Here is a 72,089-nt window from a genome sequence, read left to right as displayed (position 1 = left end):
TAATTCTGAAAACCATATAATTAACACTAATGCTTCGGCAATTAGTCTATCCCACCCTGCAATTTGTTGTTATCTGTAATTTTTGTCATTGGTGTCTTTCACGTCTTGCTCATTTGCACACCAGAGGATGAGCTCCCTGTGCTTGCGAAGCTAAGTTGTTCATTCATCGGAAGTCGTGTCTTTTGTTCACATGGTTGGCTCATAAAGCAATCGCTTGCTAAATTACCAAGGAATCCGTGAGATCTTTGTTTGTACCTTTTTTTTAAATATGGTGTGTACCATCGTACGAATAGCTAAAAATGCAAAACAAGAAAGGTACCTGATTTCATTATACCGTTCGAGAAAAATAGTCCGGTGCAAATCAATGTTGGAGTGCGATGAATGCCTGCATAGTTAACTGTATGCAATGGCTTTAGTCCAGGAGTTAACGTTCAATAATTTATAATGAAGATTCATGCAATAAATAAATCTTATGTTATTGGGTTTTAATTGATTAGCCGTTGTATATATTCCAAAATGGAACTGTATGTTTATTAGCAGCTGCTCAATACAGCCCCATAGCATAAGATTTATTTTATTTGTTGCTAAAGGTAACATTGCAATAAACAGATATTGTTTCACAATTAACCATAAAAAAATTGGTTTTGATGAGGTTTTGAAGTCATCACTCATCCTTCAGTAGTATAAGAATATACAAATAAAATAAATATAAATTTTATTAGCAATTCTAATTAAAATTGATTTACAATAATCTCACTCATATACTTGCATTAACCTCAAATTAGAGATTGACAATTGCTAAGTAATATGTAAAATCGATTTTCAATAATCCCACCGGTGTGAGTCCCCGTGTGAGTCCCTGCCGTGCATTAACCTAATATTGACCTAATAGTGGACGTTGGCAATTGCTAAGTGATGAAGGATGAATATAGATATGGAATACTTTCTCATTCTTACACTTTATATAATTTACAGTATCACTTAGTATACTTTCTAATTTCATAAAGTTTATTTGTTTCGTAAAATGACCTGTGTATGATCACGCTCATCCTCCTGTGACATGACATCATTTATGGTATGCGGTGGCCTATGCAAAGAGTTTGAAGCATTCAAACTAAAATAGAATCCTTTAAAGAAATTTCTATGGTTTGTCAAAATAAAATTAAAAAGTGAGTGAGTCGACAGGGTTTTCGTGCATCTTATATAATTATAAGATTTTGGCATGGGCTATGATTATTTTGTGTCGTGAGGCTCGTTACGTTTATGAGCAAGGGCCGCAGGTGATGAAATAATAAAAACTTTTTGCGTCGTACATATTATTTTGGCATGGCTATGATTATTTTCTGTGATACTCGTTAGGTTTATGATCAGGGGCAGGGGCCGTGGCCGTACATAATGACATGAAAAGAAACAAAACTTTTTAATGGAATATAAGGTAAACCATCTCTGAATATATATATATATATATATATATATATATATATATATATATATATATATATATATATATATTATTTTCATAAAATTTTCCGAATATAATTTGGTTTATTTTGATTGATTTATTTTTTATTTTGATTTATTCTTATTTTGCTTGGTTTACTTTTTATTTTGATTGGTTTATTTTTTATTATGATTTTTTTGTTTAATTCAGATGTATTAAATATGGAAAAGAATTAAATTGTATTTTATTGTTATGGTTTAAATTGGTTTTATCAATTTTTCCATATAAAAAAATTAATATTGAAATTTTAAATAAATTTAGGTTAATTTAATTTGTTTATATATTTATACATAGATTATTAATTTTTTATCTAATTTATTTTAATGTTATTTAAAAAAAAAATTCTTTTATATTTTTAATCTATATTTTTTTATTTAACAAAGAACTTGTTCTTATTTATGAGAATGTGTCTTCTATAATGAGTTAGAAAACACCATGTTGTTCAGAATGCAACAAAAATAGTATAGGTTAAAAGCATCTATTACTCTAAATACAACAAGAGGAATATAAAAAACTGACATTAATATTAAACAATGCATAAATATATTTAATTTTATAACATAACTAAATTGTATAATTAAATTATATATAAAATTATTTGATATGATATTAATAATAAACTATATTGATTTAATAATAAATTATATATGTAAAATCTATTTTATAATTTTTTTTTTCTAAATTATATTTATATATACAATTTGAGTGGGCTTGTGTTTCCTTGTAAGGGGTTACAAGTTCAAAAGTAGAGAGGGTAGAGTATGTATGCCTTAGTTGACTTTAGCAGTCAAATCACAAGGGGGTCTCGGTGTCTCCCTTGGTGGTCACTTTAAAATAGCATAAATAAATAAATAAATATGTAAATAATAGAAAAATATTAAAAGTTGTGTTATGGTTAGATTGTGATGTTTTATTGTTTAAAACTAAATTTTGACTATATATGTAGATTCAACATAGTGAAAAATCCCTGAGATGGCAGAGAGTGCACAATGCAAACTTGTAATTTCAACAAATCCTTTATGTTGGCCACCCAACAAACTCCCTTTATATTTTTCAACTAAAATAGGCTCCTCCTTTTATATTCTTCTTTATTTTATATTTGTTATCTTGTTTGAGTGATCTAGAGTGATGGTACAGATTCCAAGGCAAAATTTTTATGCTAGACTTTGACATGGCTTTCTTTTCAGTGGCATGTGGTTTGATGATGATCTCCAAAGAACTGAAAGGCAAATACCAAATATTAATGTAACTGATTGATGATTGTTTTTCTACATAGATAATACTTCCTCATCTTTGTGGAATTATACATATCACATCTCTTTTGAGAAACCCCATAATGTTGCATATCTATTGAATCAAGTCAACATGTAAACATTATGATTGATTGTGTTCTTACATATTTCCTTACCTTGGCTATGGATTGAAGTTGTACTCAAATTCATGGTGTTTTATTTACTATATAGTTCATGGATTTCGACTACTTTTCTTTTTCAGATTTGTTCATACGCCATAAGGTATTAAATATTTATGTCTCATGACTATATAACATCAGTTACATTATTAAAACTGGTGACTTATATTTAATTAACATTATTAAACTTCATGACCTATATTTTGATTTTTGTTATAGTTTAGACGCATCAAAATAGTTTTGTGTGTAATCAAACTATGGTAAGGAAAATCTTGATACACGGCGCGACGAGTTAATAATCGAAAGAAATGGCAACATATGAGGGGATTTGGATTGATTAAATTATGTGCTTTTGTGATGAAATGGCTTACGTAATATCCTACTTGGAAAACGCATGCCTCAACACCGAGTTTATCATTCATAATTGACATGTCTCGACCTCTGTGTTTACGTTACTACTCTGAAGTGTTATCATTACCACTCGATACAGTCAATACTCCATGCCAGTTGGTCATTCTATATCGTAGGGTTGCATTTTGACATTCCTTCGATTCTAATTTAAAGTCTTTTCCTTGCATGTTGTTGTGTAATGGTTAGGGTTTGAAACCCCTTTCTGACTCGTTTTACTTCCCAGATGAAACCACAACTAAGTGTTATCAAATATCCAGTCATGGTTGTAGTCATGGTTGTTGTGCTTCGAACAAAGTTGATTAGGGGCGAGATTATAGATTCTTATGATAAATACCTCTTTCTATTTCGTGAAGTTGGTTGGTGGGATTTCATTCAAAGTTCCAAGGTTACAATGACGAAGTGTTAAGGCTTTCACCTCCACTTTCAATGGCAAGAAATCCATGGTTGGTGATGTCGAGATACAAGTGGACATGGGCTTCATTTCCAAAGAAACTCATCTCTCCACAAAAGGTGAGAATTGGTCGAAAAGATGCCCAGTGCATAATGTTCCTTCGCAAGGGTTTTTAGCTTCAAAATAACTACTCATATAATCTAAAAGGTATGCAATTCAGCTTTCTTAAAAACAAATGGAAAGCCTTGTTTTATGTTGTTAGCCTCTCTATAACTTGTGAAGATAGATATGAGTTTGTCTTTATGTGCCATATATGTTTGTTGATGGTATTTCTTGGTTTCAGGTTTAATATCCCATTTAATTTACATAAGAGCCTTTCCAAAATGGCTAAGGCTTATTAAGGTGAGTGCAAGAATTTTGAAAGGTCTCTATTTCATCACATGTATTTTTGTACTCTGGTAAGATACCATTTGGTTAAATATAGATATTCTCGGGACTCGTTGCTTCTTTGAAATTGTTTCGACAAACCACATATTTGACCAAAAATATTCCCCCTAGTGTTTGGCCCCATTTTTGACCAACCAGTCTAGTGCTATCTAACTCTAGCAATATTGATAATCTAGGCCTTGATGGGCCAAGCCATTTTGATGGGTCGCAATTATATAGTGATGCATGGGTTAAAACACATGATTCAATGCAGATTTGTGTAGCATAAAATATGACAAGAAAATTAGGTATTCACCGCATTGATGTAGAAACTGAATTCGGGGATAATGTCAAGCCAAATTTCTCGAACTATAATCTCCATTCTGAACCTACAGAAGAAAAATAAAATAGTTAGCCAAACCCAAACCCTGAATCCCAAGAGAAGAGTAAACAATTAGCTTGAAAAATATCTAAAACAAGGCGCAAAAGCGGTAAAAAATGTCCATGTTAAAAAATCCTATGTTGATCTTAAATCTCCTTTTGAACCTCTGCTAAAGAATAATAAACCTTAACTCCAGATTGATAGATCACAATGTTGTGGTATAATTTTGATGAGAACGGTCAATACAAGGTTGATGTTGATATATCTACATAAAACTTGTACTCAAAGCAACATTATTTAATTATAGCATTGGTTCTTCACCTTGAACACATAATTAATCAACCTATATAGGAAAATAATCATCAACTTAAGGATAATTGAAATGATTATAAATCTTCAAGGTGAGAAATGAAAGCACAATCACTAGACACTCATATAATTATTGAATCGACTAGTGTCAAAGTTTTCATTTTTCCAGATTCACCGGATCAACCATCTAACTAAATATTATGTTAATTGTTTAGTTCTAAATCGTAAGATTTTGAAGGTTTTCCTTGTGAATATTAGCATTGGTTATCACGAGGACAATTGCAATGGATAAATCTCAACAACTTCCAAATGTTTACTAAAGATTATGTTAATTGTTTAGTTCTAAATCTGAGGATTTTGAAGGTTTTCCTTGTAAATATTAGCCTTCGTTACCACTAAAACAATTGCATTGGATACATCTCAACAACTTCCAAAACAATTGCATTGGATACATCTCAACAACTTCCAAATGTTTTGGGATAGGTTGTCAATTTTTTTCTAATTTTTCTATTACATAATCTTGATATGGCCCAGAAAGGCAAGTAGCTCAGATAGGTTGTAATCCATATTCTTTCTGAACAGATTGTTATGTTTTTGAAATTCCGTTTTTGTAGTTGGAGGTTGAAAAACATATATATATATATAACCCTCATTTTTTGAAGAAGGGGTTGTTATGTTTTCGAAATTCTGTTTTTGTATTTGGAGGCTGAAAAATATATATATAACCCTGAATTTTTGAGAAGGGGAGGAAAAGATGACGGAAGCTTTTGGGTGATTGTGGGATTTGTTCAATTCCAATATTGGTAAGCGTTTGATTTAAATTATTTTAAATAGTTAATGTTTATATATGATATTTTAATTTCTATGGTTTTTGTTGTTTATTTTTTCTATATTTTTTAGAACAAATTATTTTAGAAAATTGTGAAGAAACAACATTGTTTCCCATAGCTATGATTTATAAATAAATAGTTAACTAATTACATTTTTTTATATATATTGAGCTAATTGCATATTCTTTCCTTACATTATTAGTTTTTTTCTCTCATATATATATATATATATATATATATATATGGATTTGATCGTATTAAACCTTTCCAAACCTATGTCTTCAAAGATAATTTTGATCAATACATTGCTCAAGTCTAGGTTTCTATGAATGATTTAAAGGGATTTAGAATGTTTGAGTATGTCCCTTGCATACGGGTTGAACTCATACTCACACAATTTATGTGTTATTATAGTCTTTCATCATTTGTATGCTGAAATATTTTTTGATTTAAGTGCTAAAAGGTTATTGATTTATAGAAGTTGTTACAATCATTAAATATTAACTCAGCCTAACCTTACATAATTATAGGCATTTGTAATAATTCTTGATTCCTAATACAAAAGTGATTATAGGTTATTTTATGTTTGTTTAAAATGTTGTATTTTTGTATTTTTTTTTGTCTAATTGTATTTAAAATTCAAAATTAGTTATATAATTTGATTTAGGAATATATCATAATGAAAACTTGTTCTTTATAATTACCACCAATTACACAAGTTTTTAATTCCTTTCTTTCTGTACTATATTTCTTGTATAATTTGTATATCATCTATTGTATATTAACAACTAATTACTAATTTTATTATTGTTTCATTTTTAACTATTTATAGAACTTGTAGGTTAGGGTTTTTAACATAAAATAATAATTTCGCATTCATGTACATATAGCATTAGATAATTTTAGGATTCTTATGCTTCTTTCCTTCACAAGAGGAAGATATTTACAGGCTAACAAGGCTTTTAACTTCAAACAACTGGGGCTATTTAAGAAAAATTCTTTTAATTTCAAAAGGTTTGAGCTATCTAAAACACTGACTTTTAACTTTAAATGGCTGAGACGCTCTAAAACACTTCAGTTGAGGCCACATCACTTCAGTTGAGGCCACATCGCCTTTGTTAACATGTAATTCAAAAACTAGTGTCAATACCTTTCAACAAATCTCTACAAAATTTTAGACAAATTCATCTTAAAAAATATACCAAAAAAATATTATAATTATTTTTATAAAATAAAATTTAATTATTTTAATATATAAGATAGTTTTACTTATTATAAATATTATAATATTAGCTATCTTCATTTATTTGTTTTATTTATAATTAACCATATTATTTATTTTAGTAACAAAATATTCTTTAAAAAATTGTAATAAACTGTCTCAACTCTATATTACTATCATTTTAGTAACAAAATATTATGAAAAAAAGGGAATAGTGATATTAATCTAATTTATTAAAACATGGCATAAAATCCTCAAATACCTATACCCCTGGTATTTTTATTTATTATAAGTTTTAAAAAAATCCATAACATAATTTATTTTTAAATAAACATAAAATACCTCCAAATCAACACTTGTACTTAGACTTTCTACAGGTTATTCAAGCTCTCACTTTTTAGCTTTTAGGGATTTACTACAAATAACAAAATTATATGTGCAGTGAATTAGGATTTGTTTCCATTCTTAGAAATATCACGTAGCTTATGAAAGGACATAATCACCCTATGTCAAATTAACGAAGAAATTTATGACAAGTTATAAATTTGTTAAAAAAAATTACCTCCTATATTTGCAATTGAGTAACAATCTCACCTAAAACTGTGCGATTTCATCTTTAAACCGATATGATTTTGCACAATCGTCATTAAAACTATTTACTGTTCCACAATCCTCTCCATGCCATTTCTTAAAAGGTATAGAATTTATTTCTCGAAAACTGCATACTTTTCCTTTGAGTTCATTGTTACGGTCTGATCATATGTACATGAGTGGAACTCTTCCCACTGTGGGTATAAATTGCAATTGCAGAACCTGTCTGTATCCTGTTACATGGATGCAATACACAATGTATGATGCATGGTATGCATCATATACATGATATACTAATCAACATGGGACGATACTTTATCCCGGGCCTGTTTCCCATTTTTGTTGACTAATCAACTTTATCAGTGAATACCTATAAATGGAAGATGTTTGCTCACTGACAAATTCTCAGGTTTCCTGAAATAGGTCCTCAGCTTCTGATCCCACGAATGCATCTCGTCCCTTTATATAGCTGCAATTAGGAGAGGCCTCTTCGTCCCTTCATACGCCATCCTGCAACTGGACATCAATATATTACTTTTTCAATACAACAACTGCTGTGTTGATCCCACAGCTTCTCTGATCGTAAATTCTCCGCATGATTTCGGAGTTTTATGTTCGGGGACTTTCCTGAGTCTGATATGTTTCTCTTGGTCGCTTTATATGATTTCTTACTACTCTTATATACAGAGATTGAGCTAATACGATATAATTTTTTTTCACTTGTACATCCTTTCATAATCTCAGAGAAATGGATGCCGAGAACGGTTCAGGTCAGCTAATGAACAGTTCCGGCCATGAAATGGAAGACCAGGAGGCTGAAAACATGAAATAAGGTTCCCTGTTACATAGAAATGTTAAACACTACCCCAAAGGCTGCATGGATTTTGTTCAGCCTACTCTACTTCGGAAGGTATGCCCTACGATTCCATATGCTAATCCATCTCATTTCACCCTATAATATATTAATTTAACTATGAGATTATTAAGCTTTTGATTTGGGATAAAAGTGTAATATTCTTTTTCTTTTTTGATATGGTCAAAATAGACTGAATGTATTCTCCTATAGTATAGTATCAATCCACGATATTTATCTTCGTTTCTTTCTTTAAAAAAAACATAAAATAAAATTTTTAGAGAATCCATCCAGCCATAATTCTTTTCTATGTCCATAGGTGAAAATAATTTTCTTTGAATCCTGAATAAAAAGATCTCCCACTGCTCACTTTTCAGTAGTGTTTCTGTTTTTTCCTTCTGATACTGTTTTGGTACATTGATAAAACCCGGGGATGTTCCATTATAAACAAATTACTAATTTGTTAAACTGTAATTACTGGTGGGGATTAAGGAGAGTAATACAAACAGCTCAGTTCAAATATTCTTGTATGCGTGAGGAAAGGTTTTAAATCTTTGAAAACTAATTTCTCTCTTCATCAAAATGTGAAGAAGTCACTAAGTACAATGTTTCTTCTGACCCTATTACCCATTACCATTCATCATGGTTTTTTTTGATCTGTTTATTTGTGATGCTGTACATCTACTTAGTTTTAATTAGCTTTAGTTCAAATCTAGTTCTTCCCTGCCCTGTGGTTAAGGTGAGTGATTACATAGAGTGTGCGTTTGATTTTAGTTAGTCCTTAAATGTGATACATGTGTATATCAGCAAAACATAAAAGATATTACATGTACAACTTAACTTAATTACTTTATATGTTGATTCTGAATATTATGTAATCCAATTCATTCTCAATTCTAAATTTCATTTTAATTCTTGCATATTTATGCCATTACATCCATGCTATAATAATTTTACAATCTTCAAACCCTGCTCCCTTTGCAAACCAATTTTAACTTACTGGACCTTAACAAAACACTTCCTCTGATTATTTCTTAACTATGGAATCTGTTTGCAGATAACAGCAGAGACCATTTCGACCTTTATTGTGGTTTTTGTAACATGCGGTTCCTCAATATTGGATCACAGAAGTTGGCCATTAGTGTCAAAGCTTGGGGTTTCTATGGTTTCTGGGTTAATAGTAACGGTCATGATATATTCAGTTGGTCACATTTCTGGAGCTCATATGAATCCTGCAGTTACCATTTCATTTGCAACAGTGAGGCATTTTCCATGGAAGCAGGTGACTGCTTTCTCACAATCTGAGTAAATCCTTTGGTCGAGAATTTCAATACACAGATCTCAGTAGGTTCTTGATGTGCAGGTACCTGTTTACATTATAGCCCAATTTCGTGTTATATTTAAACCTGTAACAAACACGGGTGTAACTATTCCTTCCGGGACAGTGCTGCAGGCCTTGGAAATGGAACTCGTGGTTTCCTTCGTGCTCATGTTCGTCACCTCGGCAGTTGCAACAGATAGCAGTGCGGTAATTTCTTTGTACAAAATAGTGTACATAGAAACCCCAGAAATGAGTTCATGAGAAGCGAAGTGCTCTACAGCTGCCATGAAAGAGTGCCTAATTTTTATTCGCTCTTTATAGACTTTGGTCTATTAGGAAACTTCACACTTTGCATGTTTTTTCAATCCGTCTAGCCCATTCGGATTGAAGGAAAAACACCCCGTTTTTCATATAATTGAGGAATGTAAAACCCTTAGGCAATAGAGCTGCAATTCAAGTAAAATGAAAAACTGTTTGGCACTATAGCTGGAATTCAAGGAAAATTTGGTGCAAAATCCGTCTAGCCCCCTTCATATAATTGGGGGACTAGAAAACCACTAGGCATTTGAGCTGGAAATCAAAGGCATAAAGCACTAGGCATTTGAGTCGGAAATTAAAGGCATAAAATTTTCCTGATTTCCCTTTTTTTTCAATTAAGCTAATATATATTTTAATAATAATATATTTTTTTAATAGATGGATTATATTAATATATATCTAATAATAATATTCTTTTTTAATAATTAAAAAAAAAAATTCAAATATTTGAAATTTATATCTATAAAAATTAAAATAAAAATAAGGTTTAGTTTAACAATTCTTCATATAATTGCGGGACTAGAAAACCATTAGGCGTCTGAGCTGGAAATTAAAGGCATAAAATTTTCGTGATAATAATTTTTTTTAATAATTTAAACAGAGATTTGTATGAATTATATTAATATATATTTAATAATAATAGTTTTTTTTTTAATAATTTTAAGGAGAAATTTGAAATATTTGAAATTTATATTTATAAAGATGAAAATAAAAATTAGGTTTAGTTTACCAATTATTAAGATGAGAAATCCATATAAATAATTTAAAAGAAATGTTATTAATTATGTTAATGGAATATATAATATTTTATTTTAAAAAATAATGTAAAATTTTAATTCTATTTATAACTTTGTTATATAATTATCTTATGGATTTTATAGATTTTATGACTAGTAGAATTGTTATTTCTAAAATAAAAACAAAAATGAACGTTTAACTTGGTGTTGAGTATATTTCTCTTGTATAATATTTTTAGCGTGATGTGATTCTTGTATAATATTTTTAGGGTGATGTGATTTTTTTAAATGGAAAATTCTAAAGTAAACCATTTTCTTACCTAGTTATTTTAATTAATTTTTTTTAAATGTTTCTGCACATTATCTATTCACACTATCTATACTCATAAAGATTTCCTATTCAGTTTCTTATCATTCAAATAACACCTTACCCACCCAATATGATGTATGTGTAATGCATATTTATCTAGTTTTTAGTATCCATCTTTGCATTGCCCTCACCATGATTTATTTCCTTACAAATATATAAGGAGTATTCACACCAAACGAAGTCACTAGACAATTTGCTACCAAGTTGACTCTTAGAGAAAGAACAAGGTTGTGAACCTCTTATCACGTGGACATATTGGAAAAGACTACAATCGTGAAAGCGAGCAAAGAAAAATGAAACATAAAATCATTTTGGAACAAAGGTTGTAGATACCATCCAGAGAGAAAAACACCTTATAATAACCAAAAGTGAAAAAAGGGCACTTTCTAAGCTACATTTCCTAAGACTAATCTTAACCTAATTTAAAAACATCACTTTTTTTGTTTATTATGTAAATAAAATGTCAAAAAAATTTGATTCTAAATTGAATATCCTTATCCACTTCTCCTAATTATCATTTTCTTGAAAAGCCTCCGCAGCTTCTACGCCATAAACTCCAAGCCACCATTACCTAACCTAAATATATGGTTATTGAATATAAAGCAAACCTCAAAATAACCCATAACAAAAATTAACCTAAAACCATAATTAAACCACCTATATGTAACTTAAACATCTATATCATCTTTATCGGGAATGTGAGCTTCTTAAACCTTGTCTCACTTCATGTGGCACCAACCACTTCACCCACATAACACAATTAAGAATATCTCAAATTCACAAGCACTAGCAATTATATATATACATATATATAATAATCAAAATTTTATTTTAAAAAAAATATTATTTATGAATGATTCCTGAATACATAAAAAGAATCATAACTATTTTATAGCTCTTTTCTATATTTATAAATTTTAGAATATATTTAACTAAAAGTAATTTTTTAATAATTTAAATTGTAATGGTATATTTTATAGCTCTTTGGAACGAAATAAACCGATTAAATTACTGTTTTTGGCAGAACAACATCTGGAAGATCAATGAATCCGGCTAGGTCTTTGGCAGAACAACATCTGGAAGATCAATGAATCCGGCTAGGTCTCTTGGTCCAGCAATAGTGAGCAATAACTACAAAGCAATATGGGTGTACCTGCTTGGTCCCGTCGGCGGGACACTCATTGGTGCATGTTCATATAGTATCATACGCTTCACAGACAAGCCTAAGCCTTTACAGGTTATTTCTTTGAGACGGGCATCTTCGTTTTCAAAGTCGGGGTCGGAGTCTAAAAGCTGGGGCTTCAAAATATGTAATTGCAAGCTAGTTTTTGCTTTTGGAATTTAAATATCGGGACAGAAAATCTGCCATTATATATGACCTAATGTAGCCTTTTTAACCCGTAAGTATTTGATGTTTTCAGCTATGGGAATGTTTGGATCCAATTATTTGGTTTTGTTTTGGAAATTTAACGTAATGCGCAGAGGAACAGTGGCCTGGACTCTTCTCTTGGGTGGACACAGATCTAGTCTACTTGAACTTAAGTCTATTAACAGAAGAATGACTGTAATTGGTAAAAACTTCAGGTCTTACTATAAAATATATAGGTAAGATGTTTGACACATTGTTTATTATATAGATTTAAGCATTTTATTTCTCTGTATTTTAATTTTTTAATGATTTATTTTTATTTAGGTTTTATAGGTTCTATATTCCATTTAACACCCAGAGAAATAATAAAATAAAACAAAATAAGTAATTATGAGTAAGAGGCTTATTCTACAACCCTGTATGATAGCTATGTGAATATGTCAACATGGGTGCTTAATATTTGTGAACTAAAAATAAACTACTTTCTAAATAGAAAAGTAATGTAGGCTATAATAATAAAAAACAAAGACCCATATGCTATATATCTATGTTAACTAATTTATGTGGATATCAATTTATCTACAGTATTTTGTACTCTAAAAAAACATTCACTTGAAGAAATTTGATCCGTCTCTAGGCATGTTAGATTCGGAATTAGATGAATCTAGAGTAATTATTTCTTAACTGCATAACTATTATTTCAATTCAAACATAACTAATGACATCCTGTCTTAAAGGTTTGTCACAAAACAAACACAATCATGTTTTAATGTAAAATTCTATATCATATTAATGAAAACAATATATTAAAAATTTTGTTAGTAATACAAAAAAATATCAATTTGTCTCAAAACCAACATAATCATTTTTAATGTAAAATTGGATATCATATTAATGAAAACAATATATTAAAAATTTTGTTGGTCATATAAAAAAAATATAAATAATAGTACTCATTATTATTGTTTTTTTTATGAGAAATAATTTTATATTAAGAATATATATGTTAAGGTTTTTGAAGGATTACTTAATCTCATTTATTTAGACTCAACTATAACATTTGAAAATTTGAATTAATTAAAGTAACAAAGCTTTATTTGTCATTTAAATTTAAGGGTATAAACGATTCATTTTCATATCAATATATATGTTTATAGGGTTTTTTTAAATAAGCTTGGCAAGATCTTTTTCATTTGTTCAACAAAAAGGGAAGGTTACATCCATGATCATATGGAAAGATGGCCTCAATCTACCTAGTGGGAAACCATATCTATTGGTCATGGTACCGCATTGTAAGCCATCCAAAAGCGAAATAGTTTAACACTGTATTTTAGATCTATATATGTTTGAGTACCCTTATTTTGTCTAATATCTAAATATCTAAGACATAGTATCAAAGTCTTCATATCCTACATTTGTACTTAAAATAAATTGAAAAACGCACTAGATTTGACATACTACTAGTCATTAGAAGAGTCCGCGGGAGTTGGATATTTCATGTTAGAGCCAGATAATTTTGTTTGAGGGAGACACGAAATATGTTTTTCTATACAGCTGAGGTGGATATTATGTTGCTCAAGATGAAATTGGATAAGCTGGAATTCCTTATGAATTTCTAGAAGAACAAGGTTGGTCTTAACTAAAGCACCTATAACAGTGGACAAGGCTCTTGGTACAATTTTTTTCATGAGCCAATACAGCTAGAAAGTTTGTTTATACTAAGAGGATCAACCTCTCGTATGACGAGGGTCTCGCACCAACTCCAACCATTACTTATCATCCAATTTTTTTTGGGCTACCTGTTGGTTTAGCTCCGCTTCCGACACAGATATAATTTGGTGGAGTGTCAGTCTAGTAGGCCTGAGACGCTTCATGTATAAGCCTAGAGGTTTTTCTACGACTGTGGCCTCGAATAGGATGTGGCTAGACATGATTTCCACCACGCTGAATCCCCGCACAACGACTCAGCCTCGAGCCTCTGCCATCATGGAACCTCTTCTAGAGGAAGGGTGTACCATACTATGACTTTGTTGTCAATGAAAATGAATCACTGCATTGAGATATCAATCCAAGAAACCTAGCACCGTGCAAGTATCGAGCTTACGATCATGTTATGTGCACCTGGGATTGACACTTGCAGGTATATCACATAATAAATCCATATAACCATGAGCAACAAACATATAAAACAATAATTTTCCACTGAATATGATATGGGTATATTGATAAAGGCCGACATCATCAATCCATGGATCCGTGAGCCTTCGAAGAACCAAACATAGAGTCTTTTCAAATGTATACTCTCTTAGATAATCTCCTTTCTTACAAACCAACATAGGTAAGAAGAAGACATGAAATAAAAACTAATCCTCCATGCATAAAATACAATGTGAATGCCAAAGCACAAACCCCAAGTGCATACCCATCCAGGGGAGTAAGATACCATAACTAACAAAGAAAAATTGACCAGATTGAGGTTGCCCATAAAAAAAACCAGTACTTTCCTTCGAAAAATTCCAGAATGAAGTTATTCTAACCGGAAACATTATCTCAGAGACCCGTTCCCCATGAATTATCATAGATAAATTAGGAGAAGGAGTTGGAAGGGAATAAATCATTCATGAAACATACCCGTAGATGCTAGCCACTTTATAATGGAGGAAAGTTGTTGTACGAAGTCGATTGGTTGTGGAAGGGATCTTCAAGAGTGCACCTAAGACTTCCTCTAAGCTTGTAACGAAACTGCTTACAATGCCTACTCCTCGAAACAAACTTGCAGCATAAAATTTCAGTTGAAGGTATCACACTAGTCACTCAAATCATCATTAATGCCTTGCATGCGTCCACCCACCTTGCAAAGGTTGACAAGTGTGTGAGGGCCAAAATGAAATCCCTCACCATACTTTCTTCTTGGAATGATAACCATGATACTGATCCCAAGGATTCCATATTGTTTCCCTCACCCTGATCGAGGATCTCTAGTTCATGACTTGGTTAGGTTCATTGTTGTTGCCAATATCATGATCCAAGATGTGCTTCAGACTATCCATCTCTTCTCTAAGGCCACATGCATGCCAAGGAGAATCTAGTGTCTTCCCAATATTTAAACAACCTTAATTAGCTAAAGAATATGATGTTTTTTCCCTTCTCTCTTGACATGGGAAGGGATGATATATTCAAAACAACGAAGAAGATCCCCTATGTTTTGCACTAAACGTGCTTTCCTCCAACTATGAATGATATTCTCACTGCTACATCCATGATTCAATTTTTTTAATGATTGCAATCGCTAAGTTGGAGTCCCCTTCTATAATCAATTTCCTAAAAGCTTCCCCTTTAGATATTAGTAGGCCGTTTAGAAAAACATTGAATTATGCTTCATTATTGCTAGCATATGAATTCAACACAGTGAAAAACCCCTAGTATTGAAGAGAGTGTACAATCCAAACTTGTGATTTCAACAAATCCTTTTTGTTGGACACTCAACACACTCCCCTTATATTTTTCAACTAAAATGACCTCCTTTTACGTTCTTCTTTATTTTATATTTTCTTCTTGTTTGAGTGATCTGGAGTGATGGTGAAAATTCCAAGGTGGAGATCTTATGCTAGACTTCGATATGGTTTTATTTTCATTGGGATATGGTTTGATGAGGATCTCCAAAAAAATGAAAGGAAAATACTAAATCCTAATGGTAATTCACTAATAATTATTTTTTTAGATAGATAATGCTTCTTTATATCTATGCAATTATACATATCACATCTCTTTTGAGCAACCCCATAACATTGCAAACCTATTAAATCATGTCTAAATATAAACATTATGCTTTATTTTTTACTTACAAAGTTCCTTACTTTGGCTATGGATTGAAGTTGTACTCAAATTCATGGTGTTTTATGTAGTATATAGTTCATGGATTTTGAATACTTCACTTTTCTAGATCTTTCTCATACTCCATGCTATATTAAATATTTCGGTCTCATGACTATATAACATCACTTACACTATTAAACATGGTGACTTATGGTTTTGTGTGTAATCAAACTATCGTAAGGAAAATATCGATACACAGATGAGTTAATACTTGAAAGAAATAGCTACATATGATGGGATTGGGAGTGATTAAATTACGTTCTTTCATGATGACATGACTGAATTAATATCCTAGTTGGAAAACAAAGGTCTCAACACCTTATTTTACATTTCATAATTGACATGTCTCAAACTCTGTGGTTACATTACTGCTCTGAAATGTTATCATTAAAATCTCGATACACTGATGCGTTAATACTTGAAAGAAATGGCTACATATGAGGGGACTTGGAGTGATTAAATTATGTGCTTTCATGATGACATTACTTACTTAATATCCTAGTTGGAAAACAAACGTCTCAACACTTTATTTTACCTTTCATAATTGACATGTCTCGAACTTTGTGCTTACAATACTACTCTAAAGTGTTATCGTTACCACTGAGTACAATCGTTACTCCATGGAAGTTGGTCATTACGTAGTGTAGGGTTGCATTCTAACATTTGTTCCATTCTAGTTTCGAGTCTTTTCGTTGCATGTCGTTCTGTAATGCTTATGGTTTGAAACCCCTTTATGACTCGTTTTACCTCCTTTGCAAATGGAGCCATAGCCGAGTGTTATCAAATATCTAGTCATGGACCCTGTGCTTCGAACAAAATTGAATAGGGGCGAGCTTGTAGAGTCTTATAAGATATTTTGCAAAGTTGGTTGGTGAGATTTCATTGAAAGTTTCCAAGGTACAATGACGAAGTGGTTAAGGCTTTCACCTGAGTCCACTTTCAATGGCAATAAATCTAGGGTTGGTGATGTTAAGATACAAGTGGACATGGGCTTCATTTCCCAAACAACTCATCTCTCTACAAAAAGTGAGAATTGGTTGAAAAAATGTTCAATGCATAATGTTCATTGGCAAGGGTTTTTAGGTTCAAAGAACTACTCGTATAATCTAAAAACTTATGTCAGTCACCTTCCTTAAAACCAAATGGAACGACTTGTTATATGTTGTTAGGGACTTTATTACTGGTTAAAGTAGATATGGGTTTGTATTTATGTACCATATACGCCTGTTGATGGTATTTCTTGGTTTCAAGCTCAATCTTCCATTTGTTTTTACATAAGAGCTTTTCCAAAATGGCTAAGGCAAGGGTGAGTGAAAAAATTTTGAAAGGTCTTTGTTTCATCCTAGCTTAATTTGTATTTTTGTAAGGCACCATTTGGTTAAATATGGAGATTCTTGGGACTCATTCCTTATTTGAAATGGTTTTGACAAACCCCATATTTGGCCAAAAAATTCTCCCTAGTGTTTTGCCCAATTTTTGAGCAACCTGTCTAGTGCTATCTAAATCTTGTGATATTGACCATTTATACCTTGATAGGCCATGCCATTATGATGGGTCAGAATTATCTAATGATGCTGGGGTTAAAACTCATGATTCAATGCAAATTAGTATAGCACAAAGTATTGCAAGGAAATTAGGTTTTTACTACATTGAACTAGAAACCAAATTCGGGGATAATTTCAAGCCAAATTTACTAAACTATAATATACATTCTAAACTTGCATAACCAAAGAAAAATAGTCATCCAAACCCAAAACCTGAATCCTGGGAAGAGTAAACAATTAGCTCAAAAAATATCTGGAACAAAGTGCAATAGGGGTAAAAAGTCAATGTTAAATAGGTCCATGTTGATCGTGAATCTCCTGTCAAGACTCTCTTGAAGTCTCTTGAAGAAGAATAAACCTGTGTCTGAAAATAACTCTAGATTTATAGATGACCCTGTTCATATTGAGGATGGTGATAATAACTATGATGAAAATTACCGATACGAAGTTGATGCAGATAACCAATAATATTTAATTATGGTTCTTCACTTTGAACACATAATTAGTCAACTTATATAAAAAAAATATTCAATTAAAAATGCTTAATCAAATTAGGGATAAATATTCAATTAAAGATGCTTAATCAAATTAGGGATAATTGAAATGATAAGTCTTCCAGATCATTTAAAAAAGCACAATCACTAAACACCTATATCATTATTATTAAATAAGCTAGTGTCAAAGTTATCATTTTGCTAAATTCATATGATCAACAATATGTTAACGAAAGATTATGTTAATTGTCTAGTTCTAGCTCCGAGGATTTTGAAGTTTTTCCTTGTAAATATTAGCATTTGTTACCACGAGGACAATTGCAATGGATACGTCTCACAAACTTCCAAATGTTCTGGGATATCTTATCAGTGTTTTTCTCATTCTTCTATCAGATAATCTTGATATGGCCCAGAATGCCACGTAGCTCAAATAGGTTGTTATCCATGTTCTGGGATATCTTATCAGTGTTTTTCTCATTCTTCTATCAGATAATCTTGATATGGCCCAGAATGCCACGTAGCTCAAATAGGTTGTTATCCATATTCTTCGGGAACAAGTTATTATGTTTTTGAAATTCTGTTTTTGTATTTCGAGGTATATATATATATATATGTGGTGACTCTGGAACTTGTTAAACTTTAATATTGGTAAGTATTTTGGTTTTAACTATTTCAAATAATTATATAATATATGATAATAATGTTTATATATGATATTTTGGTTTTTGTTTTTTATCTCTTTTAATTGTTTTATAATAAGGTGGTTTAGAAAATGGTGAAAAAACAACATTATTTCTGCATAATAATTTTGATCTATGCATTTCTCAGGTCTAGGTTTCAATGAACTAGTTTAGAGGATTTAGATTATTGTAGTATGTCGGCTTGCATATGAGTTGAACTAATACTCTCATTATAACAATTTATGTATTATTATGGTCTTTCATAATTTGCATGTTGAACTATTTTTTGGTTCAGGTGCTAAAAAGTTATTGATTTATAGAAATTGTTACATTCATTAAATTTTTTATAACAGGTTGTTTTAGAAAATGGTGAAAAAACAACACTGCTTTTGCATAATAATTTTGATCTATGCATTTCTGAAGTCTAGGTTTCTAAAAAGGAGTTTAGGAGATTTAGATTGTTTGACTATGTCGCTTGCATATGAGTGGAACTAATACTCACACTATAACAATTTATGTGTTATTATAGTCTTTCATAATTTGCACGTTGAACTATTTTTGGGTTTAAGTGCTAAAAAGTTATTGATTTATAGAAATTGTTATAGTCATGAAATATTGCCTTGGCATAGCATTATGTTCATAGCATTAGGAAATTATAGGTATTTGTAATAATTATTCATGTCTAATAAGAAAAAGATTTTAGGTTATTTTGTGCTTGTTTAAAAGATTTCAGTTGTATTATTATACTTTTCTATATTTTTTATGTAACATTAAGAGATATAGATATTTAAAATTATAATTGTATTTAAAATTTAAAATTAGTTATATAATTTGATGTAGGAACATACTATAATGAAAATATAATTTTTCCTGTATAATTACCATCATTTACACAAGTTTCTAGTTCCTTTTTTTTACTATACTTCTTGTATAATCTGTATATCATCCATGATATACAACTAATTACTAGTTTTTATTTTTGTATCATATTTAATTAGTTATGGAACTGGTTTTTAGTTGGATTATTTTTCCTTTTCAAGAAGAAGATATCTGCAAGTTAACTAGGCTTTTAAACTCATGGATAGTTGCTACATCAAACAACTTGGAGTATCTAAAAAGCACAGTCTAAACCATATCCCCTTTATTGACATATAATTCAAAAACAAGTGCCAACACCACCTAACAAATCTCTACAAAATTCTAAGCAAATTCAACTAAAAAATATACCAAAAATATTATAATTATTTAAAAAAATCAAATTATTTAAAAAAAATTAATAATATATACCGAAAAACTTTTTATTTACTAAGTGACAAATTATTATAAAAACAAACAAACAAAAATTGTGAAAATTATTATAAAAACAAACAAACAAACGAAAAATTGTGATGGATCATCTCATTTCTCTATTCCCATTTAAAATATGACTACAAATATTATTCAATTTAAAAAATCTTATTCAATTTTAAATAAAAGATAAGATTTTCAATAATAAAAAAATGTATAATTAATATAATTTATTAAAACATGGCATAAAATCCTCAAATACCTTTACCCCCTAATATTTTTACTTATTATACGCGTCAAAAAAATTCAAAAAATTTCAAAAACTAATTTATTTTTAGATCGAAATAAAATACCTCCGAATCAACACTTCTTCCTTAAACTTTTTGCAGGTTATTCAAACTCTCACTTTTTAGGTTTTAAGGATTTACTACAAATAACAAAATTATATGTGCAGTGAATTATGATTTGTTTCCATTCTTAGAAGTATCACGTAGATTATGAAAGGACATAATCTCCCTATGTCAAATTAACGAAGAAATTTATGACAAGTTATAAATTTGTTTAACAAACCACCTCCTATATTCGCAATTGAGTAACAATCTCACCTAAAACTGTCTGATATGATCTTTAAACCGATATGATTTTGCACGATCCTCATTAAAACTATTTACTGTTCCACAATCCTCTCCGTGCCATTTCTTTAAAAGTATAGAATTTATTTCTCCAAAACTGCATAATTTTCCTTTGAGTTCATTGTTATGGTCTGATCATATGTACATAAGTGGAACTCTTCCCACTGTGGGTAGAAATTGCAATTGGAGAACCTGTATGTATCCTGTTACATGGATGCAATACACAATGTATGATGGATGGTATGCATCATCTAGATGATATACTAATCAACATGGGACGATACTTTATCCCGGGCCTGTTTCCCATTTTTGTTGAGTAATCAACTTTATCAGTGAATACCTATAAATGGAAGATGTTTGTTCACTGACAAATTCTCAGGTTTCCTGAAATAGGTCCTCAGCTTCTGATCCCACGAATGCATCTCATCCCTTTATATAGCTGCAATTAGGAGAGGCCTCTTCGTCCCTTCATACTCCATCCTGCAACTGGACATCATTATATTACTTTTTCAATACAACAACTGCTGTGTTGATCCCACAGCTTCTCTGATCGTAAATTCTCTCGATGATTCCTGAGTTTTATGTTGGGGGACTTTCCTGAGTCTGATATGTTTCTCAGGGTCGCTTTATATGATTTCTTCCTAGAGTTATATGCAGAGATTGACCTAATATGATATAATTTGTTTTTCACTTGTACATCCTTTCAAAATCTCCGAGAAATGGAAGCCGGGAACAGTTCGAGTCAGATAATTTACTTTTCCGGGTATGAAATGGAAGACCAGGAGGCTCAAAACATGAAAGAAAGTTCCCAGTTACATAGAAAAGTTAAACACTACCACAAAGGCTGCATGGTTTTTGTTCAGCCTACTCTCCTTCGAAAGGTATGCCTTACGATTCCATATGCTAATACATCTCATTTCACCCTATCATATATTAATTTATCTGTGAGATTATTAAGCTTTGGATTTGGGATAAAAATGTAATATTCTCTCTTTGATAGGATCAAAATAAACAGAAACAAAATTTGAGTATGGTATTTGTGGTAATATTTTCCCATAATATCAGTCCATGATATTTAGCTAAATTTTTATGGTATTTGAGTATGGTATTTATTGTAATATTTTCCCATAATATGAGTCCATGATATTTACCTTCGTTTAAAAAAAAAAAGCCATAAAATAATTTTTTTTTAAGAGAATCCATGTAGCCATAATTCTTTTCTATGCCCATAGGTGAAAATAATTTTCTTTTAATCCTGAATAAAAAGATCGCCCACCGCTTACTGAAAAAAATAATTTTCTTTGCATCCTGAATAAAATGATCACCCACTGCTCACTTTTCAGTAGTGTTTTTGCTTTTTTCCTCTGATACTGTTTTGATATATTGAGTAAAACCAGGATATGTTCCATTATAAACAAATTATTAATTTGTTAAACTGTACTTACTGGTGGGGATTAAGGAGAGTAATACAAACAGCTCAGTTCAAATATTCTTGTATGCATGAGGAAAGGTTTTAAATCTTTGAAAACTAATTTCGCTCTTTCATCTAAATGTGAAGAAGCGTCTGATACAATGTTTTTTCTAACTTTATTACTTTTTATTAGTGATTACATGTGGTGTGCAGTTTGTTTAATTAGTTTTTGAATATGGTGTATATACACATTCACACTTAACTTTAAGTAAAGTTTTTCTTAAAAATTATAAAAAAAAAATTAAAACACACTTAACTTTAATTATCATTAATTATTGCATGTACAACTATAGTTAATTTCAATATTTTGTAATCCAATTCATCTTCAATTCTATTAATCGATATCTGTGCTCTAATAATTTTAGAATCTTCTAACCCTACTCCCTTTGCAAACCAATTTTAGCTTACTAGACCTTAACAAAACACTTTGTCTGATTATTTCTTAACTATGGAATCTGTTTGCAGATAACAGCAGAGACCATTTCGACCTTTATTGTGGTTTTTGTAACATGCGGTTCCTCAATATTGGATCACGGAAGTCGGCCATTAGTGTCAAAGCTTGGGGTTTCTATGGCTTCTGGGTTAATAGTAACGGTCATGATATATTCAGTTGGTCACATTTCTGGGGCTCATATGAATCCTGCAGTTACCATTGCGTTTGCAACAGTGAGGCATTTTCCTTGGAAGCAGGTGACTACTTTCTCACAATCTGAGCAAATTCTTTCTTCGTGGTCAAGAATTTGAATACACAGATCTCATTAGGTTATGGATGTGCAGGTACCGGCTTATATTATAGCTCAATTGGGCGGGTCAATAACAGCTTCTTTTGCACTCCGTGTTATGTTTAATCCTGTAACAAACACGGGTGTAACTATTCCTTCCCAGACAGTGCTGCAGGCCTTGGCAATGGAAATCGTGGTTTCCTTCGTGCTCATGTTCGTCACCTCGGCAGTTGCAACTGATAGCAGTGCGGTAATTTCTTTGTATAAAATAGTGTACATAGTGTCCATAGAAACCCCAATGACAGGTGAGGTGGTCCGCAGCTGCCATGAAAGAGTGTCTAACTTTTTTTCGCTCACTTTATAGCCTTTGGTATATTTGGAAACTTCACACTTGCAGGTTTTTTCAATCCGTCTAGCCCATTCGGATTGAAGGAAAAACACCGCGCTTTTCATATAATTGAGGAATGTAAAACCCTTAGGCAATATAGCTGCAATTCAAGTAAAATAAAAAACTGTTAGGCAATATAACTGGAATTCAAGGAAAATTTGATGCAAAATCCGTCTAGCCCCTTCATATAATTGGGGCACTAAAAAACTGAAAAACGACTAGGCATTTCTATGGGAAATCGAAAGCATAAACCATAATGTCACGATCTCTTTTTTTATTCAAGAAATACAGTAAATAATTTTTTTTTTTATATATACATATACGGTTGGAAACTCTCTATTACAATCCCCTAACCTACGGTGCCCACCTATTAACCCTAAACACATATAGATCATGCGCATAAAATGGTTGTCATAAGGTTTTGGTTATATAACTATCGGATATATATATACATATCACTCCATATTTACTTAACCTTTATTATATCGACATGATGAGTTATATGACAAGACATAAGTTTTGATTGCTGTTTATCCGTTGAACGTTTGCTGCCAAATGGCAGAGCAAGTACGCCAGCTCACCCAGCTCCGTAGCCATATGGCCCGTCTTCACGTGCTGGCCATGTGATCTGAGAGAGTTTGACCTGCTCCGGGGTTCACGCTAGGCCTCCCGTCTAATCCAACGATGGTGATTACTTACCTTCATCGGACGGTCCAGCCTCACTTAGGGTTTGACCCTGCATATAAAAGTCTTATTGGATTCGTTTTTGGTTCATTTGTTCATCTCTCTGTAGCCGAGCTCCTTCGATAGTGTGGACTGCAAGTCCTCTGGTTCATCGCTCCTCTGCCTTACTCAGGTTTGGCCGCGCACCTCCTTCATTACTTTCACAGCTGGTTTATAACTTATTGGTTTTCGCTTCTGTTGTTTATGCTCTAATCATTTCCAGGGTTGGCTTGACAGTTTTGGAGGGTTCCGGTGCTGACCATAGCTTACCTTCACCGAACGCCGGAGGGTTTAGCTGCTATGACTCTTCCAGGTAAGTCGGAATTCGTTATCATTCTTGCTGACTGTGTTTAATTGCATTACGAGGGTTTGTTTTACAGCTGAGACGGCCTGTTCTCTACCTGTTGTCTCAGGTTAAATACCGGGTCCAAACCCTTGTGCGATTTATGTTTGGCGGCCTCACTTGGCGGCCTGTCCAGATGAACCCTAGGTTATGGCCTCTGTGCCTTAGTTATCTATTCACTATTTGCACTTGGCTAAGAACTCTATCTTGTTTATCATTACCGGATTTAGGAAAAGCTCCTATGAGCTTTCGGCGGTTATGTAAGGTCGGCATAGTTAAACAACTACTGTTATATTTGTCATTTGCAGATTGTCACTATCTTGGTTCGGCCTGGATTTTCTTGTGGTCGATGGTACACTATCAGAGTTTCATAATGATTTCCTTTCTTTCTTTCCTGTATATTTAAATGCTGACACCGGTTAATGGATATTTAAACCTTCGTTCTGATATTTGCAAAGTTTAATATACAGAGTTTGTAGCTACTGCTTCTGTTTACATTTGGTATCATACATGTTTACGGCAATGGTTATGCTTTAGGATTACTCTGTTTACCTTTGATAGTTGGTGCATTTCTCCGTCGCTACTTCTAATTCTGGAAAGCAATTATGGATATAACATTTCCAATGCCATAAAGTTTCTAAGATTAAATTTGATATTCAGAATATTATACTGCCGTTTTCTATTGTTCATTAGCATTACAGTTATGACATTCTATTGCCTTAGGGTTTCAGTGCTATGCAATCGAGAAGTTTCTTTAATAATTGGTTCCCACAGCACAGCTCTTGTTTTTATTTATTATTTGTACAGCGACAAGGATAGACTTGCATTCGTTTCGTGAATGTAGTGTCTACCCTCCTGCGCACAGGCTTGACCATAATGCAGCCAGCAGGTTTACGGCGGTCACTCGCCTGTAACAATACTTATTATCTAGTTCAAGCTTATTCTTATTTCTGTACTGTGATTCAATGCTTGGTTTGTAGCCTATGAATGATATCGTTCCAACCCCTGAAGCTAGGGTTTGATGTACATCATTATTTATATTAAAATAACACTACGCTTTCCGTCACTGTTGCCTTTCAATGTTTAGTATACAGACGCTACTCGGAAAGATAATGTAAATTCTGAGTTTTCATTTTCATGTGTCATTCCATATTTGCACAGTACCCGTTAAGACTGTATAAAACATGCACCAACTCCCTTTCACATTACCTCGTCTTTCAACTTACACTGTTTATTCTATTAAGTGATTGCATGCCGAGTAAGTTTATATCTATAGACTGACCTTTATAATGAATTCTTTATCAGTTTTCAGAGTCAATCTACGGTTAAATAGCCAGCTCGGCTTCTCTCATCTTCTCAGGTCTTTATTCTGTAGAACTGAGCACTATTATGGACTCGGTTTAACTCAGAAATCTGTCTTCCTACTTTTACTGGGTACTGTTGCTTCCCATATTTCAGCAGTTCCTAGTTGTTAATGGCTGTACACAGATTAAATGTGTAAGCTTAAGTGAATGTATTCTACACATGTGACATCGTCACATCCCCCATTCCATTTTCTCTGATAGAACCGTAATCTTATTCTAGTTATCTTACCACAACAACTTTTAAAAGAAAAGATACAACCGGGTACTTTCAATACCTGAGTTTTCCTTAACTAATTTAGAAGAAGCGTACCTGGTTTTCTGTCACTGAAGTTCTTACTTTCAGAAGTCACCTGTAGAGTTTTTTGCTCTTAACCTCCCAACCTTGAGATCTACTGCACTGGATTCTCCCCCCGAGCCGTCTCGCAGGCCTGCAGCCCTCAACAAGACTCATGCACCACGGTGCTGGGTTATCTGATCACAACCAGACTTAACCCCCTTCTTTCACTCTGCTACTCTCTTTTGGAATCTCACCTCTGCCAGTTCCTCAACAGCCCAGAGGTTTTTCCTCCCAAGCCTTTTCCTTGGGTGAGAGGCAGTTGTCTTTCTTTTTCAGTTTCATAACTGATTAATTTCTTTTAATAGAAAATCCTCCTTTTGGAGGCTGCCAGCATTTCATTCAACACATGTGCAAAATAGTTCCTTATATTTACTTTCAAAAAATAATAATGTCTTTTAATAAAACAAGTTGTCACCCATATTGTTTTTACCACAGTAATTACCGGAAATTACAAGTTACCGAGGTTATTACATCTTCCCCCCCTGGGATTGGACATCGTCCCGATGTCCATTTTCATTAAATAAATTTGGGTATGCTTTTCTGAAAAGTTCCTCGTCCTCCCACGTAGCCTCCTCAGGGCCATAATGCTACCACAGCACCTTAATTTGGGTAATAGCCCGTTTCCGCAGCCGCACTTCTCTCCGGTCGAGAATGCTCTGTGGTTCGACTAGGACCCCGCCTTCCGGTTCGACCTGCAAACAACCAGCACTTAATCAATTTCCTATTAAGTATAGTTGTATAATTAAACCAACCGGATCAATTCTTACCCGTACATCTTGCCATTGAATAACATGTCTAGGGTCATACACATATTTCTTGAGGACAGAAACATGAAACACATTGTGAATCTTAATATGACTGGGTAAAGCAAGTTGGTAGGCCACCGGCCCCACTCTAGCTAGAATCTGAAACGGTCCAAAGTATCGGGGAGCCAGCTTGGCGCACCCACTCCACTGCAGTGTGCTCCTTCTGGTTTGAATCCTTACAAACACATGGTCACCCACATTGTATTCTGCAAATCTTCTTTTCCTGTCTGCGAAACTTTTCTGTCTGTCTTGTGTAGCCTTTAAATTTGCTCGCACTTTCTTCACCATATCTTCCATGTCTTTTAACATTTCCGGACCCAAACTCAGTTTATCTTCCAGCCCACTCCAACTTGAGGGTGTGCGGCACTTTCGCCCATACAAAACCTCAAAGGGACTTAACTGGGTGGAGGTATGATACCCATTATTATAGGCAAATTCAACCAGATGCAAATACTCTTCCCATTGACTAGGCTTTAGCATCACATTTGCCCTCAACATATCTTCCAATACCTGATTGACTCGCTCAGTTTGACCATCGGTTTGTGGGTGGTAAGCTGTGCTAAAATTCAGCTGAGTGCCCAACTCGGCAAACAATGTTCTCCAGAAGGTGGAAGTGAATTTCACATCACGGTCCGATATGATTACCTTTGGCATTCCATGCAAGCGGAACACATTCTGCATAAAGAGATGCGCAATTTGTACCGCCTTGTAAGTAGACTGCACAGGTATAAAGTGTGCTGCTTTACTCAGTTTATCAACCACGACCATAATAGAATCATTACCCTTCTTGGTTCGTGGTAATCCGGTTACAAAATCCATGGAAATGGTTTCCCATTTCCATTCCGGGATAGGCAAAGGCTGCAACAGTCCCGCTGGGTGTTGATGTTCAGCCTTAATTTGCTGGCATTCCAAACACCTTGCCAAATATTCCACCACTTGCCTTTTCATTCCTGGCCAGTAATATTCTTTCTTGAGTGCCGTAACCATCTTTTGGTACCCTGGGTGACCAGTATAATGGCTGATGTGGAATTCATCTAGAATCAGTTTCTTAAGGTCACCGGAGTCAGGTACATACATTTTCCTATTGAAATACAGCAATCCAGCATTATCCAATGTGTACCCTTGCTGTAACTTTCCATTATCAGATTGTTGTACCTGTTGTTTCAATTGCTGATATTCTGTATCATCATTTGCTGTTGTTTTTATTTGTTCAACCAACGAACTCTGCCACCGGCTGGCTGTAAGTTCACATAAGCAATGAACTTTTCGACTTAAGGCATCTGCCACCCGATTTTCTTTGCCCTTTAAATGTTTTATTTCAAAGTCAAACCCACTTAGAAAATCTGCCCAACGGCCTTGCCTCGCATTCAAGGTAGGTTGACTGAAATAATGCGTCAAACTATGATGATCGGTTAACAGCAGAAATTTCTTCCCGAGAAGGTAGTGTCGCCACATCTTAAGTGCATGAATCACAGCAGTTAACTCTAAATCGTAAGCAGAGTATCTCTGCTCATGCTCCTTTAATTTCCTTGATTCATATGCTATTACTTTTCCTTCCTGCATTAGTACTCCTCCCACGCCCTCCTTGCTTGCATCGGTGCACACCACGTAATCCTTATTAGGATCCGCGATCCTCAAGATGGGTGCGGTGGTGAGTAGGTGTTTCAAGCGGTCAAAACTCTGCTGACACTCTGCTGTCCACTTGAATGCCCTTCCTTTCTTTTGCAATGAGGTAATAGGATAGGCTATTCTTGAAAAGCCTTCCACAAACCTCCTGTAATAGCCAGCTAACCCCATAAAGGATCTGATATCCGCAACATCCTTGGGTATAGGCCATTCCATAATAGATTTTATCTTCTCGGGGTCAACTGCAATTCCCTCTTTTGTAATCACATGACCCAAATACTGAATTTCCTCTTTAAAGAAATCGCATTTGCTAAATTTAGCATATAGCTGATGCTCCCGAAGAGTTTGCAACACCAATCTAAGGTGCTCCTCATGTTCCTGCTGGGAACGAGAATATATCAATATGTCATCGATGAATATCAGTACAAACTTGTCCAAAAACTGGTGAAACACGCTATTCATCATGCACATAAAAGTAGCAGGTGCATTGGTTAAACCAAAAGGTAGCACTACAAATTCGTAGTGCCCATAGCGTGTTCGGAAAGCAGTTTTGGCAATGTCCTCATCCTTGATCCTGATCTGATGATAACCAGATCGCAGATCAATTTTGGAGAACACTTTTGCCCCTTTCACCTGATCAAAGAGTTCATCTATTCTGGGTAGAGGGTACTTGTTTTTGACCGTGAGCTTATTCAGCTGCCGGTAATCTATGCACATGCGAAGGGTCCCATCCTTCTTCTTCACGAACAATACTGGAGCTCCCCAGGGTGACACACTGGGTCGAATGTACTGTTTATCCAACAGTTCCTGGAGCTGCATTTTCAATTCCGTTAACTCTGGTATGCTCATCCGGTATGGTGCCCTCGATACTGGTGCTGCCCCTGGTATTAATTCTATAGTGAAGTCTATGTCCCTTCTTGGAGGCAGACCCGGTATCTCTTCAGGAAAGACATCCGTAAATTCCTGCACCACTGGTATGTCGTTTAATGCAGACATCTTATCTTTCTGATTCGCATAGCCAACCTGTATGGCATAAATCTGGCATTTCTTTCTTATACATTTGGCCAACTGAGTTGCAGTGATAGGTCGGATCTGAACAGGATGTTTAATTCCCTGTAATTCCTACTGCTGTCCCAAATCATCTTTGTAGTATATGGTCTTGGTTTTGCAGTTCACCAACGACCAGTGCTTTTCCAGCCAATCCATGCCAATAAGAATGTCATAGGAGCCCAACGGAAGTACATTCAGGTCTGCTGTTATGGGCTGTCCAGCTATACTAAAAGAACAGTTGTTAACTTTAGCTAGAACCCGCCTTTTGGCTCCCGTAGCTAACTGGACTAACCATGGGTTTTTGAACTTTTCTGGTGGTAACTTACAGTGTTCCACTACTTTTGGACTAACATAACTTAAAGTAGCTCCTGGATCAATAAGTACAGCTACAGCAAGTTTTGAAATCTTACCTTCGAATTCCACCATGAAAGGTTGGTATTCTGCCTGTCGGTCCTCTAATGCTGCATTGATCCTTGGTACGCTGCGCGCCACATCCCCAACAGTTGAAGCTTCATGGACTTGAGCTATTTGATCAGTTCTTTTACGCTGTGGACAGTTTCTAGCATAGTGCGGTCCTTCACACACCCAGCATTGAACTGGAGGTCTGGTTCCTTCAACCTCCGATTTAGCAGGGAGTTCACTAATCCTGCTCTCGCTTGGCTTAGGCCGGAAGGTACCCTTGTTTGTGCTTCTGTTGAACTGCCCCTTCCCAGCTCCTTTACCACCATTTCCGCGACTGCCTTTGTTGTTTCCAGCATTTCTGCTACCTTTTCTTTCATTCCATTTCCTGTTTGGAATTTCTCCCTTTTGTTTGTTCTGCTGGTAGAAAATTCTAGCCTTCCGAATTGCCTCATCCATAGTTCGGGGGTTGTCAAACTCAATTCGTTCCCTTATATAAGCTGGTAAACTACTCACAAACCTCTGCACCTTGGCCTTCTCCTCTTTTATGTATGGCACATAACGCAGTAGAGAAGTAAAGCGATTTATGAATTCGTCCATGGATTGCTGTCCTAGTCGTAAATCGTGGAATTCTCGCGCCTTCTCATCATAAAAGCGCTCAGTTAAATACCTCTCCTTAAAATATTTCTGAAATTTTTCCCAGGTTATGCTTTGCTCACTTACTCCCTTCACAATTTTAATCTCTTCCCACCACAAGGGGGCTTTGCCCTGCAACTGAAAAATAGCCAACCGCGCCTTCAGATTTTGATCATATTCATACAGTTGGAAATATTTATTAATATTAATCAGCCAGGCTTTTGCTGCTTCCTCCTGCTCTCCATCGAAAAGTGGAGGTTTGATTTTTCGAAATTCTCCCTGTAATTCTGTTTTCTGTCGCTTGGAGGTCTGCTGCTCCTGCACATTATCAGAATGGTCTTCTTGCTCTTCTGAAAGCTCAGGAGCATAATTCCGCTCCTCAGTGCCCCTTTGCTGTTCTGCACTAGGGCTGGCTAAGGTGTTGGAAATAATACTGAGAGGGGGGGTGAATCAGTATTATCTAGCAATTTACCAAATCTTCCTTATTTGATCTTTTGAATTATTCTTGCATATCAGTACCATAAAACAATGAGCATGAATAAAGAAAATAGACAGTCACACCAAAGAACACAAGATGTAAGGTGGAAACCCAATGCGGGAGAAAACCACCTGCTGCAATATGTCTCTATCTTCTTTCAATAAATTCTTTTTACAATGATTTTGTGCTGGTGCAGTCCTTTACCAGCACGCAGGCTGCAACCTGCAGAGAGCTACAACTCTCTCTCGTTTTCCAGTCTCTCCTGGAAGGGAGCTACAACCCCCTACTTCTTTTCATGAAGAATCAAATGATCAACAAGTATACAACAGATACAGTCCACTACAGATATCAGATCAGTAATTACAGAAATAACCCAGAACACCTTACGAATAGAAATATACAGTCAACAGATCATCTCAAGACAGGGACGCATATTTTATTTCTGTGGCCTGCGACTGGACGCAGTCTACCTTCCGCTGCTATGCGTGCAGACGCACTGTTCCTCTATGCTTAGCTGCGACCGGCGCACCCAAATACACTGCTGCGCCGCGTCTTTTGCTTCAGAGACGCACCCAATAACACAGTCGCGCCGCGTCTTTTGCTTCAGAGACGCACCCAATAACACAGTCGCGCCGCGTCCTTTGCCTCAGAGACGCACCTGAGCCTTCACTGTACTGCGTCCCGGCGCACTTTCCCTTCACTGAATCTGCGTCCCTTCAGATATAGAAGATAAGAGGACTTCAGAACCAACCCAAACACTCAGATCCACAGATCTGATCATGCGCCATAGAGATCACAGTCCATTAGAAGATTCGCCTTCATAGATCTGGACTAGATCTCACCAAAAGATCTTCAACCAAGTTGATGATCAATCCAAATGAACTCCTTTGCTTTATATAGGCAAGCTTCTCCCCAAAACATGGAACAATACCACGAGCCGACACCATAGAAACACAAAACCGTCGGCTAGATACCACACAAGAAACCCCTACGTGCTTTTCTCTGCCTTGAAATGTGTGCACTGGGCGGACGCACCTCCTGAACGGCTGGCCTGCGTCCCTGGACGCGGGTTCTGTATGGTATACCTGCGGGGACGCACTGGCTGAACATATTTCCTGCGTCCTTCTTGATTTATCACCTGAATGGGTTTGCCATCAAGGACAACACCTGAATCATAATGCCAACAATCTCCCCCTTTGGACTTGATGGCAACCTCATAATCTTCAGCTTCATTGGACTCATAATCTTCAGCTTCATTCTCCCCCTTTGACATCAAGGGCAAAGGGTATGCTCCCCCTATGCTCATGCATCTCCAGATCTGTAACCAGAAATCCATCATGAAGGAGATAGAGACATATTGCAGCTATTTCCAAGATCTCCTTCTCCATAATGCCAATAATGCATTATGTGCTCCCCCTGAGCCTATACCACCAATAGGAAGATGATCAACAGTAAAATGATGCATCAACAACCCCCAGCTTTTGCCTAAGGTATTCTAAAGTGTCCCTGGGCAACGGTTTGGTGAAAATATCAGCAACTTGTTCCTTAGAAGGAACATACTCCAACTTGACCTTCTGTTCAAGTACTTGTTCCCGGAGAAAATGGTACTTGATTGGTATGTGCTTGGTTTTTGAATGCATAACCGGATTCTTTGAGATGCTGATTGCACTTGTGTTGTCACATAAGATAGGGATTGGAGGAGTACAAGTGATTTGATAATCCTGCAAATTCTGCATCATCCAAAGGAGTTGTGTGCAACAAGATGCAGCAGCAACATATTCTGCTTCAGCTGTAGACAAGGCAATTGAACTCTGTTTCTTGCTGAACCAAGAGACCAGTCTGGGACCCATAAAGAATGCACCACCACTTGTGCTTTTCCTGTCATCCACGCTTCCGGCCCAATCTGCATCTGTATAGGCATGAAGAGTAAGATCTGTATCTCTAGGATACCATAAGCCATAATTTTGAGTCCCTTGAAGATATTTGAAAATTCTCTTCACTGCTTGAAGATGAGTCTCCTTCGGATTTGCCTGAAATCTTCCAACTATTCCAACTGCATGCATGATGTCTGGTCGGGTACCTGTCAAATATAGTAAACTTCCAATCATAGATCTGTAGGTTGGTTGATGTACTGCTGCAGAATCATCATTTGCACTGAGACTACATCCTGTGACCATGGGTGTACATACTGGTTTTGCATCTTCCATGCCATATTTCTTCAAAATCTGCTTGAGATACTTGGTTTGAGATAAGAGGATTCCTCCTTTCTTTTGTTGGATTTGCAAACCAAGGAAGTATGTCAGTTCTCCTAGCAAGGACATTTCAAATTCTTTCTGCATGACTGAGGCAAAGCTTTGGCTCATAGCTTCTTCATTGCTGCCAAAAATAATGTCATCTACATACACAACAAGTATTAGCAATTTGTCATTTTCAACTTTTATATACAGATTGCTATCTGCTGAACCTTTTAAGAAACCTTGTTGATGAAGATATTTGTCCAACCGGTAGTACCAAGCCCTTGGAGCTTGTTTGAGACCATAGAGAGCCTTTTTCAATCGGCATACAAGATTTGGATCATTTCCAAGAATGAACCCATCTGGCTGTTCAATGTACACTTCTTCTTCCAAGTCTCCATTCAAAAAGGCTGATTTCACATCCATTTGAAATACTTTGAAGTTCTGAAAACTTGAGAGAGCAAGGAACATTCGGATGGCCTCAAGTCTTGCAACAGGAGCAAAAGTTTCTTCAAAGTCTATTCCTTCTTGCTGCGCATACCCTTTACAAACGAGTCTGGCTTTGTTTCTAATTACTTCTCCATTTTCATTCAATTTATTTTTGAAGACCCATTTTGTTCCAATAACATTCTTATCTTTTGGTCTAGGAACCAGCTCCCAAGTGTTGTTCTTTTCGATTTGCTCAAGTTCTTCATCCATTGCTTTCACCCAACATTCATCTTTGCATGCCTCTTTCACATTTTGTGGTTCGGTGGAGGAAAGTAATGCCAAATAGCTTGAAGCTTCTGCAACTGTTCTTCTAGTTTGTATACCTGCTTCTTTTTGTCCCATGATCTGAGATTCTGGATGGTTCTTTTGAACATATCTGGATGGAGTCTTTTCTTCTATTCTTGTCCGTTCTTCTGCTTCTTCGTGAGGTTCTTCTTGAGATTCTTCTTGAGGTTCTTCTTCTTCATCATTCTGTCTTTGAGGGTAGCTCTCATCTTCTTCGATGTCTTCACGATGTATTTGCTTAGGAATATATCCCTTTTCATCAACCACTATATCAATGCTGTCAACAATTCTGCCAAGTCTTTTATTGTAGCATTTGTATGCTTTGCTATGTGGAGAATAGCCAAGAAGAATGCCTTCATCTGCTCTAGGATCAAGTTTGCCAAGCTGCTCCTCAGTATTCTTGATATAGCATTTGCTCCCAAAGATTTTGAAGTGCTTTACCGAAGGAGTTTTACCACTCCAGAGCTCATGAGGGGTTTGAGTGCTGTTCACTCGAACATTTGTCTTGTTGAGAATAATAACCGCAGTATGTGCTGCCTCACCCCAGAAGGTTGCGGGGGTTCCTGATTCATCAAGCATAGCACGAGCCATTTGTTGGATTGTTCTGTTCATTCTTTCAACAACTCCATTTTGCTGAGGCGTTCTAGCTGTAGAGAATTCTCTTCTTATCCCATGTTCATCACAGAAATCGAAAAATTCATTTGAAGTAAATTCCCCACCTCTGTCAGATCTGAGGCACTTAATTTTGTGACCTGATTCATTTTCAGCCAAGGCTTTGAAGGTTTTGAACTTTTTGAATGCTTCATCTTTGTGCTTCATAAGTCCTAACCAAACAAACCTGGAGAAATCGTCAATAAATAATATCAAGTATTCCTCTCCTCTAGGTGTTCTTTTTCTGAATGGTCCACATACATCTGTATGTACTAACTCAAGAGGCATGCTAGCTGATCCTTCTTTCTCTGGAAAGTTAGTCCTGGTTTGTTTTCCAAACTGACATGATCTGCATATGGTGTTGTCAGGAATTTTGATATCTGGAAGATCGCGAACTGCCTGATATTTACATGCTTTCCTTATTTGTGAGAAGCTTAGATGCCCCAACCTTCGATGCCATAACCAGTGCTCTTCATCCTTGCTTAGGTAGCATTGTTGTTGTCCTTCTTAAAATATGTATAGATTATTTGGAGTTCTTTTCCCTTTGAGAACTGTTTTACCTGTATCAAGATCACGAACAAGACATCCATTTGATCTGAATATAACCTCGGTTCTTTGATCACACATCTGGCTGACACTTAGCAGATTATGCTTCAATCCATCAACAAACAAAACATTTCCAGCCTTAACATCTTCTTTTAAAGGAGCAATACCTTTTCCTTTTATAGTTGCAGGAGTATCATTTCCAAAAGAGACTTTCTTTCCCTTTTCTAAATTAGAATAAGACTCAAGTTTTTCTTTATCACCTGTCATATGCTTCGAACATCCACTGTCAATGTACCATAGATTTTCTTGTCCTTCTGCATAAAATGCTATCCCACATCTTTCTGTTTGAGGTTCCTTTATTCTCCATGTTTTGGTGCCTGAGGCTTGTTCCTTTTTCTGCTCTTGTACCTTTCTTTCCGGAAACCTGCTTCTGCATTCAAAGTCTTTATGTCCAAAATTATTGCAAATAGAACATTCAACTTCATTTTCAAGAGCTGAAAAGTTGTTATAGGTCCTTTTTGTAATCCCTGTCATACTTTTTTGTTTTTGAGCTTCCCTAGTCATGATTGTTTTATATGCAACACATTGAGCTGCTTTGTGACCAAAGTTATGGCAAGAAAAGCATTGTCCATTGAAGAAGCTTTTGCGATTATTGGATCTACCAGCCAACTGATTGTAATTTCGATTATCATCTATTCTTGAACCAAATTGAGAAGATTTTACCTGTGGCTGGTTGTGGCTTTTGTTCACCCTTAAGCTGGATTGCCCCTGATAGTTTCTGTTTGACATTTGTCCCTGCTTTACCTGATGATCTTCCTTGTGTTCTTGCTCATTTCTTCTTGCTGCATCAAGATAACTTTTTGAAGTGGATGCTTGAGAAGTTTCTCCATTATAGCCCAAACCTGTCTTATTTAATGGAGACCGCTGCACACTGATAATCTCATCCAAAGTTTCAGATCCTTTGACAAACTTGAGATTAATAGTTTTTGTTTTCTCAATTTCTTTTCTAAGACCAACAATTTCACCTTCTAATTTTTCAAGATGTTTTTCCTTTTCATCAATTTGGAATTGTAGAGTATCAATAATCATGTTCTTTTCTTCTATGCATCTCTTGAGTCTAGTAATTTCATCGTAAAGGTTATCCACATCTACAGCATCCTCATAATCATCATCTTCAAATGCCATTAACAACCTATATTTATTACCTTGTTCATCTTCATCACTATTTGATAAGCCATCACTATCTTCATGGGTGTAGTAGCTTTTCTTGTTTGCGCTTTGTTTCTTGTTCCATCTAACTGGTTCCTTTCCTTTATCCTTATAAGAGCATTTTGCAGCATAATGACCTACTCTTCCACAAGCAAAGCATTTGAAGGGTAACTTACCTCTGAACCTTCCAGAACCCCTTTGAAGATTTCTGACAAAATTTGATTCTTCTTCCTCTTCTTCTGGATCATGGCTTGCTTCATAGTAATCTTCTTTGCCTGATGCTTTAAAGGCAGCCTCCCTTCTGTCTGATGGTCCTCCCTTTCTCATTTCATAAGCAGTTAGAATTCCATGTAGCTGAGACATAGTGAGAACTTTGAGATTTTCCTTTTCTTCTATTGCAGATACTTTAGATTCAAACTTGGGGGATAAAGATCTTAGAATCTTTTGAACTACTATAGTCTCTTTTATTTCTTCACCCAAATTTTTCATACAATTAACAATCTCATCTACCCGAAGAAAATAATTAGCCACACTTTCATCATTGTACATCTTGAGAGTCTCATATTGAATCCTGAGAGTTTGAAGTTTAGCTTCTTTTACCTGTTCATCTCCTTCATAGCTAGTGATCATTTTGTCCCATATCTCTTTTGCTGATTTGAAGTGCATGACCTTCATGAACTCTGTTTGGGATATACTTCCTAATAGAGTACTGACTGCTTTTGCATTTGTTTCATACTGCTTTTTCTCAGCTGGATCTGTAGGAGTAACTGAAGGAAAGGCATAGCCTGTTTCTACAATGTTCCAAACTTCTGTACCAAGAGATTGAAGATATGCAGTAATTCTTACCTTCCAATAATTGAAGTTTGTCCCATCGAAGACGGGTGGCCTGATTGATACTTCTCTCTCGTAGTTGCTCATGATGAACGATCTACCTTCAAGCGATCAAGCTTTTCTGAAGGACCTGCTCTGATACCAATTGTTGGAAATAATACTGAGAGGGGGGGTGAATCAGTATTATCTAGCAATTTACCAAATCTTCCTTATTTGATCTTTTGAATTATTCTTGCATATCAGTACCATAAAACAATGAGCATGAATAAAGAAAATAGACAGTCACACCAAAGAACACAAGATGTAAGGTGGAAACCCAATGCGGGAGAAAACCACCTGCTGCAATATGTCTCTATCTTCTTTCAAGAAATTCTTTCTACAATGATTTTGTGCTGGTGCAGTCCTTTACCAGCACGCAGGCTGCAACCTGCAGAGAGCTACAACTCTCTCTCGTTTTCCAGTCTCTCCTGGAAGGGAGCTACAACCCCCTACTTCTTTTCATGAAGAATCAAATGATCAACAAGTATACAACAGATACAGTCCACTACAAATATCAGATCAGTAATTACAGAAATAACCCAGAACACCTTACGAATAGAAATATACAGTCAACAGATCATCTCAAGACAGGGACGCATATTTTATTTCTGTGGCCTGCGACTGGACGCAGTCTACCTTCCGCTGCTCTGCGTGCAGACGCACTGTTCCTCTATGCTTAGCTGCGACCGGCGCACCCAAATACACTGCTGCGCCGCGTCTTTTGCTTCAGAGACGCACCCAATAACACAGTCGCGCCGCGTCTTTTGCTTCAGAGACGCACCCAATAACACAGTCGCGCCGCGTCCTTTGCCTCAGAGACGCACCTGAGCCTTCACTGTACTGCGTCCCGGCGCACTTTCCCTTCACTGAATCTGCGTCCCTTCAGATATAGAAGATAAGAGGACTTCAGAACCAACCCAAACACTCAGATCCACAGATCTGATCATGCGCCATAGAGATCACAGTCCATTAGAAGATTCGCCTTCATAGATCTGGACTAGATCTCACCAAAAGATCTTCAACCAAGTTGATGATCAATCCAAATGAACTCCTTTGCTTTATATAGGCAAGCTTCTCCCCAAAACATGGAACAATACCACGAGCCGACACCATAGAAACACAAAACCGTCGGCTAGATACCACACAAGAAACCCCTACGTGCTTTTCTCTGCCTTGAAATGTGTGCACTGGGCGGACGCACCTCCTGAACGGCTGGCCTGCGTCCCTGGACGCGAGTTCTGTATGGTATACCTGCGGGGACGCACTGGCTGAACATATTTCCTGCGTCCTTCTTGATTTATCACCTGAATGGGTTTGCCATCAAGGACAACACCTGAATCATAATGCCAACATAAGGGTGGATTTTGTTTATCTGACAGGCTTTTCAGTATTCTTTCTTGTTCCATTGTTAATCGCGCATTGTCCTCTCGCAAGCGTGCCATCTCACCCTTCAGTTCCTGAACTGTTTGCAGTATCGCCTGATTGGTACTGCGTGTCTCAGCACCAAGCTGAACCCACAGTCCTGCATTTTCTGGTGGGATGCCGCCAGCTCCCGGCATTTCCTCCATCTTACTATATAACTGTCAGCGGGTGATTGTCTCGATATTCTCCTGGTTGTACACAAGAAAGGTAATTAATTGCATTGTACTATGTATATGTGTAAGATAATTTCTCTTTCTGTTTCTATTGCTGTTCCAGAGGCCACAGTTTTGGAACCTCTGCTCTGATACCACATTGTCACGATCTCTTTTTTTATTCAAGAAATACAGTAAATAATTTTTTTTTTTATATATACATATACGGTTGGAAACTCTCTATTACAATCCCCTAACCTACGGTGCCCACCTATTAACCCTAAACACATATAGATCATGCGCATAAAATGGTTGTCATAAGGTTTTGGTTATATAACTATCGGATATATATATACATATCACTCCATATTTACTTAACCTTTATTATATCGACATGATGAGTTATATGACAAGACATAAGTTTTGATTGCTGTTTATCCATTGAACGTTTGCTGACAAATGGCAGAGCAAGTACGCCAGCTCACCCAGCTCCGTAGCCATATGGCCCGTCTTCACGTGCTGGCCATGTGATCTGAGAGAGTTTGACCTGCTCCGGGGTTCACGCTAGGCCTCCCGCCTAATCCAACGATGGTGATTACTTACCTTCATCGGACGGTCCAGCCTCACTTAGGGTTTGACCCTGCATATAAAAGTCTTATTGGATTCGTTTTTGGTTCATTTGTTCATCTCTCTGTAGCCGAGCTCCTTCGACAGTGTGGACTGCAAGTCCTCTGGTTCATTGCACTCCTTTGGATCATCGCTCCTCTGCCTTACTCAGGTTTGGCCGCGCATCTCCTTCATTACTTTCACAGCTGGTTTATAACTTATTGGTTTTCGCTTCTGTTGTTTATGCTCTAATCATTTCCAGGGTTGGCTTGACAGTTTTGGAGGGTTCCGGTGCTGACCATAGCTTACCTTCACAGAACGCCGGAGGGTTTAGTTGCTATGACTCTTCCAGGTAAGTCGGAATTCGTTATCATTCTTGCTGACTGTGTTTAATTGCATTACGAGGGTTTGTTTTACAGCTGAGACGGCCTGTTCTCTACCTGTTGTCTCAGGTTAAATACCGGGTCCAAACCCTTGTGCGATTTATGTTTGGAGGCCTCACTTGGCGGCCTGTCCAGCTGAACCCTAGGTTATGGCCTCTGTGCCTTAGTTATGTATTCACTATTTGCACTTGGCTAAGAACACTATCTTGTTTATCATTACCGGATTTAGGAAAAGCTCCTATGAGCTTTCGGCGGTTATGTAAGGTCGGCATAGTTAAACAACTACTGTTATATTTGTCATTTGCGGATTGTCACTATCTTGGTTCGGCCTGGATTTTCTTGTGGTCGATGGTACACTATCAGAGTTTCATAATGATTTCCTTTCTTTCTTTCCTGTATATTTAAATGCCGACACCGGTTAATGGATATTTAAACCTTCGTTCTGATATTTGCAAAGTTTAATATACAGAGTTTGTAGCTACTGCTTCTGTTTACATTTGGTATCATACATGTTTACGGCAATGGTTATGCTTTAGGATTACTCCGTTTACCTTTGATAGTTGGTGCATTTCTCCGTCGCTACTTCTAATTCTGGAAAGCAATTATGGATATAACATTTCCAATGCCATAAAGTTTCTAAGATTAAATTTGATATTCAGAATATTATACTGCCGTTTTCTATTGTTCATTAGCATTACAGTTATGACATTCTATTGCCTTAGGGTTTCAGTGCTATGCAATCGAGAAGTTTCTTTAATAATTGGTTCCCACAGCACAGCTCTTGTTTTTATTTATTATTTGTATAGCGACAAGGATAGACTTGCATTCGTTTCGTGAATGTAGTGTCTACCCTCCTGCGCACAGGCTTGACCATAATGCAGCCAGCAGGTTTACGGCGGTCACTCGCCTGTAACAATACTTATTATCTAGTTCAAGCTTATTCTTATTTCTGTACTGTGATTCAATGCTTGGTTTGTAGCCTATGAATGATATCGTTCCAACCCCTGAAGCTAGGGTTTGATGTACATCATTATTTATATTAAAATAACACTACGCTTTCCGTCACTGTTGCCTTTCAATGTTTAGTATACAGACGCTACTCGGAAAGATAATGTAAATCCTGAGTTTTTATTTTCATGTGTCATTCCATATTTGCACAGTACCTGTTAAGACTGTATAAAACATGCACCAACTCCCTTTCACATTACCTCGTCTTTCAACTTACACTGTTTATTCTATTAAGTGATTGCATGCCGAGTAAGTTTATATCTATAGACTGACCTTTATAATGAATTCTTTATCAGTTTACAGAGTCAATCTACGGTTAAATAGCCAGCTCGGCTTCTCTCATCTTCTCAGGTCTTTATTCTGTAGAACTGAGCACTATTATGGACTCGGTTTATCTCAGAAATCAGTCTTCCTACTATTACTGGGTACTGTTGCTTCCCATATTTCAGCAGTTCCTAGTTGTTAATGGCTGTACACAGATTAACTGTGTAAGCTTAGGTGAATGTATTCTACCCATGTGACACCGTCACATCCCCCATTCCATTTTCTCTGGTAAAACCGTAATCTTATTCTAATTATCTTACCACAACAACTTTTAAAAGAAAAGATACAACCGGGTACTTTCAATACCTGAGCTTTCCTTAACTAATTTAGAAGAAGCGTACCTGGTATTCTGTCACTGAAGTTCTTACTTTCAGAAGTCACCTGTAGAGTTTTTGCTCTTAACCTCCCAACCTTGAGATCCACTGCACTGGATTCTCCCCCCGAGCCGTCTTGCAGGCCTGCAGCCCTCAACAAGACTCATGCACCACGGTGCTGGGTTATCTGATCACAACCAGACTTAACCCCCTTCTTTCACTCTGCTACTCTCTTTTGGAATCTCACCTCTGCCTGTTCCTCAACAGCCCAGAGGTTTTTCCTCCCAAGCCTTTTCCTTGGGTGAGAGGCAGTTGTCTTTCTTTTTCAGTTTCATAACTGATTAATTTCTTTTAATAGAAAATCCTCCTTTTGGAGGCTGCCAGCATTTCATTCAACACATGTGCAAAATAGTTCCTTATATTTACTTTCAAAAAATAATAATGTCTTTTAATAAAACAAGTTGTCACCCATATTGTTTTTACCACAGTAATTACCGGAAATTACAAGTTACCGAGGTTATTACACATAAGGCATAAAACTTTCGTTATTTTTTTCTCTTTAAGTATGTTAATATATTTTAGTAATAATAACAATTTTTTTTTTATCAATTTAGGCTTCTTTGATCTGTAATTTCTTTCCTAACAAATAAAATTTATATTTATAAACATTAAAAATAATAAAGTAATTAAAGATTATTAATATAAAAAACTACCAATAATTTAAGAAAAACATTTTTACTCTTGTTAATAAAATATATGACATTTTATTTTCAAAAATGTTATAAAATTTTAATTAAATCTATTTTGTTACATAATTGTGTTTTATAGGTAAGTTGTTACCCTTAAAATAGAAAGAAAAAAAGCATTTAATTTGATTGAGAGTTTACCTGTCTAGTATTATGTGTTAGTGTGATTTTTTTGAGATGGAGAATTCCAAAGTAAGTTATTCTTTTACTTAGTACAAAGACATTTTTATTGATTTTCCTTCAATGTAACTGCACACTATCTATAATGATAAAGATTTCCTATTGATTTTCTTAACATTCTACTAAGTTTCCAGTACTGCCCTTGCATTCTCCTCATCATGATTTATTTCTTTGCAAATATCTCAAGAGGTATTCACACCAAATGCACTTGTTGAATAATGTGCTACCAATTCGACTCTAAGTGAACAAGAGGGGTGTGAATCTTTTTATTTCTTAACATTTTTGGAACATCATTCTGGAATTAAGTTTCTTTATTCACTTCTTCTCCTCATTAACATTTTTTTGAAAAGCCTCCACCTTCTACACCATAAATTCCAAGTTACCACTACCTAACCTAAGTATATCATTATTAAACATTGAGAAAGCCCAAAAATAACCAGAAACAAAAAATAACATAAAACCAAAATTAAACCACCAAGATTTAATTTAAACATCTCTATCCATAGAATGTGAACTTCCTTAAAACTTGTCTCACACCAACCACTTTACTTCATAACATTATGAGTTAATTGTTATGTGTTAACAATACTCATAATTGTTATCTGTTAACAATTAAGTTTGACACCCACCATAAAATAATAATAATAATAATAATAATTAGGAAAAAAATATAAATTAAAAATAACCTTTATTAAATATGTAAAATTCACATTTAATAAAATATCTCAAATTCACATTTAATAACAATTCTATATATAGTAATATTATTTTTAATATTCAAAAATTATATTATTTTTAATATTCAAAAATTATATTATTTTTAATATACAAAAATTTATTTATAGAAATTATTATTTATAAATGATTACCGAATACCTAATTAAAAAAAAATTAAAAAATCATGACTATTTTAATTAAAAGTACTTTATAAAAATAATTTAAATTATATTAATATATTTTTAATTTATTTTTTATAAATTACAAGAGTATAAATTTTATTTATTTAAATAATTTATTAATTTTTTGTTAATATAAATACTTTATTATAAAATTATAATAATTTTATAATAAATACTAATAATGATAATTTTATTTTTACCGAATCCACTGCATTTCTCTTCTGAACGCGATGCAAAGATGCATTCCACCTAATTTGTCCATACTAGACAATCAAACGTTCTATGGTGACAGAGCCACTGTTTGAATTGTAAACCATGCAGATAGGAGAGCTTGCAGGGATAGCAGTTGGGTCGATGGTGATGATAAGCTCTATCTTTGCAGGGTGAGCTGCTGGACCTTTGACACATTCGTTTCAGCATTATTATGAAGTAAATCTAATCTAATTTCTTTGGAACAAAAGAAATTGAATAAAATTACTGTTTTTGGCAGACCAATATCTGGAGGATCAATGAATCCGGCTAGGTCTCTTGGTCCAGCGATAGTGAACAATAACTACAAAGCAATATGGGTGTACGTGCTTGGTCCCATCGGCGGGACACTCATGGGTGCATGTTCATATAGTATCATACGCCTCACAGACAAGCCTTTGCAGGCTATTTCTTTGAGACGGGCATCTTCGTTTTCAAACTCGGGTCGGAGTCAAAATATGTAATTGCAAGATAGTTTTTGGGATTCGAATTTAACTATCGGGACTTAAAATCTTCCATCAAATATGACCTAATGTAGCCTTTTTTAACCCGTAAGTATTTGATGTTTCCAGCTATAGGAATGTTTGGATCCAATTATTTGGTTTTGTTTTGGAAATTTAACGTGATGTGCAGAGGAACAGTGGCCTGGACTCCTCTCTTGGGTGGACACAGATCTAGTCTACTTGAATCTAAGTTTATTAACAGAGGAATGACTGTAATTAGTAGAAAGTTCAGGGTTTACTATAAAATATATACGTAAGATGTTTGACACATTGTTTATTATATAGATTTAAGCGTTTTATTTCTCTGTCATTTTATATTTTATTTTTAAATCTCATATTTTTATTTAGGTTTTATATTTCATTTTTTAATGTAGAAAGAAATAATTAAATTAAATTAAATAAGTAATTATTGAATGAGAGGGTCATTCTACAAGGGAGTATGATAGCTATGTGAGGTTTGTCTAAGAACATGTAAAATTGATATCATATTAATGAAAACAATATATTAAAATTTTTGTTGGTAATAAAAAAACTATAAATAATAATACTCTTTATTACTATTTTTTTTATGAGAAATAATTTTATATTAAGAATATATATGTTAGGGTTTTGGAAGGATTACTTAATTTGGCTCAACTATAACATTTGAAGTAATTGAAATAGCAAAGCTTTATTTGTCATTTAAATTTAATGGTATAAATGGTTCATTTTCATATAAATATATATGTTGATGAGGTTTTTTTAATAATCTTAGCATGATCTTTTTCATTCATTCAACAAAAAGAGAAGATTACATCCATGATCAAATGGCCTCAATTTACCGAGTGGGAAACTAGATCTCTTGGCCACTATACAGCATTATAAGCCATCCAAAAGCAAAATAGTTTAAGACTTTCTTTTAGAGCTATAAATGTTTGAGTATCCTTACTTCGTCTAATATCTAAAATCTAAAATATAGTAAAAAAGTCTTCATGTCCTACATTTGTACTTTAAAAAAATTGGAATGCGCACTAGATTTGACATACTACTAATCATTTAAAGAGTCCACAGAAGTTGTATCTTTCATGTTAGAGTCAGATAATTTTGTTTGAGGGAGACACGAAATATGATTTTCTATACGGTTGAGGTGGGTATTATGTTGGTCAAGATGAAATTGGAGAAGCTAGAACCTTTATGAATTTATGGAAGAATAGGGTTGGTCTTAGCTAAATCAGCTATAACAGTGGACAAGGCTCTTGCTACAATTTTTTTCATGAGCCAATATAGGTAGGTAGTTTGTTTATACTGAGAGGATTGACCTCTCGTATGATTAGGGTCTCGTACCAACTCCAACCATTCCTTATCATCCACATTTTCTTGTGCTACCTATCAGCTTTGGTCTACTTCTGACCTAGATGTAAGTTGGCGGAGTGTCAGTCTGGTAGGCCTAAGACGCTTCACGTATAAGCCTAAAGGTTGTTCTACAACTGCAACCTTGAACAAGATGTGGCTAGTGATGATTTCCACCACGTTGTAGCCCCGCACAATGACTCCCGCCCCGAGCCTTTTTCATCATGGAACCTCTTCGAGAGGAATGGTGTACCATACTATGACTTTGTTGTCGATGAAAATGAATCATTGCATTGAGATAACAACCAAAAAACCTAGCACATTGAAAGTGGCGAGCTCACAATCTTGTTTTGTGCACCTGGGATTGACACCTGAAGGTATATCACAAAATAATTCCAGAGAACCATGTGCAACAAACTTATAAAAAAATCATTTTCCACTGAATATGATATGGGTATACTGATAAAGGCCGACATCATCAATCCATGGCTCCCTGATCCTTCGAAGAACCAAACACAGAGTCCATTCGAATGGATACTCTCTCAGATAATATCCTCACTTACAAACCAGCAAAAGTAAAAAGAAGACATGAAATAAAACCCAAGTCTCCATGCATAAAATACAAAGTGAATGCCAAAGCATAGACCCCAAGTTCATACCTATCCAAGAGTGTAAGATAACATAACTAATAGATAAAAATTGACCGAATTGAGGTTGCCCATCACAAAAACTAGCACTTTCCTTCCACAAATTGGAGAATGAAGTCATTCTAAACCGAAACATTGTCTCAGAGACCTGTTCCCCATGAATTATCATAGAGAAATTAAGCAAAGGAGTTGGAAGGGAATAAATCATTGATAAAACATACTCATAGACGCTAGCCACTTTATAATGGAGGATAGTTGTTGTACGAATTCGACCAGATGTGGCAGGGACCTTCGAGAGTGCACATAAGAATTCCGTAGGGCCTGTAACCAAACTGCTTACAATGCCTCCTCCTAGAAACAAACTTGCAACATAAAATTTCAGGCAGAAGGTGTCACACTAGTCGCTCAGATCATCATTAATGCCTTGCATGCATCTACCCACCTTGCGAAGGTTAACGAGTGTGTGAGGGCCAAAAAAAATCCCTCACCATCCTTTCTTCTTGGAATGCTAGCCATGACATGGATCCCGAGGATTCCATCTCGCTGGCCTCACCCTGATCGGGGATCTCTGGTTAACGACTTGGTTAGGTTCATTGTTGTCACCAATATCATGATACAGGATGTGCTTCAGACTTTCCATCTCTTCTCTAAGGCTGTATGGAGGCCAAGGATAATCCAATGTCTTCCCAATATTTAGACAACCCAATTAGCTAAAAAATATGATGCTTTTTCCCCTTCTCTCCTGATGTGGGAAGGAATGATATATTCAAAATAGTGAAGAAGATCCCCTATGTCTTGCACCAAGCATGCTTTCCTCCAACTATGAATGATATTCTCAACACTACATCCATGATTCAATTTTTTAATGATTCCAATCGCTAAGTTAGAGTCCCCTTGTATAACTAATTTCGTAAAATATTCCCTTTCAGGTATTAATAGGCCTTTTAGAAAAACATTGAATTCTGCCTCATTATTGCTAGCATATCCACAATTCGTTGCATAGATTATTCTGGTGTAGTCTTCGGATTCTCTCAATAAACCCCCAAAAACCTGCATCCCCAGGGTTCTCTTTGGAGGAACCATCAAAATTTAGCTTAATAAATCCTTCAGGTGGAGCATGATAATGTTTAGGTAAGGGACTATGAGAAATCATGAGTTTCCATGATGAAGGGGCAATCATTTGGGGAGATAAGTTCATATGGTTGAGGATTCAGGCTTCATGACGGAAGACCTACCAGTCATCTGGATGCCATTGATCGACCAAAAAATTTTCTTGAATATTTTGTATAATCCCTTTCCATAATCCCTACCAAGGTATCCATTGATCTTTAAATATTCTTCGATTTCTTTCTTTCGAGATAGACTAGAGGAGAAAACCAATTCACAATCTTTGATCGTGATTCAGAACTGGGCTTTTGAAAATTCGCTTTCTCCAATTTGCAATAGATTTTGAGATGTTGTTTATAACTCAGTCCTAGTGGTTAAAGAGGCTACCTAACTTACTCCATAACTAGTCAGAAAGGTACATGTGTTCAGAAGGTGTTCAAGATATTCATTCTGTAGACCACATAGAATACAATATGAATGCCCTTGGAGTCCTCACTTCTATAACAGATCCCAGGTGAGGATTGTTTTTTGACAAACTAACCATAAGAAATGAGAAACGTTTGGCCACAAATTCTCTATCTATATCTTTCTCCATATAGGATTGTGGTGGTCCTATAGTTCCTCAACTGCAAATTTGTATGCTTCCCTCATATTGAACATTCTTGTGGTAGTGTAGCCCCATCTGAGAATGTTAGGGCCTTCCTCTTTAGTAAGTTTGCTGGACTAAACTTGATTTCTTATTGGCAAGTTTATCAAATCCTATGGGCCTTTCCAAGTTCTCCATAATGGGTCATTCTGGGTGGGATTCCAATAATGATTTAGTAAGATGAAATTTTGGTTGTTCTTATATAAGAAAATATCTCCAAGGTCTCTTCTACTGAGCAACTTCCCTTTTTGTTTCCAGGTATCTTTCTAAAAAAGAGCACTATTCCCATCCATGATCTCCCAAAATATGTGGTTTCTAATGAGATCTCTATTATTTGAAACCAAATTCCAAGTATAAGATCCTTTTTGTGTATCCAAGTGTATTAGTTTTCCTTTAGATGAGGTAGGCATTATATATTTCCTAGTCCATATATTCTTCCATAGGTTGGGGCATCCCTTTAACCATCTCCACCACAATTTAGCATCTAGAACTTGGTTGAGTATCAATGGATCTCTGAGGCCTAGGCCACCTACCAATTTAGATTTTATAACATTGGCCCAGCAAACCAAAGCCCATTTCTTAGCCTCCTAAGAATCTCCCCATAGGAAATTCCTAAATGTCTCTATCATGGAATTAGACACTAATTTGGGAGCAACCATGCTCGATATTTGGTAGATAAGGATGAATTGTAAAACAAATCTTAATAGGATCACTATACTAATGAGATTCAATGCCCTAAATTCCCAACCACTCAATTTTGGTTGAATTTTCTGAAGAATATATTGCTAGCAAGCATTTCTTAAGGAGTTCACAACCAAGTGCATACCCAAATATCTAACAGAAAAGGTTCTGATTCCAGAACCAAGGGATCGAGCTAAGAAATATTGGGTAGAAATCGGAGTATTAAGAAACAAAATGTTCCATTTATCGATTTTATCATGGTATCATAGGCCTGCATGAACTCATGGAGGGTATCTATTAACTTTCTAACTTCATCAAGGGAGACTTTATAAAACAACATGATATCATCCACAAATTGATAATGAGTGATAGGGAGGTCATCAGCCCATAAACGAATGCCTTTAATCTAGGAAGATTGGGAGGAAACTTGGATATACCTACCTAGGCCTTCAACCGCAAGGATGAAGAGAAAGAGAGACATAATATCTCCTTGACGAAATCCTCTAGAAGAGTTAAAGGATTTGGATGGGGATCCACTGAGAAAGATCGAGAATACCAAAGCTTGAATGGGAGAGGATACCCAGTTGCTCCATTTTGAATCAAATCCATAATCCTTTAAGATATTGAGGAGATAAGTCTAGATAAGCCATTCATAGGCTTTGGATAAATCAAACTTCATCAACATTCCAAAATATTTTAGTTTTTTAATCAAATGTACAACTTCAAGGGAGGTGATAATTCCATCCATAATTTCATGTCCTCAAAGAAAGCCAGTTTGTTTTGGGGATATGTGGGTCAGAAAAAGAGGTTTGATCCATTTTACCATAATAATGCAGATGATTTTATAAATAACATTACATAAGACTATAGGTCTGAAACCCTTAGGATTTTTCGAGTGGGTGGATTTAGGAACTAAAAAGATAAAAGTGTTGGGTTGTGTTATATTCTTTCCACGACTAAGCTACGTAGTTAAACGGGGGGTTAGAGGAGGGCGGGAGCTCCCCTTCATTGCGCCGATTGCGCAGCGGGGGGGTCACAGGGGGTTTGAGGGGGGCGGGTAGCCCCCCTCTACGGGGTCCGGGGCAGCGCCCCGGGAAATTTTTTTTTGGACCCTATATTAGGTTGGGCGAACCTACCTATGGTTTTGTGCATGATTTTCGCACATGGTATTAGACGCGATGGTTTTTCGGTACATGGTATTGGATGCTTTGGCATGTATAAATATGTATTGTAACATTGAAAGGAACATAATGAAAAATCAAGCTGGTAGTCCGATTTTTGGATCCAGGGAAAAATCTCTGTGCATATGTGTTTTATGGGTTATGCTCTCGCATTGTTTATTTTCTTTGTTTAAGAATTCGTATGCAAGTAATTTCTGTATATGGTTAAAACCTACATTTGGTATCAGAGCTGTTTTGGCTTCAAGGGGACGACTTTGTTGCTGAGGGGTTTCGCTCGGGCCTGTGGTAGACCCTGTTCAGTGGGAGATCTGCGAGATCGATTCCGGTGGTGAAAGAAGATGGTGAGCAGTGGAAAGATCTAGATTGAGAAGTTCAATGGTCAGAATTTTGAGTTGTGGAAACTCAAGATGGAGGATCTGTTGGTGGATAAAGATCAGTGGATCGCGGTAGATCCGGGTACTAAACCATCGGGAGTGACCGATGAAGAATGGAAGAAATTGGATCGGAAGGCAAAGAGCACAATACGATTGTGTGTCTCAGATTCAGTATTGTTGAATGTATCAGGAGAAGCTACGACAAAGGCTTTGTGGGTCAAGTTAGGGACTTTGTACCAATCTAAGTCTCTGGTGAATAAACTGTTCCTGCGGAAAAAGCTGTATAACCTGAGGATGAAAGATGGAGACTCGGTGACAGAGCATCTGAATGCATTTAATACTGTGGTAAGTCAATTATTATCTGTTGATAATAAAATTTCAGATGAAGATAAGTGCATCAGTCTATTTTGTTCTCTACCAGATTCGTGGGATAGTCTGGTTATTGCAATAGGTAGCAATGCAACTGCTTTGCAGTTTGATGAAATAGTCTCAGCCTTGCTGACGGAGGAGATGAGACGGAAGAATATGGACAACCAGAATGGTGATGCCTTGTCTGTACGAGGACGGTCCCAGAACAGAAACAAAAATAAGTCATCGAGTGGGAGATCTAAATCTAGAGGGAGATCTAAATCTCTAGGAAAACCTACAAAGGTGGTGTGCTGGAAATGTGGAAAGGAAGGGCACCTCAGAAGGGATTGTAAATCTAAAGCTCCTGATAAAGGAAAGGGATCTGATGATGCTCCTTCTGCAGAGGTGAAAACCACCTCAGATGAAGGTGGGGATGTGTACTTGGCTTCTTCAGGTACACATGTAGATCATGAGGCATGGTTGATTGACTCAGGTGCATCCTTTCACTTCACTCCCCATAGAGAGTGGTTCTGCGAGTATGAGAAATACGATGGTGGTGATGTCTTCTTAGGAGATGATAGGAAGGCTAAAATCATTGGTTGGGGAAAGGTAAAGTTGAAGTTGCAAGGTGGAAGGGTTAGAACACTTCCGGGTGTTCTACATATTCCTGCATTGGCTAGAAATCTGATTTCTGTAAGCAAGTTGGATGATGCAGGTGTAAAGACGTTGTTCGAGAAAGATACCTGCAAGATGGTTCGAGGAGCACTGATATTGATGCGGGGAGTTCGGATTGGAACTCTGTACAAGCTGCAAGGTAGCACTGTTGTTGATGGGTGTAATAGTTCTATGGTTCCTGAAAATGGAGTAGAAAATCTAGTGGTCTCTGGAGAGAAGACCATGTTGTGGCATCAAAGGCTTGGACATATTGGAGAGAAGGGCCTTCGAATACTTCATGGTAACGGTATGGTAGAAGGTATGAATGATAGCTCTCTGGATTTTGATTTCTGTGAAAATTGTGTGTATGGGAAGTAGAATCGAGTGAGTTTCCCCTCTGGTGGTAAGAGGACGAAACAGATATTAGAGCTTGTGCACAGTGATGTTTTTGGACCTGTGAAGGTTCCATCACTGGGTAAGTCTGTGTACTATGTATCATTCATAGATGACGTCTCAAGGAATACATGGATATATTTCCTTAAGAAGAAATCTGAAGTCTTTGACAGGTTTAAAGAATTTAAGGCTCTGGTGGAAAATCAGACAGAGAAGAAGATAAAGGTGCTGAGGACAGATAATGGTGGAGAATTTTGCAGCAAGGAAATTGAAGAATTTTGTAAGAAGTGTGGTATAGCACGGCAGAAGACTACTCCATATACACCTCAACAAAATGGAGTCGCAGAAAGAATGAACAAGACGTTGATGGAAAGGGCAAGAAGCATGCTCAGTGGTGCCGGGTTAGGACAGGAATTCTGGGCAGAGGCGGTGGATACTGCACGTTACCTGATCAACAGATCACCCTCATCAGCGTTGGAGGATAAGACTCCACAAGAAGTATGGACTAGTAAGAAACCCTCTCTTTCACATCTGAGGGTATTTGGATGTGATGCATATGTACATGTTCCAAAGGAGAAACGAACCAAGTTGGATAGTAAATCTGAAAAGTGCATCTTTATTGGGTATAAGGATGGTTTAAAGGGTTATAAGCTTTGGAACCCAGTCACACAGAAGGTTGTGTACAGCCGAGATGTGGTGTTCAGAGAGGTAAAAGATGTTATTCAACATGAAGTCCAACCAAAGGAACCTGAGAAGATAGAGTTTGAGCCAAAGGAGGAAGAATCAGACTCTGCAGCAGAGGAGGAATCAGAAGATGAAGAGCCACAAACTCCGGCTGTGAGAAGATCAGGTCGAGAAAGAAGGCAGCCAGAAAGGTATAGTCCATCTGCTTTCAGTTCAAATTTTGCTTTGTCTGTTATTGATGATGATCCCAGAACTGTGAAGGAAACATTGGATTCAGAGGATGGAAAACTCTGGAAAGAGGCCATGGTTGATGAAATGGCATCTTTGCACAAAAATGAGGCTTGGGATCTGGTAGAGTTGCCGGCTGGAAGGAAACCCATTGGCAGCAAATGGGTGTTCAAGAAGAAGACTAATGTAGAAGGAAAGGTGGAGAAATACAAAGCTCAGTTGGTAGCAAAAGGTTATTCCCAGGTGTCGGGAATTGATTTTGGTGATATTTTTTCTCCTGTTGCCAAGGTAGCTTCTATTAGATTACTTTTATCTGTTGCTGTTGCTTTTGACTTTGAGGTAGAACAGATGGATGTGAAGACAACATTTCTTCACGGGGATTTGGAAGAGGAAATCTACATGAGGCAACCTGAAGGCTTTGCGGTGAAGGGTAAGAAAGAACTGGTATGCAAGTTAAAGAAGTCTCTGTATGGGTTAAAACAGTCACCAAGGATGTGGTATCAGAAATTTGATACATTTATACGGGGACTTAGCTTCACCAGAAGCAAAGCAGATCATTGTGTGTATTTTAAATTAATTGGTGACTGTGTTATTTATCTGGTCTTGTATGTGGATGATATGTTGCTGGTTGGAAATGACAAAGAAATTATGCAGGATTTGAAGACCCAATTGTCCTCCAAATTTGACATGAAAGATCTTGGTGCTGTAAACTATATTTTGGGCATGGAAATTAAAAGAGATCGGGAAAAGAGGAAGCTCTAGTTAAACCAGAGGAAGTATGTCGAGACAATACTGCAGAGGTTTAATATGCAGGATAGTAAGCCGGTGAAGGTTCCTATTCCTGTAGGTGTGAGGTTATCTGCTGAAAAGTGTCCCAAGACACAAGAAGAGGAAGAGGACATGTCCCGTGTTCCATATGCAAGTGAAGTCAGTAGCCTGATGTATGCAATGGTCTGTACTAGACCAGACATTTCACATGCAGTGGGAGTATTGAGCAGGTTTATGTCAAAACCTGGGAAGGAGCACTGGACAGCAGCGAAGAGGGTTTTCAGGTATTTGCGTGGCACTAGTGATTATGGTTTGTGCTATCAAGGAAGACCAGGATTGGACAAAGTGTTGGATATTCATGGTATTGTTGATGCAGACTGGGCTGGAGATCTGGATCAGAGAAGATCTACAAGTGGGTATGTGTTTAACCTAATTGGAGGTGCAGTCAGTTGGATGAGTAAGAAACAATCTGTAGTGGCACTATCAACTACAGAGGCAGAATACATGGCAGCCACTCATGCAAGCAAGGAAGCAATTTGGTTGCAGAGATTGTGTTCAAGTATGGGGTTAGTATAGGGAGCTATAAGAATAGACTGTGACAGCCAAAGTGCAATTTTCTTGGCAAAGAACCCTGCTTATGATTCAAAGACAAAGCACATTGATGTTCAATATCACTTTGTGAAGGATATGATAGAAGACAAAAAGGTGTTGCTGGTAAAGGTGGACACTTTGAAGAATACTGCAGATGCATTGACAAAATCTGTGAGCTCTGAGAAGTTCTCTTGGTGTAGAGAAACAATGGGTGTTTCAGTGCTGGAAAAATGACTAAGCTCTCCTGTGGCCCCTTGTGGAAAGAAAACAACAAGTGGGAGATTGTTGGGTTGTGTTATATTCTTTCCACGACTAAGCTACGTAGTTAAACGGGGGGTTAGAGGGGGGCGGGTAGCCCCCCTCTACGGGGTCCGGGGCAGCGCCCCGGGAAACTTTTTTTTGGACCCTATATTAGGTTGGGCGAACCTACCTATGGTTTTGTGCATGATTTTCGCACATGGTATTGGATGCGATGGTTTTTCGGTCCATGGTATTGGATGCTTCGGCATGTATACATATGTATTGTAACATTGAAAGGAACATAATGAAAAATCAAGCTGGTAGTCCCGGTTTTGGGATCCAGGGAAGAATCTCTGTGCATATGTGTTTTATGGGTTATGCTCTCGCATTGTTTATTTTCTTTGTTTAAGAATTCGTATGCAGGTAATTTCTGTACAGGGTTAAAACCTACAAAAAGTGGAATTGAGATTAGGATATACCTTTCCCATTCTATGCAATTATTCTACCATATCTAGGATTTCACATCCAATGAAGCTCCAGGTATCTTGGAATAATTCTACTCTAAAGCCATTCGGTCCTGGGGTTTTATTCCTAGCCAAACCTTTGACAACTTCCTCTATTTCCTCTAGAGTCACTGCCCTCATTGGAGCAAGGCTTTGATCCTGACTGACCAAGGGGGGGGTGTGTCTAGTAATTCTTTGGATTGCCTCCAATGAGTCATGATTAGGTTTTGAAACCATGGTTTGAAAATGATCTAACAAGAGTTCCTCCATCTCCTCATGTTGGGTGAGACAATTTCCTGTGGCATCATTTAAAGAAAATATCTGATTATGTTGTCGTTGCTTGATCATAACGTTATGAAAAAATCTTGTATATAACTCACCTTTCCTGAGCCACTGAATATGGAATTTTTTCTTCCAAATGATTTCCTCTTGTTTCTTTCTTTCATCCAGAAGATTCAATACCTGACCTTCTTCTGGTATCAATGTGTCGAAATGACCTTATATGATCATTCATTGTTGGATCCCTTTCATTCGCTCTTGAATACATGTTTTCTCCTTCACAAGCTTCGCAAATTATTCTTGGTTCCAACATTTAATCTATTATTTATGATTTTTTAGCTTAAGTTGGAAGGTGTGCATGTGGTTCCTGCCTTGTGTTGTATTGGATCACCACTAATTTTCCATTTTCCCCAGGAAGGAGGGATACCTAAGCCAAAATGATTCAAAATGGAAAGGCTTGATTTTAGGTGCCAACTGAAGATCTATTTCCAACCTAATCAACAAGTGATCTGACCCTAAATAGGGGAGGATTGATGCTTCAAAGAATATATCCTTGCTCATCAAATGTTCCGAGTTTAGAAATATGTCTAAGTAAGAAAGAAACTTGATGAGATCCCCCTCTTCAATTATTCCATGTATATATTCCACTATTAGTTTGAATATCAACCAAATTTAGCTCCATGATCAATTCCTTAAACACTTCCATCTCTTAATCCATTCTACATATCCCACCCTTTTTCTCCTCAAGGGAGGAAATAAGATTAAAGTCACCACCAATGATCCAGAGCTCCTTAGAGCATATACTTCTCATATTTCCTATATTTTGAAGGAAAGCCTCTTTTCCTCTCAGAGTATGAGGGCCATAAAAAGATGATAAAAACACCGAGTCACGGGTTCCTATATGCTTGAATTTCAAGGAAAGAATTCGAGGTAGGCTAACCCAATCCTCAAAAATTACCTCTAAAGGGTTACAGAGTATAGTTAAACCTCCCACACTTCCTCTGAAATATAAATCCATGACCTCATAAAGAAGTTTAATTCCTTGAAAAATTTTTGTCAATCAATTTTGAGATACTTTGGTTTCTTGTAGCATCATAATACTCGGTTTTTCTTGTTTAATTCTTTCCTGGAGATATCATTGTTTGCCTCAAATATTGAGGCCTCTAGCATTCCATGAGACAATAATCCTTGTGCAGATTTATTAATTTACTGGAATTCCGCTTAAAGTGGTACCACCCTACCTCGATTTACCAACATATCCCCAATCATTTGGATCGATTCCTGCAAATTCTTTTGACCTCATTTTTCCCGCTTTTCCTTGGGCACCTTACTCTGGACCACTACCTGGTTGAGATCCAGGGTTCTCTTTCTGGTCCGATGTGAACTAGCTTAGTTTTTCTTGGTATTTATGAAAACTACACAGATAGAGTTCTTTTTGTTCTTTTGGAATGAATCTTTTATCCATATTCTACCTTTCATTTGAAATCTTCTTGAGAACTTCTTCGTCTGTACTCATTTCTTCCTCCTACTTTGACGGATCATCTTGATAATTCCTTTTTGGTTTATTGTTTACTTTGATAAGAACCCTAGAATTTTTAGTGTTGTTCTGATGACTCATATTCCTTGGGTTCTCACTGTCTTCCATCAATACCTCATATGTGTTTCCTTAACCTTGGCTCTTACATTGTGTTTGTTGAGTTGATGGCATTGGCATCTTTGCATTCCTCTTTTTGTTAGTTGCCTCTTGTAAGGACTCTTGGTCATCCTAAGTCTTTTGTTTTCCTTTAAGGGTTTTCATATCTGCTAATCCCATTTTGTTCACGGGGAAATCTCTAAACAAATTCCCATATTCATGGCATTTTTGGTAGTGGAATGGGATGTGCTCATAATATAGGGGTTGTTTCCATACCTCATCATGATATTCCAACTCAATGAATTCTATATGAGGTTAAGTTATGTTCATGTAAATTCAGATTCATGCATAAGAGGTGTAGCGACCCCATTGAGTTGAATCAACTACTTTAACAAATATTCCAATAGAATTTCCTATACCTTGCAGTATTTCTGGATCCCATAAATCCATTGGAAGAGAAAATAACCTCAACCATATTGGTGCTTCCATAATTTTTGCTTGATCCAGATTGTACCATTTTTCCCAATAGTGCATGAAGAGTCCAACATTATAGATGAAATAAGGCCCATTTTAAAAAACCCTTTCTTTATCTTCTAGAATGGTGAATATCACCATAAAGAAACCATTAGACCCCTATTTTTGGTTAATTTTTCCTTTTGGATGCCATTTTTGTTGGACCCATTTGACGAGATCTCTCTCTAAAGGCCAGATACCTATAAATTTTGCAAATGAGGGCATTATCCTTCATAGACTTGTGGTATTTTTGAATTTTATTATTGGGGATCACGAATCTTAGTTTTTTTTCTACTCATAGTAAACATTGTCCCCTCATCCACGCTTGCCACTGTTCCCCCATAATTGGATTTCCATTATTTCCACCTTCTTTTTTGATCGTTGCTGAAGCACCATCCTTACTGCTTGATTCCGTTGCTACGATATTTCGATAGGAGGGGATTTCTTCCCTTCCAGCTAGCTCACTCATCCATTTTGTCAGTTATTTGATTAGAAATGATATATAGGGTTGAAGGACCAACGTTGCATAGATTTTTTAGATGCGGCAGTTTCAAACCCTAGTAGAGCTCTTCATCCGTGATAGTGAAACCAAATGATGACATTGATATATATGTTTATAAGTTAATGATTATAAAGAAATAAATATATTTTTGGATAAAATTGCAACTTAGTAAGTTATTATTCTAAGCAATGATTCCAATCCTAATCTTGTTTAGCTAGAATAAAATTGTGTTTTAGCTAGTAGATATAAAATAAAAATTTCAAGACCAAAGAATATTTTTCACAATAAGTTAGTCACACTCTATAGTTCTGTTGTAGTGGCTGCAACACACTTCAAAATTTTGGCCTATACTTAAATTTCTTAGCCTACTGTGGATACTATGATCGATCGTTCCTTAGTCACTTATTGGTAAGCTGATGATCTCAAGATCCCCTCTTCAATCTTAAGAGTCATTCATGCTTTTATCTTTATATAGTATGTGTCATATTTGGAGATGGGGATTAATGAAAGTTTGTTTTTCTTTAAGGGGAAATGTTTATGAGGATGTGTTGTTTTCACCACATAGACATGTTTCACACTTATTTCATGCACTCTTGCACAAGTGTCACCTTTATCCTCTCAAAGTCTGTCATTGGAGCCACACTTGTCGTAGGCTACCCCAAAGGTTGTTACATTAAGCGAAGTATGTTTTTATATGTTCTGGATGGTCTATGTTGTGTCACTAAGTGTTCAAGTGTATGATCATAGTCAAGTTCTATCATTGTTCTTGGTTCCACCAATCCTACACTTGACCAAATGCCAAAGTTTCCCTAGCAACCTAGCCTCATCCAAATTTCCTTAACTACTCACTTTGCATCTGCAACCCACAAGCTTTTTCACTTAATTGTAGGAACTGCGTAATGAATAGAAAGCCCAACTTCCCTTGCCATCCAAAACTATGTAGTGGTTTCCTCTAGTGTCATTCCCCAATCCAGAACCCATTGTCTCTAGAAACTATGTAGTTTTGTCCCTCAGGCATCTCAGCTTCCCTGTCTGCCTTGTATCCTAAAACTATGTAGATGTGTCCTCCCAGGTCCATATCCCATAGCAGTCACTACCTGCTTAAACTGTGCAATTGTGCCTTTGAGTGGCCATGAAGAAGGATGACATGCTAGATGACTCTTAAGGAGTTGAGGAGAAATATAAGAAGACCAAGGAACCCAAGGTATGATAGAAGATGAGGACGACATGGAGACTCCATATGATGCATAACCCTTTGTAGGGTAGGTATGGGAAATAAATCACATCTTTTGAAATACGCCTCTTAGTGTAGCTTGAAGGACCGCTTACTATTGTCATAGCATTATGTCTTCAATGACATGCATGATTGCGATCATTGATATTAATTCCATGTGTTTTCTCTAAGTGTCTTGTTCCCTTTCACTTGTCGGATCAATTATCTTCTTTTGGCATGCTGGGTTGTGATTTCATGTTTGCGAGCCTTTCTACTTACTTCAAAGGTTGGCATTTGTATATACAAGTTTTCCTAACCATGTAACCAATTTTCACATTCATACACAAAGTTTTAAGCACTGTCACACAATTTTCGTCATGGTAGTCCTAAGGTCTAAATCAAGTATCACACTTGTCACATTTAGTTCTAGACAATCTCACATAGGGTAATGCTTTGTCTTTTTGTCCTAGTGGTCTATTTTTTCGTGTCATCTAAGTATACTAAGTGTTTGATCATAATGTCAAGTTCCTCATGAGTTCACTTGCCTCTGACACTTAGCCATTTTCCTAAAAATCCTTTTGACCAGATAACTCTCTCTCACCAAACCCTAATTGAGCTGTAAAATGTGCATTCTCAACTGTCAATGACACTTCTCTGCTTCTTGGAACTATGCAGTCTGCAAATACTGTCCCCACGGCAATTGCACCGTGCAATCCCAAAGTTGAGCAGCTTACTTTCCTTATTAGAATTGCACGAAAGTTGCTTCAAGCCCGACCTGAACTGTGCATTTCAGAAGATCAATCATCAAGCCTCCTCCTTGCCTACTGAAACCTCATAATGCGTAGAGACCCAACCCTACTTTTCCTCCTAGAAATGCATAGAGGTGTTCCCCAAGTGTTCTCCCTCAATGGGACTCACGGATCCCAAAAACTACGCATATATGTCCTCTCTGTTACCTTTGCTACCCATTCCTCCCTTCCCTCATAAAACTACACAAATCTGCCTCCCAGGGACTCATCTTGTAGGTGCCACTAACGATCTCAACTGTGCAATCCTGCCTCCGAGTGGCCTCTGCATAATTTTTCCTAGCATTTTGTGCTCAGGATTTACTCAACCAAGCCGGAGCTATGCTTTGCACAGTCTTAGTGACCAGTCTCCCTCCCTATCACCTAGAACTGCGCAATGCACAATTGTTGGGCCCTATTCCCAGCCTATTATCCATCCCAGGACCAGTCCATGAATAAAAATGCGTCATCTTATACTAGGAGGTTTTCTATTTTATGTCATCCCATCATGGGTGAATTATAGTAACATGTACATTATTAGATCATGGTGAGACAATGAAGAAAGAGAAGTAAGGGAAAACATGCTAGAAGACTCACATGCAGTTGGATGGAAAAATAAGCTTTTCAAGTACAAGCAAAGGGAACACATGCATGCAACCACATCCCAAGACCAAATATCATTGAAGACCCCTCATCATCAAACTATACAGAGGAGAAGAGAAATCAAATACAATAACACATCTATCATTCAATAGTAACAACAGCTTGACATCAGTACCTCAACAAGTTATTCATGTCAATAATGTCATGTTAAGTCATGTCATGAATTGTCAAATTACACATCATTATTATGGGTGATGTATATTGTAAATCAAATGTAATGTAAAGTGGAAGTCCAATGGACACAAATGAATACGAAGAGTCATGTCAGTTGAGAAATCGTAGGTAGTTGAATAGTCATAAGGGTAGTTAAGGAGTCACAAGGGTCAAGCATCACCCATGGTTATATATACCCCCTCATTGTATGAGCAACAAAATTTTTCACCTTGGCTCCTCCCACAAAGCATAGAGAGTTTTCAGTATGTTCTTTGAGGAGTGAGGAGTAGCTCCAATGTCCCATTATTGGGTCTAGTGATGTATGATGTACATATGTGTCTTGAAACTTTTTCTTAATACAGAAGCATGTTCAAGACAACACGTTTTCATGCATGTCTTGTGGATGTTTGTAAGACTATTCTTTCGGTATTTGTAATTCATGTTTGTTTCATATGTACTAATATAGTTGAACTATTTTAGTTTTTTTACTACTTACCTTGTTGGTAATGTGTTGTATTGCCTATTACCACTATCTCATCCTTGTGGACTACTTCGCAGGATACTAGACATACCTTCCTTGCTTATTGGCTATAACGACCATCACATCCATTGTGGACTACTTTGCTAGATGGTGGATGGGTCTTCCCTTGTGCCTTAGTTTTAACAACTGCCACATCCATTGTTATTCCATTGGATGCTGGATAAACCTTCTTGATTTGCATGTGTCTCTTCCTAGGTGCTACTATTACCTCTCACTAAGAGGGTTACTTTATGCTTCTCTTTTTGCAGTAACATAACCTTGACACAGTTACATTATGCAATCTCGAGGAACACTTACATTGTTGTTTGAAGATACTAGCATAAAACTCTCGTGTGCTGAAAATTAGAGTTAAGGAAGATATCTAACTATATGGCAACCAAGCCTTTATACTGGATGGGACTCCCACACCAAACAATGTGAGGACTATTTGGGACTTGATATTAGGGAGATGACCTTGGTTAATGGATTTGCATTGCCATCAAGAAAACTGTTCCAGAAGGAGGGCAAGATGACAAGCTGACCCCGTTGCATCTAGTTTGAATCTTTTACCTAAATTGGCTCATACAAAAATCATACTCCTAGGGTGTTTCTCCATTTTTTTCCCTTGATCAATTTTCACGCCCTGATGAGCTTCTCGATCAGTTACCCTAGTTAAAGTTTGATGGTGAGGACGGAACGTCCATAACCAAGCACATTTCCGATTTTCTTCAATTTTGTGAACCTTATGAAATTGATAATGAAGAGTTTTCTGGCATGCTTTTCTTCCTCACCCTTGAAGGTCACGTTAATCAGTGGTTCCATACCTTGCCACCTACTTCCATCCATTCCTTCATCCCTTCGTTAGGGAGCTCCATCGAGCCTTCGGTAATTATAACTACTGAGATGTTTGTGGAAGGATTAATCTCTTAAGAATGGAGCCTAATGAATCAGTTGAGAATTTTTCTGATCAATTCCTTCACCTTTTCTGTGAAATTTGGGAAGAATATTTGAACTAGGATTTCTTGAGACAAGATTTTAAACACTTGGTTTATGTCTCTCAATACGGTGAACCTCCTTTTTTCCCTTCCTCCCCAACTCTCACGGATCACGTGTTGGAAATAATACTGAGAGGGGGGGTGAATCAGTATTCTCAAATATTTCCTTTTTCAACTTCAGATAATATACGCTACTTCAGTTAATAAAAACAGCGTATATACGCAACTTCAGATAAGGAAAACCACGTATATAAAGCATACTTATAATTTGATTTATCTTTCAGATGTCAGTTATTAATCTGTGAATCGGAAGCAAATAAACAGTACTAGAACCAGTGAAACAGAGCAGAAGACAGTCACACACATGAACACAAGATATAAGTAGGAAACCCAATGTGGGTGAAAACCCCCTGCTGCAATTCGTCTCTATCTTCTTTTTAATTAGAAACTTCTCTTTACAATGTTTTGCACTGGTGTAGTCTTTACCAGTACGCAACCTGCAACCTGCAGAGAGCTACAACTCTCTCTCGTTCTCCAGCCTTCCTCAAAGGGAGCTCCAACCCCCTTAGTTCTTGTACTAGCTTGAGATACTAGCATGCAGGCTCCTACCTACAGAAGGCTACAACCTTCTCTCTGCTTTCAGGGACCTCGTTTCATTAATTTTCGGATTGGATCCACAAGTAATATCAATCAAACATCAAGTATTTCTGCATCAACCAAACCCTTTTCACCAATCAAAAAATGAATAGGATAAACACTTCTTTGTCAGCTGTACCCAGAACACAGTAATTGTAATCAAACACCAATTCTGAACCCAGAACACTGCAGCAATAAAACTGAAGCAGGTAGAACATAAATCAAGATATGTACGCTACTTCACTATTCATCAATCTACGTGTATACGCTTCTGTCCCATAACCAACCTGTGTATACGCTTCTTTCATTCATAGAAAAAGCGTGTATACGCACCTGCACTTCACTAAACCTGCGTATAGATCTATAAAGGATAATTTATTCTTTTAAGAATTCAGACATTAGTTAACCTAGATTTATAGATCAAGAGTGTGCCACATATAATAGATCAAAATCATACAGAGATACCAATGTTCAAGCCTTGAGATTTTGATCCATCAATAGTCCTTATCCTTCTTGCGCTCAGGTTCCTCCTTCATTCAGATTTAGATCTGCACCATAACCCGATCAACAGTATTCCAGATCTAGCACCATATCAGATATTCAAATAAATCAGATGATTCTTTGCCACATGATCTCCTTCCTCTTTTATAGTTTTATCCCTTCCACAATGCCATGGTCCAAAACCATAATAAACCAATACCAAGGGCCCAAACCTGGGGTCAACACTTCTGACGAGATACCATGGTCCAAAACGATAGGTTCAAATTCCAAGGAAACCTGGGGTCAACACTTCTGACGAGATACCATGGTCCAAAACCATAGGTTCAAATTCCAAGGACTAACAACCACGGACCAAAAATAAGTTTCCCACCATGTACGCGCTTTTCTGTGCATAAAAGTGCGTGTATACGCATACGCGACTTTTGAACGTATAACCCGCGTGTATACGCGTCTTCAGCAAGGTGAACCTGCGTATACAAGATTTCCTTCATTCTGAGCACCTGAACTGAGATCTGTCACCAAAGTGAGTTGCCATCAAGGACAACACCTATACCATAGTGCCACACCGGTGCCAAAATGCCAACAATCTCCCCCTTTGGACTTGATGGCAATCCCAAGATCCTCAAAGTCATTCTCCCCCTTTGTCATCAAGGGCAAAGGGCTATGCTCCCCCTGAGTACATGCTGATATCTCTGCTCTGTTGTGCTAAACATGCTCCCCCTGACTGTAGGCAAGATCTGCAAAAAGGTGTTCTTCAAGAAGAACCATGACTTATACATCATAAAAGACCTTCCTATCACCAAAAGAATCAATACATACAACCATCACCCAACCGAGTGGGGATCATCCACCCAACCAAGTGGGGATACATAAGAAATTTACATATGACAACCAATTGCATCAATCATCCCAGGCATAGTGGGGAAACCAAAATAGGCCATTACATGACCTTGATAAAAAAAAGATATACATGACATAGAGACAAAATATCAAGACTATGCAAAACACCAATAACTACTATCAGTAGCATCTGACAATCACTGTATATATCAGCAACCATGTTCCCCTTCTGCTCTTCTTTCTACAGCTGATCCACCTGAACCAAAAACAACTTGAGTACTAGAACCAAGAGCTTCTAAGGTAATGCCAACAATGCATTATTAGAAGATTATCTGCTCCCCCTGAACCTGTGCCTGATGGTCTCTGACAGACCCATATCAGAATCTCTTCAACCAGAGTCTGTCGTTGCCGATTTTCTTCAGAACTCCATATATGCGACTGCACCTGCATAAATCGGCGTATGTACGCAGATTCCCCTCATCCAACTCGCGTACACCAACTTTTCTTTGAAACAGACAAGCTTCAACAGTAGGATGAAGCATCAACTACTCCCAGCTTCTGTATGAGACATTCAAAAGTTTCCCTGGGCAGTGGTTTGGTGAGGATATCAGCAATTTGTTCCTTAGAAGGAACATACTCCAACTTGACTTTTTGCTCAAGCACTTGTTCCCGAAGAAAGTTATATTTGATAGAATGTGCTTGGTCTTTGAATGCATGATAGGATTCCTTGAAATGATTATTGCACTTATATTATCACATAAGATAGAGACAGGTGGAGTACAAGTGATTTGAAAATCCTGCAAGGTTTGCATCATCCAAAGAAGTTGAGTGCAACAAGATGCAACAGCCACATATTCCACTTCAGCTGTAGATAAAGCAATCAAACTCTGTTTCTTGCTGAACCAAGATACTAATCTGGAACCCATAAAGAATGCACCACCACTTGTTCTCTTCCTGTCATCCACGCTTCTGGCCCAATCTACATCTGTGTAAGCATGAAGTGTGAGATCTGTATCTCTAGGTTACCATAAGCCATAGTTTTGAGTTCCTTGAAGGTACTTGAAGATTCTCTTGACTGCCTGAAGATGAGCTTCCCTTGGATTTGCCTGAAATCTTCCAACTATTCCCACTGCATGCATGATGTCTGGTCGGGTACCTGTCAAATAAAGTAGACTTCCAATCATAGATCTATAGGTTGGTTGATGCACTGCTGTCGATTCATCATTTGCACTGAGGTTGCATCGTGTAACCATGGGGGTACATACTGGTTTTGAATCTTCCATGCCATACTTCTTCAAAATCTGCTTGAGGTACTTGGTTTGAGACAAGAAGGTACTTTGTTTGAGACAAGAAGGTACTTGGTTTGCAATCCAAGAAAGTATGTTAGGTCTCCAAGCAAGGACATTTCAAATTATTTCTGCATCACCAAGGCAAAGCTTTGACTCATAGCTTCTTCATTGCTTCCAAAGATAATTTCATCTACATACACAACAAGTATTAGCAATTTGTTATTTTCAATTTTTATATAGAGATTGCTATCTGCTGATCCTTTTGAAAAACCTTGTTGATGAAGGTATTTATCCAAACGATAGTACCAAGCCCTTGGAGCTTGTTTAAGCCCATAGAGAGCCTTTTTAAGTCTGCATACAAGATTTGGATCATTCCCAAGGATGAAACCATCTGGTTGCTCGATGTATACTTCTTCTTCTAAGTCTCCATTCATAAAGGCTAACTTCAGGTCCATTTGAAATACTTTGAACTTTTAAAAGCTTGAGAGAGCAAGGAACATTCGAATGGCTTCAAGTCTAGCAACGGGAGCAAAAGTTTCTTCAAAGTCTATTCCTTCTTGTTGAGCATACCCTTTACAAACAAGCCTGGCCTTGTTTCTAATAACTTCCCCATTTTCATTCAACTTGTTCTTGAAGATCCATTTTGTTCCTATGACATTCTTATCTTTTGGTCTAGGAACCAACTCCCAAGTGTTGTTCTTTTCGATCTGCTCAAGTTCTTCATCCATTGCCTTGACCCAACATTCATCTTTGCACGCCTCTTTTACATTTTGTGGTTCAGTGGAGGAGAGTAATGCCAAATATCTTGAGGCTTCTGCAATTGTTCTTCTAGTTTGTACACCTGATTCTTTCTGCCCCAAAATCTAAGATTCTGGATGATTTTTCTCAACGTACCTGGATCGAGTCTTCTCTTCTATCCTTGTTTGTCCCTCTAGTGTCTCTTGAGGTTCTTCTTCATCATTTGTCTGATTTGGAGAGTAGTCTTCATCCTCATCGATATCTTCATGATTTACTTGCCTAGGGATGTATCCTTTTTCATCAATCACTACATCAATGCTGTCAACAATTATTCCAAGTCTTTTATTGTAACACTTATATGCTTTGCTGTGAGGAGAATAACCAAGGAGAATGCCCTCATCTGCTCTAGGTTCAAGTTTGCCAAGCTGCTCATCAGTATTCTTAATATAGCATTTGCTCCCAAAAATTTTGAAATGCTTTACCAAAGGAGTCTCACCATACCAGAGCTCATGAGGAGTTTGAGTGTTGTTCACGGACATTTGTTTTGTTAAGAATAACAACCGCAGCATATGCAGCTTCACCCCGGAAGGTTGCGGGAGTTCCAAACTTATCAAGCATAGCATGAGCCATTTGTTGGACTGTTATGTTCATCCTTTCCACCACTCCATTTTGCTGAGGAGTCCTAGCCATAGAGAATTCCCTTCTTATTCCATGTTATTCACAGAAATCAAAAAATTCATTTGAGGTAAACTCCCCACCTTTGTCAGACCTGAGGCACTTAATTTTGTAATCTGATTCATTTTCAGCCAAGGCTTTGAATGATTTGAATTTTTCGAATGCTTCGTCTTTATGCTTCATAAGTCCTAACCAAACAAACCTGGAGAAGTCGTCAATGAATAATATCAAGTATTCTTCTCCTCGAGGTGACCTTGTCCTGAATGGACCACATACATCTGTATGGACTAGCTCAAGAGGCCTGCTAGCTGATCCTTCCTTCTCAGGAAAGTTAGTTCTGGTTTGCTTACCAAACTGACATGATTTGCATATGGTGTTGTCTGGTAATTTGATATCTGGATGACCACGAACTGCCTGGTATTTGCATGCTTTCCTTATTTGTGAAAATCTTAGATGCCCCAACCTCCAGTGCCATAACCAGTGTTCATCATCCTTTCTCAAATAGCATTGTTGTTATCCTTCTTCAAATATGTATAGATTATTTGGAGTTCTTCTGCCTTTGATCACTGTTTTTTCTGTATCAAGATCACGAACACTACATCCATTTGATCGAAATATTAGCTCAGTTCCTTGATCGCACATCTGACTAACACTTAGTAGATTATGCTTCAAGCCATCAACATACAAAACATTTCCAGCTTTGACCTTTTCTTTCAACTAAGCAGTGCCTTTTCCTTTTATGGCTGCAGGGGTATCGTTTCCAAAAGACACCTTCTTTCCCTTTTCTAATGCAATATATGATTCAAGTTTTTCTTTATCCCCTGTCATATGCTTCTAACATCTGCTGTCGATATACCATAGATTTTCCCGTCCTTCTGCATAGAAATCTATCCCACATCTTTCTGGTTGTGGTTCCTTCATTCTCCATGTTCTGGCACTTGAGGTATGTTCCTTCTGATTTGTCTTCCAAAACCTGCTCCTGCATTCAGAATATTCATGACCAAAGTTATTACAAATAGAACATTCAACTTCATTTTCAAGGGCCGAAAAGTTGTTATAAGTCCTTTTCATGATTCCAGTCATATTCATTTATTTTTGAGCTTCTCTAGTCATGATTGTCTTATAGGCAACACATTGAGCTGCTTTATGACCAAAATTATGGCAAGCAAGGAAAATTTTAAGGATGGAAAATTTTCATGAAGTTTAAAACATTAGCGAATCTCACTAATCCCTAATATGCAAATTATAAATGTTTATTGATATATTTGTAAAATTAATCAAATTTATAATTATTTTATATATAGTCTCTATATAATTTTGGCGATTTTTAAGGTAAAATAATTTTATATTCTAAAATTTGGGCGAATCGTCTTTTATAAAATTGGAAATTGGCGAATCTTTTTTGTGGAAAAATCATGGAAAATTAGCCCACTGGGCGAACATTAGCCCCTAAAATTTTCCCTGATGGCAAGAGAAACATTGGCCATTGAAGAAACTCCTGTGATTATAAAATCTATCACCCAACTGATTGTAGTTTCTACTAACATCCATTCTTGAGGAAAATTGGGAAGATTTTACCTGTGGCTGATTGTAGCATCTGTTTGTACTTAAGGTAGATTGTCCCCAATTTTCTTAGTAGTCTTTATTCGTTCTTGAGGTAAATTGTCCCTGATTTACCTGATGATTTCTATTAGGCCTTTGCTCGCTCCTCCTTGTAGCATCATGATAAATTTTGGAGGTAGAAGCTTGAGATGTTTCTCCATTATATCCCAGACCTGTCTTTATTAGTGGAGAACGCTGCACATTGATAATCTCATCCAGAGTTTCAGTTCCTTTAACAAATTTAAGATTAATAGCTTTTGTTTTCTCAATCTCCTTTCTAAGAAAAACAATTTCACATTCCAATTTTTCAAGATGTTTTTCCCTTTCAGCCAATTGACATTGTAGAGAATCAATAATTGCATTTTTCTTCTAAGCAGATTTTGAGATTAGTCATCTCTTCACAAAAACCTTCTACATCTATAGCATCCATGTAGTCATCATCTTCAAAAGCCATTAAAAGTTTATATTCATTACCTCGTTCATCTTCGTCACTATTTGAAAGACCATCACTATCTTCATGAGTGTAATAGCTTTTCTTATTTGCATTCTATTTCTTGTTCCATCTAACAGGTTCCTTTCCCTTGTCAATCTTATCCTTATGAGGACATTTGGCAGCATAGTGACCTACTCTTCCACAAGCAAAGCACTTGAAAGGTAACTTACCTCGGAATCGTCCAGCACCCCTTTGAAGATTCTTGACAAAATTTGATTCTTCTTCTTCTTCTGACACGTGTCCTGATTCATAGTATTCTCCTTTGCCTGAAGCCTTGAAGGCAGCTTCTCTCCTGTCTGATGGACCTCCTTTCCTCATTTCATAAGCAGTAAGAATTCCATGCAGTTGTGACATTTTAAGACTTTGTAGATTCTCCTTTTCTTCTATTGCAGAAACTTTAGATTCAAACCTAGGTGACAAAGATCTCAGAACTTTTTCAACCACAACAACCTCTTTTATTTCTTCTCCCAAGTTTTTCATAAAATTAACAATCTCATCTACACGAAGAAAATAGTTAGCCACACTTTCATCATTATACATCTTGAGATTTTCATACTGAATCCTGAGGGTTTGAAGTTTTTCTCGTTTTACCTGATCATCTCCTTCATAGCTTAGGAAAATCTTGTCCCATATTTCTTTTGCTGATTTTAACTGCATAACTTTCATGAATTCTGATTGAGATAGACATCCTAGAAGAGTATTTACTGCCTTTGCATTTGTTTCATATTTCTTCTTCTCAGCTGGATCTGTAGGGGTAGCTGATGGAAAAGTATACCCTATTTCTATGATGTCCCAGACTTCTGTACCCAGAGATTGAAGATAGGCAGTAACTCTTACCTTCCAATATACGAAGTTTGTCCCATCAAAAACCGACGGCCTGATTGATGCTTCCCTCTCGTAGTTGCTCATGATGAAAGATCTTCCTTGAAGCGATCAAGATTCTTCAGAAGGTCCTGCTCTGATACCAATTGTTGGAAATAATACTGAGAGGGGGGTGAATCAGTATTATCAAATATTTCCTTTTTCAACTTCAGATAATATACGCTACTTCAGTTAATAAAAACCGCGTATATACGCAACTTCAGATAAGGAAAACCGCGTATATAAAGCAGAATTATAATTTGATTTATCTTTCAGATGTCAGTTATTAATTTGTGAATCAGAAGAAAATAAACAGTACTAGAACCAGTGAAACAGAGCAGAAGACAGTCACACACATGAACACAAGATATAAGGAGGAAACCCAATGTGGGTGAAAACCCCCTGCTGCAATTCGTCTCTATCTTCTTTTTGATTAGAAAATTCTCTGTACAATGTTTTGCACTGGTGCAGTCTTTACCAGTATGCAGGCTGCAACCTGCAGAGAGATACAACTCTCTCTCGTTCTCTAGCTTTCCTAGAAGGGAGCTCCAACCCCCTTAGTTCTTGTACTAGCTTGAGATACTGGTACGCAGGCTCCTACCTGCAGAAGGCTCAACCTTCTCTCTGCTTTCAAGGACCTCGTTTCATTAATTTTCAGACTGGATCCACAAGTAATATCAATCAAACATCAAGTATTTATGCATCAACCAAACCCTTTTCACCAATCAAAAACTGAATCAGATAAACACTTCTCTGTCAGCTGTACCCAGAACACAGTAATTATAATCAAACACCAATTCTGAACCCAGAACACTGCAACAATAAAACAGAAGCAGGTAGAACATAAATCAAGATATGTACGCTACTTCACTATTCATTAATCTGCATGTATACGGTTATGTCCCATAACCAACCTGCGTGTACGCTTCTTTCATTCACAGAAAAAGCGTGTATATGCACCTGCACTTCACTAAACCTGCGTATAGATCTATAAAGGATAATTTATTCTTTTAAGCATTCAGACATTAGTTAACCCAGATTTATAGATCAAGAGTGCGCCACATATAATAGATCAAAATCATACAGAGATACCAATGTTCAAGCCTTGAGATTTTGATCCATCAATAGTCCTTATCCTTCTTGCGCTCAGGTTCCTCCTTCATTCAGATCTAGATCTGCACCATAACCCGATCAATAGTATTCTAGATCTAGCACCATATCAGATATTCAAATAAATCAGATGATTCTTTAGCACATGATCTCCTTCCTGTTTTACAGTTTTAGCCCTTCGATAATACCACGGTGCAAAACCATAATAAACCAATACCAAGGGCCCAAACCTGGGGTCAACACTTCTGACGAGATACCATGGTCCAAAACCATAGGTTCAAATTCCAAGGACTAACAACCACGGACCAAAAATAAGTTTCCCACCATGTACGCGCTTTTCTGTGCATAGAAGTGCGTGTATACACATACGCGACTTTTGAACGTATAACTCGCGTGTATACGCGTCTTCGGCAAGGTGAACCTGTGTATACAAGATTTCCTTCATTCTGAGTGCTTGAACTGAGATCTTTCACCAAAGTGAGTTGCCATCAAGGACAACACCTGTACCATAGGGCCACACCGGTGCCAAAATGCCAACATCACGAGGCATCCTAAATTGGAGAGGGGGATCCCACTACCCCATTTGTTCCTTGTCCTCCTCCTTTTCTGGTCCTGATGTGGATGCCTCCTTATGGTGATCGTGAAATTGGGAAATCTAGGAATCAAATCTTGAGTCCGTCTTCTCATTCGTCTCCCACTTCAATGGAGGAAATTCCAAAATGGCTCACAAAGCCTATGATGAAGATTCACTCCTCCATTTCACAAGAGGATGCCACCATTCATAACTCTAATCTCCAGGATGATCCAGATTTATGTTATCCTTTATATTGTTCACAACCTGACTCTTTCTACCATGACCCACTTGGTCAATCTACTTCACCATCCAATTTTTCACATTCTCTTTATTCTCAAACTGTTAGCTCAAATTTCAATCAGGTACAAATCAGTCACATTATGTAGGTAAAGGGGAAGAAATGTGAGGACACTTTGAATTTTTCCTCTCTGTTTCAAAATTTTCCACTTCAAAACAATGAGTTTCCGTTCTTGAACGATTCTCAATTTTCTAATCTTGGTGGAACATCCTATACAATAAATTCTTTCAATCAACCCCCAGCCTTTGGAAGTAATCATTTAAATTCTTCCGTTTGCTGTGACGGATTCCCAAGCACATCAAATGATCTTTCAGTTCCTCATGAATATTTTAATTTGAATCTACAATCTGTTTTGGTCCAGGAAGACATTCCTATCGAAACTTTCCTTTCACATCACCTTCCCTTGTTTCCTACCATTCATAACACATCCTCTTGCAATGGAGATACTCCATGTTCTTTTGCTTATTCATCCAA

At 36.6% G+C, this 72,089-nt stretch overlaps 2 protein-coding genes and 1 long non-coding RNA gene across 3 annotated transcripts; all 3 read left to right on the top strand.

The window, feature by feature from the left end:
• The first annotated feature begins 8,351 nt into the window (after positions 1 to 8,351).
• Positions 8,352 to 9,909, top strand: LOC149165907 (aquaporin NIP2-2-like). Its single transcript, XM_089429971.1, has 3 exons — positions 8,352 to 8,384; positions 9,385 to 9,609; positions 9,691 to 9,909. Exons 1-3 carry the CDS (start codon positions 8,352 to 8,354, stop codon positions 9,907 to 9,909), a joined length of 477 nt encoding a protein of 158 aa, XP_089286097.1.
• An 11,765-nt stretch (positions 9,910 to 21,674) lies between these two features.
• On the top strand, positions 21,675 to 44,329 carry LOC149165905 (aquaporin NIP2-1-like). Its single transcript, XM_089429970.1, has 5 exons — positions 21,675 to 21,836; positions 22,892 to 23,116; positions 23,204 to 23,398; positions 43,938 to 43,999; positions 44,107 to 44,329. Exons 1-5 carry the CDS (start codon positions 21,675 to 21,677, stop codon positions 44,327 to 44,329), a joined length of 867 nt encoding a protein of 288 aa, XP_089286096.1.
• On the top strand, positions 24,360 to 25,054 carry LOC149165906 (uncharacterized). The gene is made up of 3 exons (XR_016260367.1): positions 24,360 to 24,392; positions 24,497 to 24,572; positions 24,673 to 25,054. It is a non-coding gene; the product is annotated as an uncharacterized LOC149165906 (long non-coding RNA).
• Positions 44,330 to 72,089: the final 27,760 nt, after the last annotated feature.

The sequence above is a fragment of the Pinus tabuliformis genome, chromosome 5_1 (genome assembly GCF_031772625.1).
Source record: "Pinus tabuliformis cultivar Carrire ecotype Pingquan chromosome 5_1, CPIR1, whole genome shotgun sequence".
Classification (NCBI taxonomy): domain Eukaryota; kingdom Viridiplantae; phylum Streptophyta; class Pinopsida; order Pinales; family Pinaceae; genus Pinus; species Pinus tabuliformis.
Note: the sequence above shows the minus strand (reverse complement) of the source record. Positions and strands in the feature narration are given on the sequence as shown.

Excerpts from the sequence above, each read along its gene's own strand:
- LOC149165907 (XM_089429971.1), top strand. The coding sequence starts at position 8,352 with ATGGATTTTGTTCAGCCTACTCTACTTCGGAAG. Across the intron at positions 8,385-9,384 it reads AGCCTACTCTACTTCGGAAG|ATAACAGCAGAGACCATTTC; the intron begins GTATGCCCTACG and ends ATCTGTTTGCAG. Across the intron at positions 9,610-9,690 it reads GGCATTTTCCATGGAAGCAG|GTACCTGTTTACATTATAGC; the intron begins GTGACTGCTTTC and ends CTTGATGTGCAG.
- LOC149165905 (XM_089429970.1), top strand. The coding sequence starts at position 21,675 with ATGGAAGCCGGGAACAGTTCGAGTCAGATAATTTACTTTTCCGGGTAT. Across the intron at positions 23,117-23,203 it reads GGCATTTTCCTTGGAAGCAG|GTACCGGCTTATATTATAGC; the intron begins GTGACTACTTTC and ends ATGGATGTGCAG. Across the intron at positions 44,000-44,106 it reads ATAAGCTCTATCTTTGCAGG|ACCAATATCTGGAGGATCAA; the intron begins GTGAGCTGCTGG and ends TGTTTTTGGCAG.